At 50.0% G+C, this 70654-nt stretch overlaps 2 protein-coding genes across 2 annotated transcripts; one reads left to right on the top strand and one right to left on the bottom strand.

Moving 5' to 3' along the window:
- Positions 1–25145: 25145 nt before the first annotated feature.
- Positions 25146–30372, top strand: DLX3 (distal-less homeobox 3). Its single transcript, XM_040245731.1, has 3 exons — positions 25146–25699; positions 26752–26942; positions 28517–30372. Exons 1-3 carry the CDS (start codon positions 25375–25377, stop codon positions 28862–28864), a joined length of 864 nt encoding a protein of 287 aa, XP_040101665.1. The 5' UTR covers positions 25146–25374; the 3' UTR covers positions 28865–30372.
- Positions 30373–44825: 14453 nt separating this feature from the next.
- On the bottom strand, positions 44826–50826 carry DLX4 (distal-less homeobox 4). The gene is made up of 3 exons (XM_040245732.1): positions 49960–50826; positions 46418–46614; positions 44826–46018 (listed from the first exon to the last, which is right to left on the bottom strand). The coding sequence occupies exons 1-3, from the start codon at positions 50222–50224 to the stop codon at positions 45779–45781; spliced, it is 702 nt and encodes a 233-aa protein (XP_040101666.1). The 5' UTR covers positions 50225–50826; the 3' UTR covers positions 44826–45778.
- Positions 50827–70654: the final 19828 nt, after the last annotated feature.

Genomic DNA, 70654 nt, shown 5'->3' with positions numbered 1-70654 from the left:
TATAACACCTTTCTTTTTGTCCTCATATAATTTTATAAATTTATTTTAATTCTTGGAAACTCTTTATTGAAATTAAAATTTTGTGGGCTATATTACTGAGTATTCTTAAGATACATAAATGTGAGCCTTTTATTTTTTTAATATAAAAATATTTATTTTAATTGGAGGCTAATTTGAAAGGAGAACAGAAATATAATAGGACAAATGAAATAGATATTATCCATATTTAATTTTAAAAAGAGCAATGATATCTTTCTTCCTGTCCTGTGGCATGGTAGGGCAATTTGACTCTTTCTGTTTTCTTTTCCGGTAACTGAACTGCCTGAGGTCTTTATTTAGGATGGCCTTCTCGTCTTTTATGTAATAGTGCAACTCCAGACAGGCAAATGTAAAATTCACTTGGACCTACAGTTCTGCTCATATCAAGCTCACATTATACTGATTCCTTGTGTCAGTCCAACATGATGACATCGAACTAAAAATCCTCTCAATGAAAACATTTCAGCATTTTCAGATTGTGGAAATCAGTTCACAGCTCCTGAGAAATGTCCATCCACTTTTATTTACAGACCTGTTTTGGTCGACCAGCTGTTTATCAATCCAGTCTTTCGCACCTATGGATTCACCATATAGACTGTCCGTATCTAAAATGTCCATACCATAGGTCGCTCAGTCGTGTCCAACTCTTTGCGACCCCAGGGACTGTAGCCTGTCAGGCTCCTCCGTCCACGGGATTTTCCAGGCAAGAGTGCTGGAGTGGATTGCCATTTCCTTCTCCAGGGCATCTTCCCAACCAAGGAATCAAACCCGGGTCTCCCACACTGCAGGCAGACGCTTTACCGTCTGAGCCATAGGGATTTTCTAAAACGTCCATAATTTTTAAATACTCAAATGTCATCAGAAGTTTGACTTCTTTCTTCGGGAAAATGGTTTAGAGCGCAGAGGTAATTTGAATTTATGAAATCAAAGTTGATTTCTGCAAAGGTTCCTTTTATGTGTCAGCTGGATTAGGTCACTGGGGGGCCCAGATATTTGGTTAAACATTTTTCTGGACGTGTCTGTGAGGGTGTTTCTGAATGAGATTAGCCTTGGAATCAGTAGACAGAATACATTGAGTCTGTAGGTTGCTCTCTCCTACATGGGGGACCTCATCCACTCCTTTGAAAGCCTGAGTGTCAGATTGATACGAGAACTTACACCGTTGGCCCTCCTGGGTCTCAGGTCTTGGGACACAGTCTGGAACCACACTGTCAGCTCCCTTGGTCTTCAGCTTGTTGACCATGGATACAGAAGTCTTCTCAACCACCAAAACCACAGGAGCCAATTCTTAACATGAATAAGTGTGTATCTATATACATACAGATATAGACAGGCAGATCTGGTCACCCCCATCTATCTGTGTCTTTCTATGCGGTACATTCATGGTCAGTCGTGCTTGACTCTCTGAGACCTCATGGACTCTAGCCTGCCAGGCTCCTCTGTCCATGGAACTTTCCAGGCAGGAAGACTGGAGTGGGTTGCCATCTCCTGCTCCAGGGGATCTTGCCGACCCAGGGACCAAACCCAGGCCTCCTACGTCTCCTGCATTTGCTGGTGGACTCTTTACCACTGGTGCCACCGGGAAGCCCAATATCGATCTAACGTCCTGTTGGTTCTGTTTCTCTGCACAACCCAGACTAACAGATTTCAAGTCAGTTCAAGTTTTAGTAGAGAAATTAAGAAGGTCTTGAAGCAGCCTTATTTCCAAAGTATGAGAGTATTTTTTTCTATATGAGTTTTTGTCACGAGCTACAAATAACATTGAACAACTCAGATGCGGTTGGTTCATCCTTTTCTAGGCTCTGCATGGCCTCTGTAAAGGTCATCAAGCAGCTTTGGAGAAATAGCATAAACATTTGTTTTACTCTAATCCCTTTCTCCATTCTCATCTTTAATGTACTTCCAAATTCACTCTTTAAAAATATGATTTTACAACAGCTCAACACTCTAACACCTCTACCATGGACAGCAATCTTGATAGCTGTCCTGTGGGCACATGTCCAAGGGAGCGATCTCCTTCCATTTATACAAGGTCAATACACTTATTAAGAGCTTCTGCACATTTTGAGCAAACTAAAAAGTGACTGAAAGAATTCATTGTGAAAACCTCAAGATCACAGGTAAGTAAATCACACCCTTTTAGCAGCACTGTGCACAGGACATGCAGGACATTTGGCAGATTCAGTCGTGTCCGACTCTGCGACCCCATGGACTGCAGCACGCCAGGCCTCCCTGTCCATCACCAGCTCCCAGAGTTTACCCAAACTCATGTCCATCGAGTCGGTGATGCCATCCAACCACCTCATCCTCTATCGTCTCCTTCTCCTCCTGCCCTCAATCTTCCCCAGCATCAGGGTCTTTTCCAATGAGTCAGTTCTTATCATCAGGTGGCCAAAGCATTGGTTTCAGCTTCAACATCAGTCCTTCCAATGAACATTCAGGACTGATTTTCTTTAGGATGGACTGGTTGGATCTCCTTGCAGTCCAAGGGACTCTCAAGAGTTTTCTCCAAAACCACAGTTCAAAAGCATCAATTCTTCTGCGCTCAGCTTTCTTTACTGTCCAACTCTCACATTTATACATGACTACTGGAAAAACCATAGCCTTGACTAGATGGACCTTTGTTGGCAAAGTAATGTCTCTGCTTTTTAACATGCTGTCTAGGTTGGTCATAACTTTTCTTCCAAGGAGTGTCTTTTAATTTCATGGCTGCAGTGATTTCAGAGCCCAAAAAATAAAGTCTGTCACTGTTTCCCCATCTATTTGCCATGAAGTGATGAGACCAGATGCCATGATCTTAGTTGTCTGAATGTTGAGCTTCAAGCCAACTTTTTCACTCTCCTCTTTCACTTTCATCAAGAGGCTCTTTAGTTCTTCTTCACTTTCTGCCATAAGGGTGGTGTCATCTGCATATCTGAGGTTATTGATATTTCTCCTGGCAATCTTGATTCCAGCTTGTGCTTCACCCAGCCCAACGTTTCTCATCATGTACTCTGCATATAAGTTAAATAAGCAGGGTGACAATATACAGCCTTGACGTACTCCTTTTCCTATTTGGAACCAGTCTGTTGTTCCATGTCCACTTCTAACTGTTGCTTCCTGACCTGCATATAGGTTTCTCAAGAGGCAGGTCAGGTGGTCTAGTATTCCCATCTCTTTCAGAATTTTCCACAGTTTATTGTGATCCACACAGTCAAAGGCTTTGGTATAGTCAATAAAGCAGAAATAGATGTTTTTCTGGAACCCTCTTGCTTTTTTGATGATCCAGCGGATGTTGGCAATTTGATCTGTGGTTCCTCTGCCTTTTCTAATACCAGCTTGAACATCTGGAAGTTCATGGTTCACGTATTGTTGAAGACTGGCTTGGAGAATTTTGAGCATTACTTTGCTAGCGTGTGAGATGAGTGCAACTGTGCAGTAGTTTGAGCATTCTTTGACATCACCAGATGGTCAACACCAAAATCAGATTGATTATATTCTTTGCAGCCAAAGATGGAGAAGCTCTATACAGTCAGCAAAAACAAGACTGGGAGCTGCCTGTGGCTCAGATCATGAATTCCTTATTGCCAGATTCAGTCTTAAATTGAAGAAAGTGGGGAAAAACCAGTAGACCATTCAGGTATGACCTAAATCAAATCCCTAATGATTATACAGTAGAAGTGATAGTAGATTTAAGGAACTAGATCTGATAGAGTACGTGATGAACTATGGAAGGAGGTTCATGACATTTGGCAGATTAGATCTTTTCTATTTTTCAGTAAGAAGTTTACAGACTGAATGGAATTTGCTAAAGCTTACATTTGCCTGTCTGCTGAATGTCCAAGATAGAGGAGTAAGATTAGTTTGCATTTGGATAGGATATCAACAACCTTTAGTTTTGTGTTTTCTGTGAATATGTTAAAATCTTCATAGAAATTAAGATGACCATTTGAAACTGTTTTTCAAAGTAAAGTACCTAAGAGCTGGGGGGAAACATCTTTTTGTTGCCATGATTCAGACTTGATATACATAGTATGACTGTTAGTGAGATCTGAAAAATCAGTTCTCCACTTTCGGAGGCCAAGTTATTGAAACATCTCCTTATGTTCTTCCATGAGACATTTAGTTGCACCCTCTGAATCAGGAAATGTAAACTTCACTCAGTTTCACAGGGCCATCGAGGAAACAATATAATGATGCTTTATCATTCATGTAGGATGCCTGAGCCACTATTTGTGACTGAGGATTGGTGTCTTTTAGGAGATGAAAAACTTTTGATTGATTTATAATTACTTGCCTGACTCATCCCAAATTTGCGAGATTCCATCTATGCAAGTCTCCATGTATGCGTCATGGCCCCTTCTTCAAGCCCAGATTCTTTTCTGCATGCTGTGCAGTCCTCTGTTTTAATTCTTTACCTCCCTGATCCAGTTGTATGTGTCTACTGTCATCAAAATGTCACAGTCATTCAGAGAAAGACAAATATTATTTGGTATCACTTCTATGTGGAATCTAAAAAATTGTACAAATGAATAAAGCAAAAACAGACTCACAGACAAACTTATGGAATTAATATTGTTAAAATAGCCATACTGCCCAAAGCAATCTACAGATTTAACGTTACCTCTGTCAAATTACCCGTGGCCTCTTTCAGAGAACTAGAATAAATAATCCTGAAAGTCATGTGGAGCACAGAAGACCCATAATTACCAAAGCAATCCTGAAGAAAAAGAACAAAGCAGGAGGCATAACCATTTCTGACTTTAGGCAATACTACAAAGCTACACTAATCAAAACAGCATGGTATTGGGACAAAACAGATATACGGATCGATGGAACATAATAGAAAGCCCCCAAATAAACTCACATGCCTATGATCAATTAATTTTCAACAAAGGAGACAAGAATATACAATGGAAAAAGTCTCTTCAGCAAGTGGTACTGAGAAAGTTGGACAGCACAGTAAAATTAGAATATACCCTCTCATCATACACAAAAATAAATTCAAAATGGCTTATAGCCTTAAACACAACATACAACATCATAAAACTCGTAGAAGAGAACATAGGCAAAAATTGTACCAATGTTTTCTTATGTCAGATCTCCCAAGGCAATAGAAATAAAAACAAAAATAAATCAATGGGACCTAATCAAACTTAAAACTTTTGCCCAGCAAAGAAAACCATAAACAAAACAAAAAGAGAGACTTCCCTGGTGGTCCAGCATTTAAGATTCTGTGCCCCCAATGCAGGGGCCTAGGTTCAATTCTTGGTCAGAGAACTAGATCCCACATGCTGCAACTAAGACCTGGGGTAGCCAAATAAATCTGAAAAACAAACCAAAAAAACCCTATAAAAAAAGACCCTATTTTTTAAAAAAACAATCTACAGAGTGGGAGAAAATATTTGCAAACAATGCAACCAATAAGGGGTTAATTTCCAAAATATACAAACAGCTCACACAACTCAACAATAAAAACAACCCAGTTGAAAAATGGGCATAAGACCTAAAGAGACATTTCTCCAAAGAAGAAATACAGATGGCCAATAGGCAGGTGAAAAGATGCTCAACATCACCAGCTATTAGGAAAACGCATTTCAAGATTACAACAAGGTACCATCTCATGCTGGTCAGAATGGCCATCGTTTAAGTCTACAAATGAATGCTGAAGAGGGTGTGGAGAAAGGGGAACAGTCCTCTGCTGCTGGTAGGAATGTGAGTTGGTGCAGTCGCTGTGGAAAACAGTATGGAGATTCCTCAGAAAACGAACACTAGAACTACTACTGTTGCTGTTGTTGAGTCGCTCAGTCGTGTCTGACTCTTCGCGACCCCATGGACTGAAGCATGCCAGGCTTTCCTGTTCACCATCTCCCGGAGCTTGCTCAAATGCATGTCAATTGAGTCGGTGATGCCATCCACCCAGCTTGTCCTCTGTCGTCCCCTCTTCCTCCGGCCTTCAATCTTTCCCAGCATCAGGGTCTTTTCTAATGAGTCAGCTCTTTGCATCAGATGGCCAAAGTATTGGCACTTTGGCTTCAGCATCACTCCTTCCAATGAACATTCAGGACCGATTTCCTTTAGGATGGACTGGTTTGATCTCCTTGCAGTCCAAGGGTCTCTCAAGAGTCTTCTCCAACACCACAGTTCAAAAGCATCAATTCTTCAGCACTCAGCTTTCTTTATGGTCCAACTCTCACATCCATACATGACTACTGGAAAAACCATAGCTTTGACTATGTGGACTTTTGTTGGCAAAGTAATGTCTCTGCTCTTTAATATGCTGTCTAGGTCGGTCATAGCTTTTCTTACAAGGAGCTAGCATCTTCTAATTTCATGGCTGCAGTTACCATCTGCAGTGGCTTTGGAGCCCAAGAAAATAAAGTCTGTTACTGTTTCCACTTTCCCCTCATCTATTTGCCATGAAGTGATGGGACCAGATGCCATGATCTTAGTTTTCTGAAAGTTGAGTTTTAAGCCAACTTTTTCACTCTCCTCTTCTAACTTCATCAAGAGGCTCTTTAGTTCCTGTTCACTTTCTGCCATAAGGGTGGTGTCATCTGCATATCTGAGGTTATTGATATCTCTCCCACTAATCTTGATTCCAGCTTGTGCTTCATCCAGCCCGGCATTTCACATGATGTACTCTGCATCTAAGTTAAATAAGCAGGGTGACAATATACAGCCTTGATGTACTCCTTTCCCAGTTTGGAACCAGTCTGCTGTTCCATGTCCAGTACTAACTGTTGCTTCTTGACAGGTATACAGATTCCTCAGGAGACAGGTGAGGTGGCCTGGTATTCCCATCTCTTTAAGAATTTTCCACAGTTTGTTGTGATCCACACAGTCAAAGGCTTTAGTGTAGTCAATGAAGCAGAAGTAGATGTTTTCCTGGAATTCTCTTGCTTTTTCCATGATCCAACAGATGTTGGCAATTTGATCTGTGGTTCCTCTGCCTTTTCTAAATCCAGATCGAATATCTGGAGTTACCATATGGTCTAGTAATCCCACTCCTGGGCACAGATTCAGACAAAACTGTCATTCAAAAAGATACATGAACCTCTGTTCATAGCAGCACTATTCACAATAGCCAAGGCATGGAAGCAACCTAAATGTCCATTGACAGATGAATGGACAAAGAAGATGTGTATAAAGAAAAATAAACTCAAAATGTGTTAAAGATCTAAATGTAAGACCAGAAACTATAAAACTCCTAGAGGAAAATATAAGTAGAACACTCTCTGATATAAATCTCAGCAAGATCCTCTATGACCCACCTCCCAGAGTAATGGAAATAAAAGCAAAAATAAACAAATGGGACCTAATTAAATTTAAAAGCTTTTGCACAACAAGGGAAACTATAAGCAAGGTGAAAAGACAGCCGTCAGAATGGGAGGAAAATAATAGCAAATGAAGCAACTGACAAAGAATTAATCTCAAAAATATACAAGCAGCTCATGCAACTCAATAACAGAAAAATAAATGACCCAGTCAAAAAATGGGCCAAAGAGCTAAACAGACATTGTTCCAAAGAAGACATACAGATGGCTAACAAACACATAAAAGACGCTCAACATCACTCATTATCAGAGAAATGCAAATCAAGACCACAATGAGGTACCGTCTCACACTGGTCAGAACGGCTGCTGTCAAAAAGTCTACAAGCAATAAATGCTGGAGAGGATGTGGAGGAAAGGGAACCCTCTTACACTGTTGGTGGGAATGCAAACTAGTGCAGCCACTATGGAGAACAGTGTGGCGATTCCTTAAAAAACTGGAAATAGATCTGCCCTATGACCCAGCAATCCCACTGCTGGGCATACACACCGAGGAAACCAGAATTGAAAGAGACACATGTACCCCAATGTTCATCGCAGCGTTGTTTACAATAGCCAGGACATGGAAGCAACCAAGATGTCCATCAGCAGACGAATGGATGAGAAAGCTGTAGTACATATACACAATGGAATCTTACTCAGTGTTTGAGTCCATTTTAATGAGGTAGATGAAACTGGAGCCTATTATACAGAGAGAAGTAAGTCAGAAAGAAAAACACCAATACAGTACATTAACACATATATATGGAATTTAGAAAGATGGTAACGATGACCCTATATGCAAGACAGCAAAAGAGACACAGATATAAAGAACAGACTTTTGGACTCTGTCGGAGAAGGCGAGGGTGGGATGATTTGAGAGAATAGCATTGAAATATGTATATTAACATATGTGAAATAGATGACCAGTCTAAGTTCAATGAGTGAAACAGGGCACTCAAAGCTGGTGCACTGGGACAACCCAGAGGGATGGGATGGGGAAGGAGCTGGGAGGGGGGTTCAAGACAGGGGGACACGTGTATATCCTTGGCTGATTCATGTCAATATATGGCAAAAACCACCGCAAAAGCCTCTTGATGAAAGGGAAAGAGGAGAGTGAAAAAGTTGGCTTAAAGCTCAACATTCAGAAAACGAAGATCATGGCATCTGGTCCCATCACTTCATGGGAAATAGATGGGGAAACAGTGTCAGGCTTTATTTTAGGAGGGCTCCAAAATCACTGCAGATGGTGACTGCAGCCATGAAATTAAAAGACACTTACTCCTTGGAAGAAAAGTTATGACCAACCTAGATAGCATATTGAAAAGCAGAGACATTAATTTGCCAACAAAGGTCCGTCTAGTCAAAGCAATAGTTTTTCCTGTGGTCATGTATGGATGTGAGAGTTGGACTGTGAAGAAGGCTGAGCAGCGAAGAATTGAGGCTTTTGAACTGTGGTGTTGGAGAAGACTCTTGAGAGTCCCTTGGACTGCAAGGAGATCCAACCAGTCCATTCTGAAGGAGATCTACCCTGGGATTTCTTTGGAAGGAATGATGCTAAAGCTGAAACTCCAGTACTTTGGCCACCTCATGCGAAGAGTTGACTCATTGGAAAAGACTCTGATGCTGAGAGGGACTGGGGGCAGGAGGAGAAGGGGACAACAGAGGATGAGATGGCTGGATGGCATCATGGACTCAATGGACTTGAGTCTGAGTAAACTCCGGGAGTTGGTGATGGACAGGGAGGCCTGGCGTGCTGCGATTCATGGGGTCGCAGAGTCGGACATGACTGAGCAACTGAACTGAACTGATTCTAAAGTAATTAGCCTCCAATTATAATAAATAAATTATTTTTTTATAAAGGATATGTCCATAAGGATATATAATGAACCTGTATAAAGGTATACAATGGAATACTACTCAACTAAAAAAAAGAATGAAATAGTGCCATTTGCAGCAACCTGGATGGGCCAAGAGATTATCATACCAAGTGAAGTAAGTCAGAAAAAAAGACAAATACCATATGATATCACTGATATGCGGCATCTGAAATATGATACAGATGAATGTATCTGTGAAACAGAAACAGAATCAGGGACAGAGAATAGACAGGTGATTGCCAAGGGGGAAGGAGATGGGAGAGGGCTGGGCTGGGAGTTTGGACTAGCGGATGCAAACCAGTATACATAGAATGGATAAACAAGGTCCTAGTGTATAGCACACAGAACTGCATTCAGTAGCCTGTGAAAGCCTTAATGGGAAAGCATATGAAAAAGAATGTATATATATGTATAATTGAATCACTTTGCTGTACAATAGTAATTAACACAACATTGTAATTCAATCATTATTCAGTAAAAATAAATTTTAAAAAAAGAAAACAAACTTATGGCAACCAAAGAGGAACGGGTGGGGAGGGGTAAATTAGGATTAACAGACAGAAACTACTGTACATAGAATACATAAGCAAAAAGAGTTATTGTACAGCACTATTGTATACAGTCATATATTCAATATCTTGTGATAATTTATAATGAAAAAGAAATTTTAAAATAATATAGACATATACACACATGTGGGCTTTCCTGGTGGCCCAGCAATAAAGAATCCGCCTGCGATGCAGGAGCCAAAGGAGACTCGGGTTCGATCCTTGGGTCAGGAAGATCCCCTGGAGAAGGACATGGCTACCCACTTCAGTATTCTTGCCTGGAGAATCCCATGGACAGAGGAGCCTAGCGGCATACAGTCCACGGAATCACAAAGACTGAGACATGACTGAAGCAACTTAGCACACACATATGTATGCATGCGTGCATGTATGTTTGTCCACACACGTTATATACGTACAAACAAATCTGCTGTACACCTGAAACTAACATGATGCTGTAAGTTAGCTCTACTTCAATTGAATATATAATTAGAATAAAACACCTTCCTTTAGACTTTTTCCCCTGGTGATGTCGTTGGTATTGTAATTATTTTCATTATCTGAACTCTTAAAATACATGGTCACAATATTAAAAATGAGACTATCACTATCTCATCTCAATCCACAGGTCAAGTCAAAGGTGAACTGTTAAAGTCACTTAAGTTACACACTTCCATGCCATCATTCACAGTGATGTAGTGACAATGATGCTTTAGCATGAACCACAAATCACAGGTGGCAACGCAACATTAGCTAAACATATATCTAACTTTTTCTGGGTTAGATTTACACCTATTGCATTTCTTTTTTTAGCAATTGTAAATGGTATTGTATTTTTACTTTCAGTTTTTTATATTTTCATTCCTATTCTATAAAAGTAGAATTGATGTGTATATATTCATCTTACATCCTGTGACCTTGCTGAACTCACTCACTAGTTCTAGGATTTTTTTTAGTAGATTGCTTCGGATTTTCTTTGCAACACATTATGTTACCTGCAAAAATGAACAACTCTATTTCTTACTTTCTGATCTGTATGTATATATGTATCTATTTAATTGAAGTATAATTGACTTATAATAAATAGTGAGTTTTAAGTGCACATCAAAGTGGTTCAGATATATATTATATATGCATATCTATATAATATATATTTCAGATTATTTTCCACTCTAAATTATTATAAGATATTGAATATACTTCCCTGTATTATATAGTAAATCTTTGTTGTTTATCTATTTTTTGTATAGTGATGTGTATCTGTTTATCCCATACTTCTAATTTATCCCTCCCACCCCTCTATTCCCCTTCGGTAATCACAAGTTTATTTTCTATGTCTGTGAGCCTGTTTTGTAAATATCAATAGATTCATTTGCACTATTTTTTAGATTTCACATATAAAAGATACTATATAATTTGTCTTTGTCTTATTTACTTAATATGGTAATCTCTAGGCCCACCCATATTGCTTCAAATGGCAATATTTCATTCTTTTTTATGGCTTAGTGACATTCCATTATATATATATCTTCTTTATCCATTCATCTGCTGATAGACTCTTTGGCTGCTTCCAGGTCTTAACTATTGTAAATAGTGCTGCTATGAGCATTGGAGAACATGTATCTTTTAGAATTAGAGATTTTGTATCTTTTGGGTGTACACCCAGGTGTGGGGTTGCTGGATCATATGGTAGCTCCATTTTTAATTTTTTTAGGGAACCGCCATACTATTTTCCATAGTAGTTGCATAAAGGTACATTCCCACCAACAATGTAGGAGAGCTCCCTTTTCTCCACACCTTCTCCAGCATTTATAATTTGTAGACTTTTTGATGATAGCTATTCTTAATGACTATGAGGTAAGATACCTCACTGTGGTTTTGTTTTGCATTTCTCTAATAATCAGTGATATTGAGTATTTTTTTATGTGTCTTTGGCCACCTGTGTGCTCTCTTTGGAGAAATGTCTAAGTAGGTTTTGTGCCAATTTTTTATTTTTATATTGAGCTCTCTGAGCTCTTTGTATATTTTGGAAATTAACCCCTTGTTGGTTACATTGTTTGCAAATATTTTCTCTCGATCTTTGGTTGTTTTTTCATATTGTTGACTGTTTTCTTTGCTGTGCTAAAGTTTTTGGTTTGATTAGATTATTTTTGTTTATCTTTGCCTTTATTTCTTTTATCTTAGGGAGGGGAGACTTATCTAAGAAATATTGCTATGATTTATGTCAGAGATTTATGTTAGATAGCATGACCAGCTCAACGGACAAGAATTCGAGCAAACTCTGGGAGACAGTGAAGGACAGAGGAGCCTGGCGTGTTGCAGTCCATGGAGTCACAAAGAGTCAGACATGATTTAACGACTGAACAATAACAACGTCAGAATATTTTGCCTATGTTCTCTTCTAAAAGTTTTATGGTGTCATGTCTTATATTTAGGTCTTTAAACCATTTTGAGCTTGTTATGGTGTCAAGAGTATTCTAATTCCATTGATTTACATAAGGCTGTCCCGCTTTCCAAACACCACTTGCTGAAGAGAGTGTCTTTTCTCCATTGTATACTCTTGCCTTCTTTGTTGAAGAATAATTGACCATAGGTGTATGGGTTTACTTCTGTATTTTGTTCCATTGGTCTATATGTCTGTTTTTGTGCCAGTATCATGCTGTTTTGATTACTGTGGCTTTGTATTATTGTCTGAAGTCTGGAAGGGTTATACCTCCAGCTTTTTTTTTTTTTCCTTCCTCAGAATTGCTTTGGCAACTCTGGGTCTTTTGTGGTTCCATATAAACTTTTATGATTCTGCTGCTGCTGCTGATAAGTCACTTCAGTCATGTCCAACTCTGTGCGATTATTCTAGCTCTGTGCAAAATGTCATGGGTAGTTTGATAGGGATTGCATTAAATTTGCAGCTTGCTTTGAGTAGTATGACCATTTTTTAAAAAATAGTTTTTAATCCTTTCTTTCTACACAAAGGCATTTTCTTTCATTTACTTCTTTTTGGCTCTGTTGGGTCTTCATTGCTGCACACAGGCTCTTCTCTGGCTGCGGTGAGTGCGGGCTACTCTGCACTGTGGTGTGCTGGCTTCTCTTGCTGTGAAGCATAGGCTCTAGAGTGTGCAGGCATGTGGGATCTTCCTGGATCAGGGATCAAAACCATGTCTCCTGCATTGGCAGGCAGATTCTTTACCACTGAGCCACCAGGGAAGCCCTGATCTGTATTTATTTTTAATTCCTTTTCTTGCCTTACTGAGGTGGCTAGAATTTCCACCATTATGTTAAGTAGCATTGATGGAGTCCACATCCTTACTTGATTCCTTATCTTAGGGATAAGACATTCAGCCTTTCATCATTAAATATGATGTTAACTACAGATTTTCTTTTGGTAGATATTCTTTAGTAGGTTTAGGAGATTCCTTTACTCCTAGTTGACTTAGAATTTTCATCATGAATGGGTGTTTAATTTTTTTTAATGCTTTTTTTCTGCTTTAATGATATGATCATCATATGATTTTTCTTCTTTAACCTGTAAATATAGTAGATTATATTGATTAATTTTTAAATATTGAATTATCTTTCCATTCTTGGAATAAGTACCACCTAGATAGGGTGTATAATTCTTTTTATATAATACTGAATTTTTTTTTAAGTTTTTAAATAATACTTATTTTACTTTTAAAAAATAATTTTGTTTATTTATTTACATTTGTGTAGGGTCTTTGTTGCTACTCAGGCCTTTCTCTACTTCCAGCAAGCGAGGGCTATGCTTTGTTGCAGTGTGTGGGCTTCTCATTGTGGTGGCTTCTCTTGCTGCTGAGCACAGACTCTAGGGTGTTCAGGCCTCAATAGGTGCAGTGCACAGGCTCAGTAATTGCAATTCCTGGGCTCTAGATCCTGGGATCAATAGTTGCGACACACGGGCTTAGTTGCTTCACGGCATGAGGATCTTCCTGGTCTCCTGCACTGGCAAGCAGATTCTTTACCACTGAGCCATCAGAGAGGTCCAATGCTGAATTCTGTTTGCTAATATTTTGATAAAGATTTTTGTATCTATATTCCTTAAAAATTCATTTTAAAACATACTTTTTTAATCGTATGACCTGTCTTTCCACTGTTTATAAGCAAATATACCCCCTATTTTTAGGTAACTGGTAGCATACTATACTGGAGAAGGAAATGGCAACCCACTCCAAGTGTTCTTGCCTGGAGAATCCTGTGGACAGAGGAGCCTGGTGGGCTGCTGTCCATGGGGTCCCAGAGTCGGACATGACTGAAGTGCCTTAGCATGCATGCATGCATTAGGGAAGGCAATGGCAACCCACTCCAGTGTTCTCACCTGGAGAATCCCAAGGACAGAGGAGCCTGGTGGGCTGCCATCTATGTGGTCGCACAGGGTTGGACACGACTGAAGCGACTTAGCAGCAGAGGCAGCATACTATACACATTTCTCTCCATCTTTATTTTTTTTACTTAACAATGTATCTTGGAGAGAGTAAGAGTCAAATTCCAGGTAGGGGATTATATCATGGCAAATGGTAGAGCTGGGAGCTCCAAAAATCAGCTCTTCCACTGAAGCAACCAGTGGCAATTGACAGAATCGACTTTTTTGTGACCTGAAATCTCGTGAAAAACTTACAGATACCAGAGGAGAGCATAAAAAAGAAAGGAGCTGCTGATGTTTGTATTTAAGATCAAGTCACTGACTAATCACTGAGATATTAGAACAGAAGCTTCAGTGACCACACATGATGAGTAATATTATCTTTGCAAAAATAGTTTGGAAAAGTCACTAAGCAAACAGATGACTATATTCCTCAACAAGCAACAACAGCAAACTCTGGGGAGGAGAAAAAATCTGATTCCTAAAGTTACCACATTATAAAATTAAAAATATTTACTTTTCAACAACACAGCATACAAAGAAACAGAAAATATGACCCATTCACAGGAAAAGAAACTGATAGAAACTGAAGGGAAAGGCTACCCACTCCAGTATTCTGGCCTAGAGAATTCCATGGACTGTATAGTCCATGGGGTTGCAAAGAGTCAGACACGACTGAGCGACTTTCACTTAAACTTACCTATCCCTAAGGAAGTAGATATTAGACTTACTAGACAAACACTTTAAATCAACTGTTTTAAAATACACCTGAAGACTAAAGAAAAGCATGAATAAAGAACTAAAGGAAACCAAGAGAATGGAGTATGAACAAACAGAGAATATTAATAAAGAGACAGAAATTATAAAATGGAACCAAATAGAAAACCTGGAGCTGAAAAATACAATACTTGAAGCGAAAAACTGACTAGAGGAGCTCAAGAGTATTTCTGAGCAAGCAGAAGAGTCAAGGAATAAAAAAATTGAAATTATCCAGGCTGAAGGACAGAAAGAAAAAATGAAGAAAAATGAACAGAGCCTAAGAGACATTGAGACACCATCAAGTATACCAACTTTATGGAAGTTCTAGGAATAGAATGGGTACAGAAAGCATGTTTGAAGAAACAACATCCAAAAGTATCCCAAATTTTATTAAAGACGTGAATCTACACATCCAAGAAGCTCAAAGAATTCCAAGTACGATAAACTTGAAAAGATTCAAACTGAGACACATTGTAACAGAAAATAGGTCAAACTATTTCACTCATCGGCTCAAAATTCTGTAATGGCCCCTCATCTCACTTAGAGTAAAATTCAGTATCCTGCGATGTCTTTCATAATCCCACCGCCTCTGCTGTATCACCTCTCTGACTTCATCTGCTACCATTTTCCCTCATTCTTTCTCCTGTCACACTGGCCTCCCTGTTGTTCTTCAAAAGAAAAGTGAAAGTGTTAGTCACTCGGTCATGTCGGACTCTTTGTGACCCCATGGACTGTAACCCGCCAGGCTTCTCTGTCCATAGAATTCTCCAGGCAGGAATGCTGGAGTGGGTAGCGACTGCCTTCTCCAGGGGATCTTTCCAAACCAGGATTGAGCCAAGGTCTCTTGCACTGCAGGCAGATTCTTTACCATCTAAGCCACCAGGGCCTGCTGTTCTTCAAACCTATTAGTAATTCAATCTCAGCTACTAATATAGGAGTGTTGAAGTCTTCAACCATCAATATAATAGTGAATTTGTCTATTTCTCCAAATATTTTGACACCTGTTAGCTGCATAAACATCAAAGATTGTTATGTCTTCTTAGAAAATTAACTCCTTTATCACTATCTAATACTCCTCTTTATTCCTGATAACTTTTCTTGTTCTAAAGTCTGCTTTGTCTGAAATTAATATAGCTAATGTAGCTTTCTTTTGATTAATATTGGCATGGTTACCTTTCTCCGTTCTATTTTTTATTTTTTAATTGAAGGATAAATGCTTTACAGAATTATGTTGGTTTCTGCCAAACAGCACATGAATCAGCCATAGGTATACATATGTTCCTTCCCTCTTGAGCCTCTCTCCCACACCCCTACCCATCCCACCCCTCTGTGTTGTTACAGAACCTGGTTTGGGTTCCCTGCGTCATACAGCAAATTCTCATTGGCTATCTGCTTCTTGGAAGAAAAGCTATGACCAACATAGACAGCATATTAAAAAGCCCAGACGTTATTTTGCCAACAAGGGTCTGTCTAGTCAGAGCTATGGTTTCTCCAGTAGTTGTGTATGGATATGAGAATTGAATTATAAATAAAGCTGAGTGCAGGAAAATTGATGCTTTTGAACTGTGGTGTTGGAGAAGACTCTTAAGAGTCCCTTGGATTGCAAGGAGATCCAACCAGCAAATCCTAATGGAAATCAGTCCTGAATATTCATTGGAAGGACTGAGCTAAAGCTCCAGTACTTTGGCCACCAGATGCAAAGAGTTGGCTCGTTAGAAAAGACCCTGATGCTGGGAAAGATTGAAGGCAGGAGGAGACGGGAACGACACAAGATGAGATGGTTGGATGGCATCACCGACTCGATGGACATGAGTTTGATCAAGCTCTGAGAGCTGGTGACGGACAGGGAAGCCTGGGGTGCTGCAGTCCATGGGGTCGCAAAGAGTTGGATACAACTAAGTGACTGAACTGAACTGAATCTCTATTTTACATAAGGCAGGGTAAGTTTCCATGTTACTCTCACTGTGCATCCCACTCTCTCCTTCCTCCCCTGCATTCCTTTATTTTTAATTTACTGTATTGTTATATTTAAAGTCTTTTTTTAAATAAACAACATATAGTTGGCTGTTTTTTTAAATTCACTTATCAGTTACTCTTTATTGGTGTATTTATACCATCTCATATTTAAATGATTATTGATATAGTTGGAGTAATATCTGCCATATCTGTGACTGTTTGCTATTTATTGCACTTGTTCTCTGTTTCTTTCTTTTTTTAATCTGTCCCCTTTTTCTCTACTTTCTCTGGCTTTAATGGAACATTTTCTCTTCTCTCTTAGCGTATCAATTATATTTCTTTTAAATATGTTTTCAGTGGTTGCCCTAGGCTTTGTGATGTATATTTTAAGTGATCTGAGTCCATTTCCAAATAACACTATCTTGCTTCACAGCTAGTACAGGTACCTCATCACAGAATATGTCCTATTCCTCCCTCTTGTCTCTTATAACTTTGTTGTGATTGATTTCATTTATCCATAATCTGTTATTAGCCAGTGAAGTGAAAGTCTCTCAGTCATGTCTGTGGACTATACAATCCACGGAATTCTCTAGGCCAGAATACTGGAGTGGGTAGCCTTTCCCTTCTCCAGGGGATCTTCCTAACCCAGGGATCGAACCCAGGTCTCCCACATTGCAGGTGGATTCTTTACCAGCTGAGCCGCAGTTGCTATTATTATGTAAACAGTTTTCTATTAGATCAATTAAGAATAATAAAAATAAAATATTTATTTTACCTTCATTTATTCTTTCTCTGGGCTTCCCTGGTGGCTCAGATGGTAAAGAATCCGCCTTTAATGCAGGAGACTTGGGTTCAATCCCAGGGTTGAGAAAATACCCTGGAGAAGAGAGGGGCTACCCACGTCAGTATTCTTACCTGGGGAATTTCATAGACAGAGGAGCCTGGGGGGCTACAGTCCATGGGGTCTCACAGAGTTGGACATGACTGAGTGATTTTCACTTTCACTTATTCTTTCTCTAATGGTCTGCCTTTCTATGTATAGAACTGAGTTTTTTGTGTCTATCATTTTCCTTCTCTCTGAAGAACTTTTAACATTTTTTCCCAGAGACAAGTCTATTGGCAACAAATTCCATTAACTTTTGTTTGTCTGAGAAAGTCCTTCTTAAAATATTATTTATTTATTTATTTTTGGTTGTGCCGGATCTTTGTTGTATGTGGCAGAGAAAACAGACTGATGATTACCAAAGGGGAAAATGAGAGGGAAAGAGATAAGTTAGGAGTGTGAAATTAACAGATGCAAACGGCTATTCATAGAATAGATAAGCAACAAGGGTTTGCTGTATAGCACAGGGAACTAATAATCTATAGCGGAAAATAATCTGGAAAAATGTATATCTGAATCACTTTGCTGTGTACCTGAAACTAACAATATTTTAAGTCAACTCCACTTAATTAAAGAAAAAAATTCTATGTGTTGTTACTTTTTCTTTCCTTACTCTAAAAAAGATTTCACCCCACTCTGATCTTGCCTGCATGGTTTCTGAGAAGTCTAATATAATTCTTATATTTGCCCTCCTCCCCGCCCCAGCCCCTGGCTTCATTCAGGGTTTTCTCCCCACCCCACTCCCCCGCCAGTGTGAATAAACTCCAACCACAAAAGTGTCCCCTCTGTGATCTCCTTCCTTCCTCTAACCTCCTGGGGACCCCAGCCTGGACTCTCCTCCACTTTCTGCCAGTCACTCTACTCTGCACATCCTTGTTTGCCCTGGAAACTACTTGAGTAACCCTTGCTAATGTCTGCTCCTCCTTTGCCTGTCAAGCAAACTCCACCCTGGGCAACTCTACCATCTGCCCACAGCTGGCACTGAACCCAGCTGGAGAGCAGCCCACCACTTGGGACTCCCACCATGCCTCCCAGGGTCACTGAAACCCCGTGACCTCCACAAGTAGGAGAGCTCTGGACCCCTGGATAGTCTTCCATGTCTCCTGGTCAGTCTTACTCCTGGTCCCCATGGCAGCTGCTGTTTGGGACTTTCTTAACTTTCTCCACTATCCTTAAACCTCTGGGACCACCCACCATCTCCCTTCTCAGCTAACTTCACACCTACTTTGCATACACACTCATACGTGCGTGCTTGCATGCTCAGTCACTCAGTCATGTCCAACTCCTTTCGACCCCATGGACTGTAGCCCTTGGGCTTCTCTGTCCTTGGGATTTTCCCAGCAAGCATACTGGAGCAGGTTTCCATTTCTGCCTCTAGGGGCTCTTCCAAACCCAGGGGTTGAACCCACGTGTCCTGCGTCTCCAGCATTGGCAGGCAGAATCTTTACCACTGAGCCACCTGGGAAGCCCCACCCCCAAATGTCTTGAATAATTCTGTTGACTCTGAAGTGTTTTAAGCATCCAGAAAATACAGAGAATGGCATAGCAAGCAGCCATGTGTCTAGTACCCAATGCTATCAAATTACCTTCTGACCCCAAACTTGCAAGTGGGCCTGCCCAACCCACAGACCACAGACTGCCTGGTCTCAAATTGTACTTAACTTCTCTGTGTGTCGGTTTCCCCATTTTTCAAAAGGTAGAAATGAGAGTGCTCAGCTCATAGGATGGTGGGCAGAGTGAAAGAACTTGTATAAGTAGAACATTCTGAACAGTGCCTGGCACTGAGCCTCAGTGAAAGTCAGCTCTTATCGGGTCATCTTTCCCTTGACTCAGTGGAGACGAGAACCTGCTGTAAGGCTAACCGCTTGGGCAGGCTTCCAGATTCCTTTCCCATCGATTGATGGATGACACTCTTGATTAAATCCTCCCTGATGACTGCTGAAATTAACATCTAAACAATCTTCCTCTCACTTAAAACACACAGACACCCCTCCCCATGTCCCAAGTGCCCTCCAGCAACCACCTTCTCCACTCCTCCTCCTTTCAGAGTCAAACTTCACTTGCTCTCTGCACATCCTCCTTCCCACTAACCCTTCAGCTGGCCATACATTTCCCTTCCCTTGAACCCACTCTTCCTGATATCATCAAATGCCTCTTTGAGATATCATCCTGTGGGCACATTTCAGTCCCCATCCTGGCTTGTTCACAGTAGGGTTTGACCTTGCTGACCACTCCAGCCTCCTTGAAACACTCTTCCAGCCCCCCTCAAACTCAAGGCCACCTCCCTCTGCATTGCCTCACACTCTGTGCACTCTTTCACAGGTGCTGCCCTGAGACCCTTGGCCCTCTGTTCTCTCCCCACTGCCCTGTCCTAGACCATCGGACCCACGCCATCAGACTTCACTTACACAAGATGCCCCAAACCCCTAATCTGTGTCTCCAATCCCAGCTTCTTTACTAATGGTTCAGATCCATGTAGCCAACTGCCCGTTAGACAGCTCCTCCTAGATATCTCAAAAACACTCAGACTCAACATGATCAGAATGCAGTTGATGGCAAAACCACTCTGGAGAACTACTTGCAGAATTTTCTAAAGCAGAACACATGCCCACAGCGCGGCTTGCAATCCCATTCCTCGTGTCCAACAGCAGTGTGTACGTATCTGCACCAAAGCCCATGAACAAGAATGCTCCCGGCAGCAAATTGGAAACTACTCAAATGCCCATCAACAGCAGAACAGATAAATAAATGTTGGCACATTCATTGCTAGAAGACCTACCTACAGTACTGAAAATGAATGATCTACAAATATATCCAACAATATGAATAAATTTCACAAACATTACGTTGAGCCAAAGAAGCCAGACATGAAGGAGTATACCCTGTGCAAAACTGGCCTGTGGTCTAGGAGCTCGGACCATGCTCACCTTGGGAAGCTGTAGCTGAAGGTATTGGCAATGTTTGGTTTTGGGGGGTTTCTTTCGGCTGTGTTGTCTTAGTTGTGGCGTGTGAACTCTTAGATGTGGCATATGGGATCCAGTTCCCTGACCAGGAATGAAACCAGGCCCCCTGCCTCGGGAGCTCAGAATCTTAGCCACTGGACCACCAGGGAAGTCTCAGTGCTGGTGATGTTGTTTCTCAACCTGGTACTCACACTGGGAATAAACTCAGGTACAAGCCATGTTTGGTTTGTGCAAATCATTGATTATGGTTTGTGCACTTTTCTGCATAAATCTGATACTCTGATGAAAAGGTTAAAAAAAAAACAGGACAGGTGCTCTTCCTCATCAAGCACCCCCTCTCCCTGATGTTGTCTTTCCCTCAGATAATGGTCTCAACTTTCCACTCAGTTGCCAAAGTTAGAAGTTGGGTAAAACTCCACGCTATTCCCCTCTCCTTGTCACTCACAACCAAGCACTACCTTCTAACCATCTCTCAAATCCACCCGCTTCTCTCCCCCTCTGCTGCCTCTTCCTTAACCCAGACACAGCTCCCCCTTTCTGCGTCTGCAGCAGCTTCCCAGACTCCAAGCATGTCCTTCTGATTCATCCCCACACAGCCACCAGAGGAAACCTTCTGGAATGAAAATTCAATCTATTCTGGTTAAAATTTTTCAGCGAATCTCCATAGCCTCCAGATAAATCCCACTCTCCTGCTCCAGAGTCCCAGGAGCTCTGTGTTCTGGGGCTCTGACTCCACTGCAGCTTCACCTACAGCCCCCAGCCTGTGCTACCCCATCCCAGTACATCCCTCATTCACTGTAGTGAAACTGGCTGCACGGATATCCACTTCCCCCACTAAACCTGGACCTCCATGGAGGAGGCCATTGTGTCTTCCTTGTCTACTACTCCATTCTCAGAACCTAGTGTGGCAGAAGCGCAGGAAATATCTGTTGGATGGACAAAGGACTCCAGAAAGAAGAAAAACATCCAGGGGTTCACCTGCAAGGGAGTTGGAGAGGAGACAGAGGAAATTTCCTCTTTAAGAGACAAGAGTCCTATAATCAAAATCTTAGAACATCAGAGATTGAAGGGACCTCAGAGGCCATCTAATAATCCACTTTTGATTTACAAAGGAGAAACCTAAGGGAAGGAGTCACTGGCTGGATAAGGATGGGTGGGAGGAGGGAGAGGTGGTAACTGCAGAGTAAGGCAAAGTCATGGTGAAAAGTGAATATTTAGTGTTGATAGGGCTTCTAAAATAAGTAAAGATAACATTCCTTCTGGGTGTGATGGAGGGACACTGCAGGCGGCCTGCTTTCCCAGGTCTACCGGAGTGCAGCTGGACGCGCCTCCTCACAGTGACCACGAGGTGGCGCCAGCGCACCAGACAAGGAAGAGAACAGGAGCTGGCCGGCTCACCCTGCGGCTGGGTCCTTCCTGAGTTCCTCCCCTCAGACCTGCACTCTGTAAATCCAGCTGCTCCTACAGTGCCCAGGTGGCATAATATTTGGGCTCTAAGGAATCGCTTGCTTCAACAGAGAACATGTTCTCATACCAGAGAGAGGGTGTTCGATGGACTCTGAAGCATTGGCCAGCACTGCCCCTTCTCCCTCCTGCCAGCCTCCTAGAGGCATCAGACTGTCTGCCCTCCATCACCCCTCCACCAGCGGCGGGACTATGCCCAGGCTGACACCTGCTCATCTTGTTGGCTCAGGTGAGGCGCAATGGGTGGCACTGGTCCCACTGAATCCTCTGGCAACCTCACCACCCTGAGCTGGCAGGTGCCTGCCCAGCGGCTGGTGGCTCCAGTCTTGCTGGCCTGACGGGCCCCTTTGGGGCCACATGGCCTCATCTGGGAAGCTGCTTCTATCCTGGAGTGGGACAGCTTGATGCCGGAGCCTGCCCCAGGCCACCCCTTTCCCTAACCCTGCCAGCGTACCCAACCAAGATGATTCAGCCCCTCTCCAGTATTAGGGAGTCCTAGTTATTCATTCATCAAACATCTATTGAGTACTGAGGTTGTGTGTGCCAGGACCTGCCCTTGGTATCTAGAAGATAGTAGTGAACCAAACAGACACAGTCCCTGGTGTCCTGGAGCACGGGCAATGGGGGGATCAGATGCTAACTTCACATTACCAAACAATTATTTAATTGCTTTCTTCAGTCCCTAATGCTGCAGTTTAAATCTGCTTTTAGAACTCTCAGGTTTTCATAGCAGAATGCAGCACAGAAATTATCCTAACATAACCCACCATCACCACCACGCTTTCTTGATTCCAGGATTCCGAGCTCCCAACCCACTGCTCCTTCACTTTACTTGGGAGTGCCAGAAGGAGGGAAGGGAGTGAGGCTTCATTGAGGACCGTGTGAGTAAGGTAGACTTCCTTCTGTCTCTGCTTTACTTGGCGTTTCTCTGTCTCAGTTGACGAGTGAATGAATGAATGAACGAACCCCCAAGAAGGGGCTTATCCAACTCTGGAGTGCTGGGGGCTCCAAAGCAGGCCCTGCCTGCCTCCCCCGCTCCCATTCTGGGAGGGGGGCCGGCCCCGCCCAGTGCCCTTCCTGCCCCCAGCGCCGCGGGCTCTCCAGGCGCCCTCTTGGCACCAGAACAGAGGGCATCCAGAGCGGGTGGCAACTCGCCCCGCCACGGGCTCGGAGCGGCCGGCGATAGGCGCTGGGGGGACGCGGAGATAGACAGATAGCGTTCCCCAGGTCCAGCCCCCGCCCCCGCCCCCACCTTTCCCACGCCGCGGCCTCTCCACTTGGGCCTGGCGGGCACTTCTGCCCCTTGCACCCCGGACTGTGGCCTTCTGTCTTCGCCAACGGCAGCTCTCAAAGCCCTGAGAACCCTGACAGCCTACCCTGGCGGTCTGGCTTTGGAAAGGGGCACAGAGCCCCTTCCAAAGCTTTCTTGCAAAGCACGCTTCTCCACCGGACAGAGTCTACGAAAGAGACCCCTCCTCCGGGCGGGGCAAGACTTGGGGATGCTGGCGAGCCAAAGACTGACCAGAAGGTGGCGCGCTGGCACTGTGCGTCCTGGGACAAGTTAGCCCGGTCAGGCAGGGAAAGAGGATGGGAGAATTGACCGCGGAGCCCTATGCGAAGGTTGTATGCAACTAGGAACTGATATTTGGAAGAGACTCCTTCTCCCCACAACAGAGAAAGACGGAGAACAGAATCGAAAGTGGAATGGATAAATGAGCTAAAGCTTTGGGAGCAGTTTGGATGACTTAGAAAGCTGGCCTTGTGGGCCAGACAGAACTAGGAGGTGGGAGTCCCCAGGGAAGAGAGCCTCTTTCTTGGGGGAGACAGGGTTCAGTGGAGCGTCATGGTTCTCAGCTACCTGAGGTTGAGAAGGTGCTGACAGTTTTATGTGCATCTGTATACAACTACAAATTCACACGCAGACACCCCATCCCATGGCCCTCCACTCACACTACTTTCAGACTCCCATATACCCTGGCTCACTCTCTCACATGCACACTCTTGCACTCGAGTGCATTCTTTGTATGAACGTGGACTCTGTATGTGCTGCAGAACACATGAATCCCCACATCACACACCGCTGATCTCTAAAAATGCTCACTCTGTCTGGGTATTACAAGTCCCAGAAGCACAAAATCTGCCCACAAACTTACTGAAGCACAGAGAGCCAGCCTGTGTCCCACCCATCTTCATGGGGACCATGTTCTTTCCCACAAGCCTAGGTCATCTCTGAAACTTTTGGAGACAAATTTAACATCACTACATACAGGCTGTGCACCTCCTGGAGCTTCCCTGGACCCAGTGATGACTTTTTTAGGCCTGAAGCTCTTTTGTCTGATGGACCCCTTCATTCATTAAAAACATTTTTTAAAGTTACATTTTGTGATTGCATTGCTGTAAAAATGATATAGTAATACATATTCAAACTTTTTCTTTAACCTATTTTTTTTTTCTTTTCTTCTAATTAAAAAAAGAAAAAACTAGAACATTTTCACAAGCCTGGGTCCTGCCACTTTGGGCATGTTTGTCTGCCCATCATTTGCCCCACCACCCCACACACCTTGAACCACCTACCTCACAGACACCCAGCGGGCAAATTCCCCTCCTCTATGGCACCTGAGCCCACCTTCCACTCACAGGCAGAGAGACAGACAGAGGGACAGACCTGGGGACTCTTGCAGAGATACCCTTGTCCCACTCTTTCCTCCAGGAACACTGAGGGGTTATTTGGGCTGGGGAAGGGATCCACAGGAGGAGGAACAGAGGGGTCTGTGTGAGTGTGTGAGAGTGTGTGTGTGTGACTGTACGTGTGTGTGAGTGTATGTGTGTTTGTGTGTTGAGTAACAACAAAGAATGAGAGAGAAACGAAAGAGCGCAAGAGCATGTTTTGCCTGGAAGGCAAGACTTGCAGCCAATCAGAGCGCTGGGGCCTCCCTCTGCGACTCCACTATTGAGTCTATAACCGGCTGGCCGGGCGGAGCTGGCAGCATTTGACTGTGGCTTGGGACGCGAGGAGAGGCGCGCCGCGACCGCCCGAAGACCCGCGATGGTCTAAGCGCCCCTCGACCGACCCTCCCCAGAGACGCTGCCGGGAACCCTCCCCCCTCGCCCTCCGGACACACAACCCCGCCTCGTCTCCTCCGCCTCCCCCGAGCTCCTGCCCGCTTCGGCGTTCCGGCTGAGGCCAGCCCGGGGGTGGTACGGCGCCCGCCAGGATGAGTGGCTCCTTCGATCGCAAGCTCAGCAGCATCCTCACCGACATCTCCAGCTCGCTCAGCTGCCATGCGGGTTCCAAGGACTCGCCCACCTTGCCCGAGTCTTCCGTCACTGACCTGGGCTACTACAGCGCTCCCCAGCACGACTACTACTCGGGCCAGCCCTATGGCCAGACCGTAAACCCCTACACCTACCACCACCAGTTCAATCTCAACGGGCTTGGAGGCACAGGCGCTTATTCGCCCAAGTCGGAATATACCTACGGAACCTCCTACCGGCAATATGGAGCCTACCGGGAGCAGCCGCTGCCCGCTCAGGACCCAGGTGAGGACCGCGGGGTCGCTGAGAGCGGGAGGCACCGGGAGGTTCCCGACAGAGAGGAATTGGAGCCAAAATCTAGGGGAGCGTCCCGGCTAAGAAGTGTACTGTCTGAAGTTAGAGACGGTGAGCTAGGTGACCCCCAGAGTGGACGGACCACCTTCCAGTCCAGAAACTGGGCGCCTTTGGGGCGTGGTGCACGCGGGACGCTGCGGTCGGTCCCGGGTGAGGATCCGGGTGAGCGAGGCGGAGAAGGAGAGGGCCCTGGACGGTCAGAGAGCCTCCGCATCCAGGTGCTTTCCCGGCACTTCAGCAAGCGGCTCTCCATCGGGCTCCGGGCAGGCGGCGGGCGCTGGGAGTTCTGCGACCGCAGTTTGGATCTGGGCTGGGGAGGGGGAGAAAGATGAGGGCGACACGGAGAAAGAGCCCTCAGAATTACGGAAACAGGGAGGGAAGCAGCAACTGAGAGTGAAGAGACGGGGGCAAAAAGAAAAATGGAGGCATAAAAATATTTTTACAAAATATAAAATATGTGTATTTATAAACATAAAGCGGAGGCATAAAAATGGAGAGACAAAGGGAAAGGAAAGACGGAAGAAAGGATCTGAGCAAAGGGCGAAGGAAAAGGAAGTCTGATGTGGCCGCAACATTTTCTGAAATCTAAAATTATTCTAAAAAGAAAGGGTCTACAAAACAAAAAAAGGAAGGGAGAACAGGAAAGAAAGAGCGAGAGCAGTGACGACGGCGAGGTGCCTGTGAGAGGGCGGCGGGCAGGCGGCGGCAGGGACCGAGGGGAGCGAGGCGGCGGCCGTGCGCGTCCAGGGGTGGCTGGCGCCGGGACCGGGGGAGCAGGAGCCCGGGAGCGCAGCGTCGTGGGCGGCCGCCGGCCAGGCTCTGTGGCCGCAGCTCCCTCCCGGGGCGCCGGCGGCGGAGAGCGCCGCCAGGAAGTCCCGGGACAAGTCGGGGGGCCGGTGGGTGGGGGCTCCCGCGGGGCTCCGGAGGGCGCCGGTGTCTCTGGCCGAGGCTGAGTCGCCCACCGCCCGGTGCGTTGCCCGCAGTGTCCGTGAAGGAGGAGCCGGAAGCTGAGGTGCGCATGGTGAACGGGAAGCCCAAGAAGGTCCGAAAGCCGCGCACGATCTACTCCAGCTACCAGTTGGCCGCCCTGCAGCGCCGCTTCCAGAAGGCCCAGTACCTGGCGCTGCCCGAGCGCGCGGAGCTGGCCGCGCAGCTGGGCCTCACGCAGACGCAGGTCAGTGGCGGGCGGTCGAAGGCCGTGAGGACTCGGTGGGGTCCTGCGGGACCCCGGGATACCCCAGGCACCGCTGAGCCCAGATGGCTTCATAAGTTGCCTGCAGGCCCTTGAAACCCTTGTCTGTGTATAGAAGGACCCCCAGATCTCAAACTCGGTTGAAGTTTGTGCATTAGCACGTGTACAGGTGTGCATATTTGTGAATCGTGCGACTGAGTGTGGACTGAGTGTGTCTATCAGATTCTCTACCCCAGAATCCCCAGCTTCCACAGGCTCCCAGCAGCGATGGTCACCGCTAGGAGTCCGCATAGTGCTCCCCACCACCCCACCCCCCAACCCCAGGCTAGGCGTGTGTGTGAGGGGTGTACATACACGTGTATTCATGTCTGTTTGCACACAGGCTAATGTGTGCACAGTACATGTGGGATACACACCTCAGGAGGAAGGCCTTTCAAGGGCTACTGTGTTTATTGATGGACACATGTACTTGACTGGGCCCCGTGGTGAGTGTATGTACAAAAATGTGTGCTTGTATCAAAAGACTGCATTCCTGCTCAGTACCCAAATGCTCCACCCCTTGTGTGCTTGGAGGCAAGAACAGATTCCCCACAAAGGGGGGTAGGGACTCAGAGGTGGCAGTCCCCCAGCCCCAGCCTGTCCCTAAAGCCCCCAGCAGCCTGTCATTGCTCAGGGGAGGAGTGGCAGACGCCTGGCTCCCTACAGGTGTTGACAGGCGGGCCTGGGTTGCGGCTGCGTGGGGCCCGGTCCGCCGGGAATCTGGGTCACCCGGTGAGGAGCTGATTCATTGTTTGTACCAGTCATGGGGTGGAGAGCGGCAGGGGGAGGGGGAGATACCCCAGGGGAAATTTGGAGATCATGGCTCACCTGCTCCTGAGTCCCAGATCACCCCCATTAACCAGCCCCGAAGGGCTCCTGAGTGTGTGAACATGGGAGCTCATGTTTGCAGGCCGTTTATCTGGGTGTATCTGTGCATGTGTGTATCTTTATAGACTGGTGCCTGTGTGTGAAGTGGTGAGTGGGTATGTTCATGCACATGGAGACGCTTATGTGGGTGTGGATTTGTCTCTGTATATCTGTGCACCTTTGCTTATGGGTTTCTAATGTGAACAAAATGCTGCAAACTGCCTCCTCCCCTCTGGGCTGCCCTTTATTCAGTGCTTACTATGTCAGTAGTATGGCTGGCTGCTTCGAGTTCTTTGTCTGTCTTAACTTTTTTGAGCATTATAGTGACCCTATGATGTAGGTAATAGTGCTGCCAGTGTCCCCATTTTGCAGATGAGGACAGCAAAAACCAGAGAGGTCGGGTAACTTGCCCACAGTCACACACTTAGTAAGTGGCAGAGCAGAATTTGGACCTAAGCCACCAAAAGTTTCTAGCTGAATTTCTATCCCCAATAGAAAAAGATGCTGGCCTGGAGGCAGGATGCCTGGATTTTGCCTGGGTCTTATGTGACAGTGGGTTCTGGCCCAGCCCTCTCCAGACTGGCTTCCCTGATGGGTTTTCACTCAGTGTTCTAAGAGGCTAACTAGCTCCCCCTTTCTTCTTGGGGCAGGTGAAAATCTGGTTCCAGAACCGCCGTTCCAAATTCAAGAAGCTCTATAAGAATGGGGAGGTTCCCCTGGAGCACAGCCCCAACAACAGCGATTCCATGGCCTGCAACTCACCACCGTCACCTGCCCTCTGGGACACCTCTTCCCACTCTACTCCAGCCCCTGCCCGCAGCCAGCTGCCCCCGCCACTCCCGTACAGTGCTTCCCCCAGCTACCTGGACGACCCCACCAACTCCTGGTACCATGCACAGAACCTGAGTGGACCCCACTTACAGCAGCAGCCGCCTCAACCAGCCACCCTGCACCATGCCTCCCCAGGGCCCCCGCCCAACCCTGGGGCTGTGTACTGAGCACCTACCCGTCCTGAACCTCTCACGAAGGAACCCCGGGACCAGGCAGAAGGCGCCTCCGTCCTAGCTGACACTCAGGAATCATCGAGGAGCACAGGGGAAAGGACATCCCTTCCCCCTTCCCTTGCCCCTTCTTCCAGGGACCCAAGAGCTTCCAGAGGAAATTTACATGGACCAAGGATGCCCCCTGAACCTCCCACTCCCTGCCTAGACACTGGGGTGCCCCTCCAGATGTTTGCGCACTCCACTCCAGCTGGGACAGCTGTTCCCCTTCTGCTCCAAGAGCCTGGATTGGCTTCAAATGGCTCATCACCTCCCAGATTCTAAATCTTAGTACTCAGTCCCCAGACTGGATTCCTTGGGTACTGGGGAGACTGTGGAGTGTGCGCAGGTCAGGCTTGGGCTGGGGCATCAGGCACTGTGGATCCCAGGACCTGCCAGGCCCAAGATCCTCCCCCAAGCCACCTGTGGCTGTCTCCTTCCTGAGCATCCCCTCTGCCAAAAAGACATTGGACCGTGAGACTGGGACTCAGGGTGGGGACCTCAGCGAGCCCTGCCCTGAACTTCTAGCCCTCATTTAAGATTTGAGGGTTACACCAAAGAAAAGCCCCAAGTAAGGGAAGCTTTTAATGTTTGTGGCTTTAGAGAGAAGAATTCAAGGAGCACCTCGCCTCCCCCACTCTGGTCGAAGAGGAGGGGTGGGTCCCAGGCAGCCTTCCCGACCACCCATTTCTTCTCCCATGTACAGGACTTTGCACAACTTTGGTTTCAAAAGCTGTTGAAAAATAGGAAGACAAAGGGCATTGTTAACAGTTAGGACCAATCTCTCCTGCGTGGGCACCTCTGCTCACCCCCGTGCCCCCACCCCGCCTCTTCCCACCTCTTCCTCTCCTCCAGTAAGCTGGCGCCAAACCCCAAATCTCCAAGGAGACACACCAGGAAAGACAAACCCCCAAACACCCCCTTTCCGGTGGCCTTGGAAACAGATTGTTCCCGCCAAGACAGAGAATGTCGGGTGAGGTGCACGGTGTTATAACTCAATACCTTTAGGGGTGAGGGGGTGGCTGTCTGAAAGGCTGGTAGCACTGGCTCTTCCTGGCCCAGATGTCCCCCCAGAGCTAACTTTCCTCCACCCCTGATGTGGTCAAACATCGAAGAAGAGGAGGGGTAGAGGACTCTAGCTATATATATAGTATGTATTTTTTTTTTTAAAGCAACAGAGAGAAGCAGCCTCCTCCCTCCTGTGGTTTCCTATTTATGTGGCCCTTTCCTCCTGGACCTACCTGCCTGTGCGCAGTGAGCTGAGAGAAACAGAGATGTGTGCTCCGGCTGGATTTGGGTTTGGTGGGAGGCGCAGGCGTGAGGAGAGACATGGTGGATCTCAAAGAGTCCCACCCCAAGGGGACGGGAACGAAGCCAGCTCCCACCCTCTCCCAGCCTTCTCATTTCTGCTTTCTTATTGGACTCACCTTTATATATAACATTAATAAAAAAGAAGAAAATAACCACTGAGCTCTTTGAACTGGAGGCTAGAGGCAGGCAGCTCTCAGGGGAGGGCTGGGAGTCAGGAAAGTTGTTTGGTGGGGAAGGACCTCTGAGCAGGGGCTCATAAGAGATTCAGAGCCCTGGGGGCCTACTGCTGGGGCTCTGAGCTCAAGAGCTGAGCTGGGCTTGGCCAGGGGGAACAGATGCTCCTGACTGCACAGCTGGCCCCACAGTCTGGGAAATGGAGGCTCCCAGCCCTTGGCCTCCCTGACTCCACTCTGCTTGGCGTCCCTTGTCGGTGTGATTTAGCAGCCCTCCACTGCTGCTGCTGCTGGGTCACCTCAGGGCTGCTATTTGATCCTGGGCTCACACACAGACATGCTTGCACACATACATGTGTAAACCCCCTGCCTCCATGCCCAGGCATTTCCTTACCACTCACCCTTCTGTCTGTCCCTTTCAGTTGGAGGCGAGGGCAAGGCCTTAGGCAGGGAGAACACCACTGCTCCCACAGCTGGCAGGGACCTCAGGCCATTGAGATCCAGGCTGGGCCATGGAAACAGACAAGGGGGGTTCCACACTGACCTTCTCAGAGAGTGCTTGGGCCCTGACTCACGGACGGCCTAGGCCAGCAGTGCCGCCCCCTCCTCTTCCAGCTGCCCAACTCCAAGACTCTGGAGACAGAGAGCTGGAGGTGGCAGTGGGAACGGAAGCGTGCGTGAGCAAACATCTTGGCCCAGATGGGAGACACAGATGGGATTCATGCACACGCTGTGAAGCCACCTCTCACACATATACCAAGACTCACATCTCTCTACCATCACACATACATGGACTCATGTTGTCCTCTGAGGCCACATACATAGATCTGAGTGCACACCCGAGACACGTTAGCATCACACAAATAGACGAACAATAGCACTCCAAAGGAGTGTGTATCAAAGGATACACAGGTGCACACACACACACACACAGCAGAGACTGCACCCTGTACTGGAAAAAGTCTAGAATGGAGACTCAGCAACACCGTCCAGCAGCCAGTGTGACCCAGCTCAGCCTGGAAACTCCCTGTCGGAATCTCAGTTTCTCACCTGTCGAATGGGAACAACAATCCCCACCCTTCCAGGCTTCTGGGGCGACTGTGAGCCACAAAGCAGAATAAGGATGAGGAAGCAGAACAGAAGGGCCTTGTGGAACAGCAGGACTCCAGAACCTGGGGACCTCCAGCCTCCACCTTACCCTTCTGCCTCTCAGAAAATAGGCCTCCCCTCCCCCTTGCCTGAGGCTGGCGGAAGGGAGGAGGGCCTCCAGCCCACGGACGCCAGCCGGGCTGGCAAGGGTTAAGTGGCAGCTGCCAGGCGGGGCTGAGCTGAGCAGTTTGGGTTGAGGGCTGCGTGCAGGCAGGAGCAGCGAGGCGGCAGCCGGGCAGACTTGCTGGAGACACTGCATTTTATTAGGGCTGGGCTGCCAGCAAAGGGAGGGAGAGGGAAAAAAAGGGCAGAAAGAGAGAGGAAGGAAGGAGGGAGGCTGGGCGGGCAGGCTGGCTGGCGGGCTGCTTCGGGATGAAAGGATGTTGTAAGCTCCTAATTCCTCCCTGCTCATCCCTGCTCTGTCAGGCTGGATTAACTGCCCGGGTGACCTCCCTCAGGGTCAGCCCCACCCCTGACCTCCCCTTCTTCCTCTCCTCACCTCCAGGCCAAGCAGGTCACCCTCTTCACCAGCCTAGGCTGGGGCGTGGGGGGCCATGGAGACAGGTGCTTAGGTGGGGGACCTGGCAGAGTGCCTGGGTGGGGCAGCTGAGCCCATTGCCTTGTGACAACCTTCAGAGAAGAAGAGGGGGGCGAGGGAACCCCAGTCTGCCCCGAGGGTCACTGTTCTCCAAACCTTAGTAAGGGCTGGATTTGCTAAACCCGTATTCTATGCCAAGCACGTTACATGGGATCCTCAAAACAGCCTGGGAGGTGGGTGGTATAGTGCCCATTTTTCAGAGGTCCAATCTCCATCAAGTTTACATAATTATGTGCATGTTCAGTTGCTCAGTCGTGTCCAATGCTTTGCAACCCCACGAACTGTAGGCTACCAGACTCCTCTGTCCATGGGATCTTCTAGGCAAGAATACTGGAGTGGGTTGCCATTTCTACTCCAAGAGATCTTCCCGGCCCAGAGATACATAACTAATATGTGGCAATGCTGGGATTTGAATGCTGGTCTGTCTGGAGAATGGGTGCTCTTTGTGGGCTTTTCTGCAGCACAGTTTACTAAAATGCCCAGGGCAGGGTGTCAGAGAGCTGAGTAGCTCTGCCTACCCCAGCCCTCCAGCCTTCCTTCCTGGGTTCTTCCCTGGGAGACGTGTGGGGGGAGGGGCTGGGCTTCTTCCCCAGGGCTGATCCTTGGAAAAGCTTGATGCTAGATTCAGGAATGTGCATGCTGGAGTCAGCTGACCTGGGGTGAATTCTGCCTCCACTACTGACTGTGTGATCTTGAGCAAATCCTTTAACCTTTCTAAGCCTCAGTATTTTCATCTATAGCATAGCAATAATGCTACCTGCCTAGCAGGTAGTTGTTGAGAGGACTAAATGGATAGTGTGTATAAAATGTTTCACAAGGTACACAGCACATAGCAAGTACTGCTCAGTATATCAAGTTGCTGTTGACGATGGTGACAGGATGATGGGGCTTACTGCCCACCTTGACTCCTGCCCCATCCCACCCTCAATGCCAGTGATTCAGACCCAGGCCCCTGGCTGCACTTGCCACTTTGTTGATCTGCCCATTTCTAGGTGCACTCCAAAAAGGAGTGAGTCAACCCAATGTTCTCTGAGCACCTGCTCTATTTCACGCATTGTTGTAGGCACTGGTGCCACAGATGACTGAGGCCTGGGCAAGGAGGCACAGATCTGGGTGAGGAGCTCCAGGGTCAGAAGCAGGGACTACCCTGGAGAGGCCCCCAGCTGGGCAAACCTGACATAGACAAGGGGGTTGGGTGAGTTGTCAGAGGAAAGGGGCAGGGCAGCTGGTGGCGGGTGGGAAGGAAACACGGAAAGGCTTCGTAGGGGAGGCAGCATTTGGATTGTGCCTTGAAAAAAGGATGGCAGCATGAGAGGCAGAGATGGGGGTCTGGGAACATACTCCCTGGAGATCCCACCTGCAGAATAACTCCCCTCCCAGGACTCACGGACGCAAGGGAAGGGGACTTGTGGGGGAGCCTTGAGGGCTTCTTGAATTGGCTAGAGCTTATGCTAAAGGGAGGGGTGGCATGGACCCAGAGAGTTCTTAAATACTTCCCTGGATGCGAAGCTCAAGGAAGGGTCAGGATCTGGCATTTGCCAGCCCCTCAGACCTGCTGGGAGCCATCCTGACTCTGAGAGCCTGGAGAAAGAAAGCCCCTGCCCCTATACTGGGAGGAGAGGGCTCATGCCCTTCTTACTTGCAGAAATGGATGAGAAGGATGATCTCTATCCTTGTCTCTGAGGCCCCTCCCTTTAAGGGTCCTGGATACTAGGGGGTCTTAGAGACTTCACCCCAATTCAGCCTCCACACACCACCTGCCTCAGCAACCATCACTACCACCTACTCCCCAGGCCAGCGGAGCTCCCACCTCTGCGGGAAAGGGGATTCCAGGCACCCAGACCGGACACTTGATGTGCAGCCTCCCCACCTAGGTGAGGGCTCTGGTTGGCTAAGTCAGGCCGAATTGCATCAACCATGCCTGGAGGGGATGGCAGAGGAGGGCTGGGGGAGACTGAAGGGGGGAGGAGAAGGGAGAGCCTTCAGCCAGCATCCTGGCCTCTGTTTTTCCAGCTTTAATTGCAGCGTTAATCACCTTAATAAGCTGTTTACCAACCACCCAGCAGCCTGAGACTGGGAGGTTTAGAAGCCAAAAAGTGCTTGGAGATGAGTTTCCTGAGCCCCAGGGAAGAGGGGCAGAAGGACAGTGCTGATGGGGGCCTTGGTGGGGCTTGGGGCAGAGGGAGCAGATGAGGGGCTGGCAGAGAAGGCTGGGGGAGTCAGGAAGGCCAGCCTCCAGCTCTTTGCAGGGGCCCAGACCCTCTGCCCCAGAAGCCCTTGAGTCAGTCCTCAGGGAAACCTTCCCAGACCTTCAGCCCAGGTCCCCAGCCCCCGTCTTTCTCCTTTGTCACTCAGCCTGCTAGTCACTGCTAACTGGATGACTCTTCTCTTTCCAGGCCCCTAGTCCTAGCTCTGTGGAGGCAGAGCCTATGTCTCACCTTTACTGTCTTGTCCCCAGCTCAGAGCACTGGGCAAGGACGGGGAGGGTTGCTGAGCTGCAAAGCAGGGGGCGTGGGGATGTCTTTCATACCAAGGTCCCTGGGGGTAGGGCTTTGAACTGGGATATATAGCATGGGGACAGGGGCTTGGGTATGTTCACTCCGTGCTCATCATGCTGGCTGGAGAGCAGGATTTCAGTGGACATCAACTGCCCAGGTGAATATGTGAAGCCTGCCCTTGGGATCCCTCATACAATCCCTCCCACTCCCACTAGATGAGGGATTGTGGGGCTGAGGGGGAATGATAACTGCCTCCTGCTCTCAGCTGTTGAGGGCCAACCAGACAATGAGAGGAACACCCAGCACCCAATCACTAGCTGCTTGGTGAGCAACGCAGGAGCTAAGAGTAGCTGCAGCCTCAACGGTCATCATCGCAGCTACTCATCCATCGCGAAGTGTCTCCTGAGAGGCTGTATGTCTTGCCCAAAGTCACATAGCGAAGGAGGGGCAGTGAATTTAGGAGACCTCCTGGCAAAGGAGAGACTTTGGGATTGGTCTGTTGAGCCCCAAGGTGGGCTGTCTGAGAGAAGGAGTGACATTGGAATCCAGGGCAGCTAGGATAGACACCCTGGCGGGAGGCAAAGCTGGGGAGGGGGCTGAGTGGGGAGGGGGCCTCAAGGCCCAAATGCCTGGGTTGTCTCCTGGAGCAAGTGTGAGCAGGACTGGCAGTGTCTGCTGAGTGAGCAGGGACCCGAAATTCACACCCTGGAGGATCGGCTGGGACGGGGGAGGGGGTGCCTCCCAACCCAGGCAGTTCAGCTTATACCTGGCAAACTGGCGGCAGCAGCATCGTGCCCTTCCCTGCACACTGAGGGCGTCTGGCCACGTCCTGCGGCACTTGTGGCATTGTCCCACACCTACCCCTGGGACCAGTCAGGCCTGCCCTTAGTTCAGGAATCATCAGTGGTGCTGGGTAGGGGGGAGCGGCGACATGCCTTCAGCTAAGAGAGGGTAAGGGGAAGCTGAGGAGAGCAAGAAGCCACAAGAAGCAGGAGTTTGGCTGGTAAGGAAGGAAGTCTCTCAAATGCAGACTCAGATCCTCCCAAGATCAGGCAGTGAAGACGCTAATGGAGCACCTACTGTGCACAAGGCTTGTGCCAGAAGCTTTCACAGGCACAGTCTCATTTAATCTTCTCAGCTGCCTGGCAAAGACAGTGCCATTATTATCCCACTTCCCAGGTGAGAAAACAGACTCAAGAGGTTCAACAGTTTCCCCTAAAGGCCTCCAGTGAATGTGTTTCAGAGTTTAGCCTTCTGAATCCCTGGCCTGTGGCCCTTTCACCATCCCATGGCTTCTAAGATTGAAATGGGGAGAAGGTAGGGAGGATGTCAGGCTGAGCTTTCCCCCTTCTTCCCAGATCAGCTCTGTGTCCTTAGAGACAGCAGTGTTTCATAGAGTAGGACACGTGTACAAACACCCAGGCACACGTATGCACATTTCTGAGCGTTAACCCTGACTTTGACATTTACTACGTATCTTCAGCTAAGTCATTTGCCTTCTCTGAGGTTCATTTTCCTCATGTATAATGTAACTTTCAGGGTTCCTGAGGAAATTAAATAATACTTAACACAAAGCTTGGCACAGTGATGGAGCTCCACAAACTATCCTGTCAGTTCTAGATGAAACCAGTCTGTGTACAATTAGGACACTCCTCAGTTGACCTTGGGAGTGCTAGGTGCCCTCAATGGGCCCAAAGTTTACCCTTTTGCCTAATGAGGGGAGTTCTCATATATACAATTCCTCCCTCTACTTGGAAAGTCCTTTCTTGATTCCAACCTAAGTCTGCCATGCTTCAGATGTAATGGAAGGACAGCCACCCAGGACAGAGCCATGTGCTGGGCCTTAGTCCCAGCAGAAGGGAAGAGGGCGGAGTTTAATACAGGCACACCTTGTTTTGTTGTACTTCACTTTATTACACTTCACAGATACTGCCTTTTTTTTTTTTTTTTTTTTTTTTACAAATTGAAGATTCATGGCAACCTCAGGTTGAGCAAGTCTATTAGCACCATTTTTCCAACAGTATTATTTTTTAATTAAGGTACGTGCATTTTTTTAGACATAATGCTATTGTACACTTAATAGACTACAGTAGAGTGTGAACAACTCTAGTACAGCATAAACATAACTTTTCCATGCACTGGGAAACCAAAAGATTTGTGTGACTCACTTTATTGCAATATCTATTTTTATTGTGATGGAGTAGAACCAAACCCAAAATATCTCAGAGGTATGCCTGTATCTTTTAGTTACTGATCAGCTAAAGAGCTGCTTCTTCACATCTATATACTTCAGTATTTCATTAATTTGTGTTTCCAATATAACAGGAATATATTTCCATATTTATTGCAAGGCTAGAGAACAGCATCCTATATTTATCTTATATCCAGCCACTATACCAACATCTTCCTACTTCTGGAATATTTTCCCCCTGAGGTCTCTTAAGTTTTCTAGGTATACAATCAGATATCAGTAAAGGAGTGGGGAGGGCTTCCCCAGTGGCTCAGTGGTATAGAATCTGCCTGCAATGCAGGAGACACAGGAAACCCGGGTTCGATCCCTGGGTTGAGAAGATCCCCTGGAGAAGGGCATGGCAACCCACTCCAGTGTTCCTGCTTGGAGAATCCCATGGACAGAGGAGCCTGGCGGGCTACCAGGAGTCCATGGGCTTGCAAAGAGTTGGACACGACTGAAGCAACTTGGCACACATGTACATCAGTAAAAGAAATCTCTTTTTTTTCCTCTGCTCTTTTGTCTAGCAGGAGGGATTCTGGGGTTACAGTAGAGGTAATCATTCACAAATGAAGAAGTCAGGAGCCTCAGCTGCCTCTGTATGGATTCTGTCCCAGGCAGGTTCTGGATGATCTCACTTTCGGATATCTTCGCATCTGGGGTACTCAGAAGGCTGTCCTGGAAACACAGTTGGAAGTCCTCACCCCTTCCAAACAGTAAATGCTGGAGAGGGTGTGGGGGAAAGGGAACCCTCTTGCACTGTTGGTGGGAATATAAATTGATATAGCCACTATGGAGAACAGTATGGAGACCCCTTTAAAAACTAGGAATAAAACGAAATACCCTATGACCCAGCAATCCCACTACTAGGATTATGCTGAGAAAACCATAATTCAAAAAGACACATGTACTCCAATGATCATTGCAGCACTCTTTACGATAGCCAGGACACGGAAACAACCTAGATGTCCACTGACAGATGAATGGATAAAGAAGTTGAGGTACATATATACAATGGACTATTACTCAGCCATAAAAAGGAATGAACGTGGGTCAGTTGAATTGAGGTGGATACGCCTACAGCCTGTTAGAGAGAACGAAGCAAGTCAGAAAGAGAAAAATAACATATCTTAATGCATATATATAGAATCCAGAAAAATGGTCCTGATGAAACTGTTTGTAAGGAATAGAGACAGATCACAAACTTGGGGATACAGTGGGGGAAGAAGAGGGTGGGACGAATTGAAAGAGTAGCATTGACATATGGACCCTGCCATGTGTAAACGAGTTAGTGAGAAGCTGCTGTATAACATAAGCAGCCCAGCCTGGCTCCCTGTGATGACCTAGAGAGGTGAGATGGCAGGGGTAGGGGGAGGCTCAGGAGGGAGGGGATATATATACACATATATATGACTGCTTCGTATTGTTGTACGGCAGAAACCAACACAGCATTGTAAGGCAATTATCCTCCAAATAAAAAAGAAAGAAGTCCTTACCCTTTAGCCAGTGTCCTGCACAACTCCCTCCCCTCCACATAAAGCAGCTGTGTCAGCCCACCACTCTCGCCATGGGGGTGTTCGGGGAAGACAGTTGGTCTGGAGTTCTCACAGGTGGAGACCAGCAGAGGAACAGGGATAACTGGACAAGATCCCTCAGGGACAGAGACAGAAAAGGTTTTTCTTGCTTGGCAGTCAGAGATAATACAACTAATCCTTGCTGAATCCTGATTGTATTTAGAGGCTATTGTGTTTTAACCCATTTAGTTCTCATCACCCTAAGAAGCACAGGCTATTAATTATTATCTTCACTTTCCAGATGAGGAAGGCAAGGTACAGAGAGGTTAGGAAACATGCCCAAATTACACAATGTTATAAACCAATGTTCAGTTCAGTTCAGTCGCTCAGTCGTGTCCGACTCTTTGCAACCCCATGAATTGCAGCACTCCAGGCCTCCCTGTCCATCACCATCTCCCGGAGTTCACTCAGACTCACGTCCATCGAGTCCATGATGCCATCCAGCCATCTCATCCTCGGTTGAACCAATGTTACCTCAGTTTAAAAAAAAGAAGAAAAAAGGAACTTGCCTATGGTCATAGAGTTGGACTTGAACTTGGGCATCTGGCTCTTTATTTTTTTTTTTTTGTTCCTGGGGATGACTATACTCTTCATTATGTGGTAAGTTGGTAGATCAGAGGAGGACTGAGGCAAAGGAATGGGTCACCGTACATGCTGGCATACCTGGTGTATTTCACAGCACATCTAGGGTGGGCTCTGTCTCCATGACCTTCTGAGATATCATTCTGATCATTATTCCCACTGCACGGGTGAGGAAATAAAGATCCAGGAGGTAAAGTGACTTGCCCAGAGCCTCCCAGCTGAGTGTCTGCATTCCAGGGACTCCATGAAGTCCCTCTGGACAAGGAAACACATTTTATTTTCCAAGGGGCCAGGGGAAATAGTTCATATTGTTTAGATGGGGCTGCCAAGGGGCTGGGAGTGGGAGGAAGTTGAAAGCAGGGATGAGTCCCAGGGCAGATTCAGGCCTTGGGAGAGAGGAGGGAGAGGAGGGAGAGGGGAACGTCACCAGGGGTGGGAGCAGCCTCCATCAGTGGGTCCAGCTGATCCCGTGGGCTTGGGGAATGTGACAGGAGCCCAGCAGAGGCATGTCAGCAGCCTCCCGCAGTCTGGTTTCCCCCAGGATCTGTTGGAGCAAAGAATTCCCAGTGGCTTCAGGGCTGGGAGGAGGAGTCTGCAGCAGGCCCCAGCTTGCAGGGGCAGAGAAAGCAGCTCCTGGGGCCAATCCTAAGGAGTGGTCTGGTGGCTCTGTGGCAGACATGGTGGGCAGTGGGAGGGGTAGGACCTGGACAAGGGTCTCATGGCCCTATCCATACTTAGTCCTGGCCTGCCATCCCAAAGAGAGTGGGGGCACCAGGCCTGGGGAAAGGGGGCGTCCAGCAGAGAAAGGAAGCCCTGAAGGGGAAGCCCCTCAGTCGGAGAGGGGAGCCAGTGCCCTGCTCTCTGGCAACCTCCAGTCTGAGGAAGGAGCATGGGCCCTGACATGTCAGGTGAAACAGGCCAGAGAACATGATCACAGGGACGGGCTGCCAGGCCCGAGGGGATTGCAGAGCAGGGTCCCCCCAAGGAGCCTCGTGACCGGAGTGGGATTATCTAGTCGTCATGCTCCTGGCCTCATGATTCGGCCTGTCTGTTATTCATCAGCTTGAAGTGGGGAGGGGGCGAGGATGGGGGCCTAAAGGCCAGAGTGGAAGTCCTCGGGCCTGCCAAAGATCTGACCCCAAACTCATCTGAACTCTTGAAAGGGCACGGTTCAGATGAAGCTCAGAGGAATATATTCCACATATATTCCACAGAAAGTGGAAATGAAGTAATCTCTCCATTTGGGGGCCAGAGAGGCTGAAGGCCTGGCTCTGTGAGAGTTTCTGTCCTCGAGAAACCTTGATGTTTGGAGGAGCTTGAGGCCAACTCCTTTCCCTTCCTGGGCTGGCAGACACATCCCCCTGGCTGCCAGTGGGGCTGAGGACCTTAGAGATGAGACATCAAGCTGTGGGGGTTGAAAAGGCATCCAGTCTCGTGGGAAATGCAAAGCCCTGTACTCTGAGAACTTCCAGTCTGACAGAAGACACAGGCTGCGCTGCAGTGCCCCGGATTGGAGTGGAAAGTGCTGGTGGACACACAGCAACCCCTTACACACACACACAGAGACACACAGAGATTCAGGAAGCGAAATTATCTAAGCTTCAGAGGGGGTGTGTAACTTGCCCAAGGTTACACAGCAAGCAGAAACCGAGCAGTGCTTTCCTCACCACCTCGTGACCCCCACAACCCCTCCTCCTTGAGTTGCCGTCAGGGCCAGGGCACAGAAGGCTCAGTGGAGCCATCTGGGAGGACAGCCTTTGGGTTCCTGTGCCAGGGCTGGAATCTGTGGCGACCTCTCAGAGCCACCGGATGTGCCAGGAATGGCTGGGACGAGAGCTCTTGCTAGAGCTCGGGAAGGGAAGCAGGCAAGGCTTCAGGGAACAAAGCAAATAAATTCATAATCAAATTATCAGATTCTGTGGCCATTCAGCCATTCAGTCTCCCTCACCAACTGCTTACCAGGGAAATATTCCCAGAAAACAGAGCAACAGCCAGGAAAAGGGGATGGGAATGAGAAGTGAATGGGAGAAGCTCACACATAGGGAAGCTAGTCTGTGTATTTCTGGGGATGTTTCAGTCTGTCTCAGCATATGTTTAAGTCCCTGGGCATTTCCTTCTTGGTTCACCCCTCTGTGTCATACTTTTCTCTGTGAGTGTGTAATCTGGAGTGTACTTCTCCAAATATGTCCACGTACAACCGTGGAAGGCTCACGTGTCTCGTGTGCGGCTATGCCCACTCCACGTGCACCGATATGTCCACCTATCTGTGCACGCACTTTGTTGCGCGCCAGTGTGTGTACTTACGATGACCCCATGCCTGGGTCCTCACATCTGTCTGTTTCTGTGCATTTGTCTGGGGCTTTTGTACTTTGAGGTTTAGGGTAGAAGAAACTTTAATTCCTTGCTTTTAAGCAATCTGAGCTGGCCAGGAAAGGGAGAAGGGGAGGCATGAAGAGGCGGCCACTTTTCTCTCTGTAACTTTCTTCATCTTGGAAGGGGAGAGACAGCAGTCGCCCAGGGACTTGCTGCCAGAATTTCTCCCTGGCTGCCCCAGGTCCAACGGCAGTGCTACTCGGAGAAGGGGTGAAGGAAAAGCACTGGAGAGGGGAGACTAGAACTGAAGGGCCCCTCCTCTTCACCCTTCCTTGACCTGGGAGAAGCCAGGAGACAGATGGGAGAGAGGGGAAGATATGAAAAAGAAATACTTTGGGGTCCGTGAATTTTTCTTTACCACCCTAATTGTTAAAACATTACTCATCTCTTGGAACAGAGGTTCCCAGGCGAAGGGGGGTTAGAGGAGTTTTTGCAGAGGCCTGAAGCCCATCCCCACACATTGGTCTTGGTCACTGCCTTCCCCCACCTTCCTCGCCAGCCCCCTCTTGGCACCATCACCTTCCCCAAGGCCAAATGAGCCCTGGCAAGGAAAGGGTTATCCCAGGTGAAAATTAGGGGTGGGAAACACCTGCAAGACGCTTTTCTGAAGGAATAAGCTTCAGTGGCCCCAAGGACAGAAAGCTGAGAGGAGACAATGGCGAGAGCTGAGGTTAGACACCAGGCAGAGCTAGAAAGCTGATTATCAGATCAGGGGAGGAGAAAGAAGGGTGTATCGTTACCTGCTTGGAAGCAAGAAGTAAGTTTTGTTCTCTCTGTCCTTTCCCCTCTCTACCAATATCCCTTATACATTCTGGGGAAGTCCTTGATCTCTTAAGGCCTCATCTACACAAGCCTCAGCTACCCGGATAACATTCCATTGACTCTGGATACAATCCCAGAGGCAAGTTCAGGCATCCAAACCCAAGTGAGGTTTGGAGCTGAGTAATCAGCTGCTAGGGATATGCAGACTTTTTGTCGGGGGAACAACCAGCTCCCCACCCCCATCTTGCTGGGCAGATCTGGGGGTGGGGGAGGAGCAATCTGTCACTCTATCTTCCCAGCCCCCTCCCACATACACAAGCTCCCTCTTCCCACCTGCAAGTAATTTGGCCAATGGGAGGGCAGTTCAGATGGCAGTGTGGAATCCCTCTAGATCTGTGTGTGCTTGGTGGGGAGGGGGCTAACTCCTTTTCCCCCAGACCCCGTGTGCCCTTTTTCTCTTCACAGCAGCAAATTACTTGTAATTATCTCACATTGCAAGCCTTCAGGAGCTGCTCCCAAAATTGCTTTAATTGAATTAATTGAATCTCATTTTGTTGGGGGAGAGATGGGGAACATGTCTTAAAATAGCCTTGGGGGGAGAGGGAAGAACAGCCCCAAGTCAGTTTTCTTGTGGCTGAGACCCATGCAACTGAGAGAGTGAGCTCTAGGCACAGCTGCTGGTGCTTCTACATTTAAGACCTTGCCTGTGTCTGGCTCTCAGGGGTGCTGATCCAGGATGTGTGGAATTCTCCAGTTTTCAGCCCCCTTTCTCCTGCCTGCTCTGAATGGATGGCAGTGGCAGTATGAACTCAGCCTCGCTGTGACCCCTCCTCTTCAATACATACAGCAGCTATAAACACCATTTATTATTAATGAGTGCTTACTATGTTACAGGCACCATGTCAAACATGTTACAAGCACTATCTCTTTTCAACATCACAACCACACTGGGAAGCAGGTCCTATTAAAGTTCCCATCTTGGGAGAAGGAAAAGGAGGCTGAAAGAGAGGTTAAGCAACTTTCCAAAAGTCACACAGCAGAGGACTCTTTGGAGGCCAAAACTCCAGTTCTAAACCATTCTATAGTGTTCCCCCCTTAATGACCCAATTTTCCCAGAGAGGTGTCTGCACAGAAAGGAACCCCAGGCTCCCTTCCTGCAGCTCCAATGGTTTGTGGGAAGAGAAGGGGGTGCCTCTCCCACTGAGGTCCAATCCCATCAGCTGTTAGGAGCCCAGGGAAACTGGACCAGCTCCAAAGTGGACAAGGATTCCTGTTTCCGCTGGAAAGGGAGGGGGGCACTGTCAGCTCAGCTGGCCTCTGGCTGGAAGAGTAATTATACTCCTGCTACTTGACTTTACAATTTAGGCTGTTGTTTTAACGATGCGACTCGTGTTGGGCTGTCCAATTAATCTCGCCTTTGGAGGCTTTCCTAGATGGGGCGGTAGATCTTATCTCAGGTCTGTGGAAAGAAGAGTGCAGCAACGTGCTGTGGGAGGGAACAGCTGCCCTAAGGACCTGTGGCCTCAGTGAAGACCCAGAGGAGGAATCTGGGGCTGGGGCCACCGAAAGCCAGTGGAAATGGGGGTTGGTGGCCAGGCGCAGGAGGTGTCAATGTGGAGGGAGCAGGTGTCTTTTTTCCTGGCATCCTCATTCCTCCCTTCTCCTGGACCTTGGCTTTGGTCCACCCTGTGCCATCTGCCACCCCCAGAAGACCACTCCATGTGTGTTTTGGGGAGTAGGGGGTGGCCCCTCAGGGCCTCGGAAGGATTGACTGCAGGCCTCCTGAGGTGGGGGGCTCCCACTGCCTCCCCTACATAATACTCCAACTTGGGCTTGTCTATCCAGTCTGGGTTGGCGTGAAGTGTCTGGGTGGGCTTTCCAGCTTGCTAGGAAAAAGGTTTAGGTAGTAAGAGGGAAGTCTGACTTGGGAGCTTCTAGCCTGGCATTGGAGGTCCCTCTTCCAAGGTCTTGGGCCAGACTGGACTGGATTCCCTGAATTATTTGCCACCTCCTGTCCTCAATCCCCCTGCTAGAGAGAGAGAGTTTGTACTATGCACTCACTGTCCCCTGTACTTCCCTAGCCTGGCACTTACCAGACAAGTGGCTGGTCATTCTCTAGCTCCCTGTTAGCCCACAGGGACTGCCTCAGTCACCTTGATATACCTAGGACCTAACACAGAACAGGGGCTCTTCACATGTCTAGATGGAGAAGACCAGTTTCTTCCAGGGTTTTCCTTCTCCTCTCCCTCCTGCTCCCCTTTCCACTAGGTGAGTTTGGGCCTTTCCACCCCCCAAGAGACACTTCACCCAGGGGAGAACTGGACTGGCTCAGTGAGTGTGTCCTCTCCCAAGGTGAGCAAGGACTCTCCCTGGACTCAACGTGGACACAGAGATGTATCCGGTTCCCTCCAGAACTAGGCCAAGAGAGCATCGGCTATAATGATCACTCAGACTTTGATCATTCCCAGTATTAGCATCTTCTGGTTTCACACTGGTGTGTCTGAAAATGTGGACATTATTAGAACATTCCAGAGCTAGAACCAGATAGCCAGGTAGAGGTAGAGGACTCAGTGCCTCTAGTTCAGTGCTGAAAGAGCCAGCTGGGAGAGAAGAGAAAGCTGAGCAATCAGCTCTAGAAGTCAGAACATGAACAGACCTCAGCCAAGGCCTGGGTTTCTGTACAAACTTTAATTTCTGGATGTTCATCATATGGGGGATGCTGAGAGCTTGCAGGGGGAGTGCTGCTGGTCAGATTGGATATAAATACAAGCAGTTCCTTTGGACTGAGTTGGCTATGAGGAGCTGAATTGCTAGGTTCACCCCATCTGTTTGGGACATCTCTACTTAAACATCCAAGAATCTTTGTCCCTATTCTCCACAAAGTTCTACTGAGTTCCCGAGAGTGCATGCATGTGGATTTGTTTAGGTATTCAGGATGGGAATCGGACTCTTAATAAATACTTGTTGAACTTGATGGATAATTGGATCCATTATCTACTCAAAGTGAGAAGATATGGGGGAAAGAGGGGCTTTCTTAGGAAAGGAGCAAAAATTACCCATAGGTCCACAAAAGTCCACATTTTTGGTATCCCATCTTCTTCACAGGATGGTAAATAAATGTATCACTTATGGGGGTAAAAAAAAAATCTAGAAAAATCAGTGGGTCTGTCTCAGTGGTGGTCAGCTTGAAAACTCTGGATGTCTGCTTCTGTCCACATCAATGGGCTGGGTAAGGCCCAGGGCACACAAAGAGAAAAAACACTCAGTGTTTGTTGCTAGTTGAACCCCAGACTGTAGTGGGACTGCAGTCATTTCAAGAAGGGGTGACAAGACTAGGGGTCGTGGGAAGTCTGAACTCGAGCCAATAAGTTTTTTTCCAGAGCCTCTGACTGGAGGGAAAGTGTCCAGTCCTGGGTGGGGGTGGGGCAAAGGCTAAGGCTATTTGAGTTATGAGGCAAGGAGGAAAAGAGTCACCACCCCATCCTTTTCCTCCTCTAGCTCCTCATCCTCCTGAGAACACCCATCTGTATCTGGTTTCCTCCCAGCCCAGAGAGGGTGCAGGTGGGCTGGGTCCTGCCTGGGCTCTGTAGGAGGCTGGGGCCTGACCTGCTCCTCCTCAGACTCACATCATCTGAGGTGGAGCTAGGACATCTGGGCAGTGATGCTGAGACCAGGCTCCAAAGCTGTTGCCATAGCCACCGGTGGGCAGGGCCCCTGCCTTGGGTAGATCCCAGAAGGCTGGAAGAGGTGAACAGGGAGACAGGGAGGGGGACCTCCCAGAGAAGTCCCCTTCCTGTCCCCCTGAGTTCTGCTTCAGGAGCTTCTTATACTTGGAGCGTTTGTTCTGAAACCAGATCTTTACCTAGGGGGAGAAAAGGGGAAACAATGGAAGATCAGGAGGAGTGACCAAGGGAAAGGGGTCCAGCAAGAGGGAGTCACTCATCCTGGGAGAAGAGCAGACGTGGGGAACATTGGCTCCAGGCCTCCAAAGCCCCTGAAGGCCCTGAATTCCTGCCTCTGAGTTAGTATCCAGTTCTCCCAGTCTGGGTACCCTCTTATACGCCCTGAAACGCCCCACCCCTTTTACGTCCCCCATCCCCTCCTACCCCCCACCCTTTTTAACACACTCCCCTAGTCTACTCGGGGCCAGCTAAGAGAACTGTGAAAATAAGGCTGGGGACTCATCAGTCATTCACACCTGAGGGTGAGTTCCCAGGGAACACACTTGAGGAAGGCTGGTGGAGGATGGGACTGGCCCCACCTGCGTCTGGGTGAGGCCGAGCTGCGCGGCCAGCTGGGCCCTCTCGGGCAGCGCCAGGTACTGCGTGTGCTGGAAACGCTGGTTCAGGTGTTGCAGCTGGAGACTCGAGTAGATGGTCCTCGGCTTCCGGAGCTTCTTGGTCGAGGCCTGTGGGCGCCGCTCCGGGGGCTCCGGGGACAGCGGCGGCTTCTCCGAGTCTGGGGGGCGGCGTGAGACGGTGTGTGCACGGATAGAGGGGCGGACGCGCCGTCTCTCTGCTCATCTGCATCTCGTTTGCATTCCGGCCACGAATTAGCAAAAGCTCAGGCACCGGGCTCGGCCCTGCTTTACCTTGCGCTCACCCTCCTTTCAAACCCCACGTCCACTGCGTGCCGGGTGGGACTAGCCGCAGCTCTTGCCCTCAGGGAGCTCCTACTCTCAACGGTCCTACGACCCTAAGAGAACTGCGCCAAGGGCCGGAGCGAGGGTAGGGGCGGCGCCCCGCGGCGGGAGGGCAGAGTTCAGCCGCGCGTGGTGGCGCCAGCTTGGGGCGGGGCGGGGCAGAGGGCTGGGGCGAGGCTGGAGAGGACGAGGGAAGGGCATTCCGGGCGGAGAGAACTCAGACGCACTGTTCAGAGGCCAGAGTCAGTGTCTGCGTGGCAGCCTCCCCGCTGCCGGAAGACGGGCGGTCGGAGGGGCCAGACAAGAGTGGGCCTTGAACGCCAGGATGCGCAGCCCTCCCAGCATCAGAGTATGGAAAGTGCCCCAGGCTTTGCCATCACCTCCCGTATAGTAAGGGCCTCCTCCTCCTGAGGCACGCCCTCCAGGAAAACTGACATCTCTTCCCTCCCCCAAGGCCGGCTGGCTGGAAGAGTAGGCTTTCAGGGGCCCTAGATGCCGGTTAGTGCAAGGCTGCCCCCTCCTCCGCCCGGCTGCACTCACAGAGGGGTTCCCGATTGGCACGCAAGGTGACCGGGGTTCGGAGAGCGCAGGCCCTCGGGGCGGCTCCGGGATCGCGCTGCGGTGCCGCCGCGGGAGATGCGGCCAGCTTCTGCCTTCCCGTTCAGCCCCTCGAGGAACCTCGGTCGGGTCACAGCTCGGCCCTGGGATGGGGAGGGCAAGGGGCTCCCCTCTTCTGATTCGAGCGTCCCACCCTGCGCCACCCTACCGGGACATCGAGAGCGTTCGTGCAAAGGGCAGGGCCGGGATGGACGGAGCGGCCGAAATGTACACGGGCTTAGGGTTCGTTGCCCGCCGCCAAGCTCAGCGGACCGAGCCCTGGGCCCCGGGTGCCTAGACGCAGGGAAGGTCCGACCGCGTCTCCCACCGCCCCGCCCCCGAATTCTTCCTCCTTTAGGGCTCACCACACCCACACTTCAGGTCCCCCGCCCTCGTCCGGCCGCGGTGACCCCGTGCCTTCACCTCCCCCGCATCCCTCACCCGTGGTCTCCGGCGCTACGGGCTTCTCAGATCCACCCTCCTGGACCCCTACTTCAGCCAATTCCCAGAAAAACCGTTGGGTTTCCGCTCCCGCCCGCGCTTGTCGGGCCTCCCCTGCTTCAACCCCGCTGCTCGCCGCCCCGGGCCGGCCACTTAGCGACCACCCGCGCCTCTTGGGCTGCAAAAACTGAACAGTTCGAACTCTGAGGCAGAGACAGCAGGAAGCCTGCTTCAGCTGCGAAACTCTCAACGCCCTCCTCACCCTAATTCTCCCAGCAGACCCCACTCCTAGTTTCTTTCCCCACCGCTGCTTTCTCCACACCAGTTGCAGCAAGTCAGGACGAATCTGCCCAGGTCGCAATTCGGGAGCGCGAGGGCCTCCCTCGAGGCAGCGCAGCACCCGCCTGCTCATCGGGGCGGTGGCACACTGCTCACTTAAGAGCCAAACCTCTCCCTGAGGCAGGGGTGAACAAAAGGGGGGCAAAGGGAAGACCCTCGCAAGTCCTCTCTCACACCCCAATCATTTAATCTAGAGTGAGCCAAATCCTTCAGGTTCAGTGAGGTTTTCGTTGGATCCGGGGAAACTCTGTAAAGAAAAGGAACTCTCCACTCTTTAGTCCTTAAACCAAGAAAAGGGAAGGTGAGACAGGACTGAAATTACCAACCGCAATTCCAAGATTTCTCTTAAGGACAGGTTTATCTTATTCCTATCCCACTAAACAGACACACAGGCACACACAAATGTACCACATAAGCATATACTGAAGAGAAGAGACCAAGGGATTCGGTTTTTTAGAAACCAGATTGTTGGTAGAACACCCCCCCCCCACCCCCAGCTGCTCCTCCTCCAACCACAGACCCAGCAGCAGAAAAGCAGCAGCTCCAGTTTTGGAACAGAAGGCAGTCAACTTTGGGGGTGCTTTGAGGAAGTTCCCTAAAATCCTCTTTTCTGGCTTCATGCATGAAAGCCAATTTGCAAGGGCCAAGCCTGAAAAACAGGCTGTGTCCTTGATTTATTCACACTCTTTCTTTGGACCTCAGTTTGCTCATCTGTACATCAAGAAGGTTGAGCTCCTGAATCTCCAGGATCATTCCTGGCTCTGACATTTATGAGGTCATGTGTTTCAGCAGAGCAACAAGGAAAGGGAGGGAGACATCTTGGTCCTGGGCTGACTCCAGCTAAGTCACTGAGTGTGCATCCTTGGAGGAAACTGTGCCAAAGACAGTTGTGGGGGCAATTTGGTGGGGGTAGGGAGTGCAGGGGAACTAAGCTCTAAATTCAAGCCAGTACCGAAGGATGTATGTGTTGTGTTGCATGGGTACAGCCCTGTGCAAGGCTAGGACCAGAAAGACAGGCCAGTTCCCTAGCTTGAGGCCACCCAGTGAGCACAAAGTTGCTCCAGGCAATGGAACTGGGGCTTGACCTACCCCAAAGGCAAGGGGTGTAGATAACAGGAATGGCCAGTTCTTTGGCTGGAAGGCTGAGATCTACTACCAGAGTCTGCCTGATCCGCCTGTGGCTACATTCTTAGAATGATGGGTAGGGTCTTAGCCCCTGACTCTACCAGGTCAGTGTTTGGTCTCTGTCTGACACATTCAGGCAACAGGCTGGGGAGAAGGGGAAGGGCCCCAGAATATGCCCCCACTTCTACTGCCTTCCAGCTGGGACCTGATTTCTAGTTATCAGGCTTTGGCTTGAGCACTGCTTTCTGAAATAAGAACTGGGAGAGGGGCGACAGTGAAGAGAGGAGGAGAGCAGGATGGAGAGAATCCTAGGGGAGAGGCTAGGCACCTACACGCACATCTGGATTGTTTCAGTTTTCCGTTACAAGTAGGTACACAACCCTGCTGCCCCAGGGGGTGGGGTAGGGAGCCCAGCCACCCGGCTTCACACACTGCAAATCGAAACCAGGTCGGTCTTGAAGAGAGACCTAGATCAGCTCGCCCCCGCCCCTCCTCCCTGTCTCCCGCCCCATCCCTTCGCCCTCCCCCCACCCCCAGATCCCTTGGAATCTGAATGAGGTCTGAATCCCGCCAGCTGCGCCCAACCAGGCGAGGGCGAAGTTTGGGGGCTCACTGGAACCGGACCCAGAGGTGGGCAGAGCCGCCGCGGCGGGACTTACCTGTCTCCCGCTCTTGATGAGGCGGCTGAGATGGCGCGGTGGATAGCTGGCAGGGCAGGTAGGAGTCTCCGGGGATCGCCGGCCCGTTGTAGGGATAGGGCAGAAGGTGGCCATACGACCCAGAATAGGGCAAATCGGGGGCGGCTGCGGTTATGGGGGACAGGCCAAGCTGGTAGGCAGCCACTACCGATGGCACGGGGGCGATGTCCGGGAAGACGGCTTTGGAGGCGTCCGGGCCAGGGAGGGGGCAGGGCAAAGAGGTCATTGCGGCCGGGGCCGGGGCCCGAGGGCCTAGGCCATGGCCGGGCAAGGAGTCCGCTCCCTCCGCCAACTCTCTTTTCCGAGCCTCAGGCGTTGGGGCCGGATGAGCCCCTCAACCAGCTTTCCCCACACTTATCCCGGGGAAAGTGTCTCTCTGAGCCTCATCAGCGGAAAGCCGGCGCCTGGGAAAGGGGTTCGGGGGGGGGGCGGAGAGTGTCCCCCATGACTTTTCCCCCTCCCCCCTAAATCCATGGGGCCCCCACTCGGCTGGCTCTAGGGTTCGGTTCCCGGGACCCCACGGGGTCCCCGCCCACTTAAACGCAGCGGATTGGCTACCACACGCGGTGACCTCACGGAGGCCTGCAGCCGGGGCCATCCCCTCACCTCCCCGCCCCGCTCCCACCCCCGCCCCCGGGGCACCCCAGGGTAGGGAAATTCAGAACCAGGAGATGGGAGGCGAGCGGTGCGAACTCTCTATGCACGGCTGTCTCGGGATCCGCTGCAGAGAGGTGCTGGGTTGCAGGACGATTGGGGCAGTCTGGTCATAACGGCACAAAGGCAAGGAAGTCGACAGGGCGGCAATGCCCAAGGGCCGAGGGGAGCAGTGCCTTAGCGGAGGCGCTGTGGCTGCGGGGGCGAAAGGAACCTGCGGTCGCGCTCTCTGGCTCTGGGGATCTGTGCGGCGGCTATGACCCTGCCGCTACGGACCGAGCCCGCCAGTCCCGCAGCTTATTCAGCGCGTCGGAATGCCTGGCTGCCGAGCGCCGGCAGTATGTTGGTAAACACGCCGGGTCGGAGGAGGTGCCGCCCGGCGCCCAGCCGGCCCAGCACGCGCGCAGCGCGCACGCCCCCGCGGGGCGCCCTGGGCCAGGCACGCCGCGACCGCCGCGATTGCGTCTCACCGCCACCGCACCCCCCGCACCCCGCCCCGTCCTCGCTTCCGCTTCCGGCAGGGGCCCGGGTTCGGTTGCGACACCGCAGCTCCTGCAGGCCCCCGAGGCCCAAGGAGGGATCTGCCGTCTGGGCTTCAGCCAGTGAGGCGCCCCGCCTTTCCTGGCGCCGCGTGAGGCTTCAGCCTCGCACGAAGCTGGAGAAAACCTGGGAGTGGGAAGGGAGTCCAGTTTGATGGCTGTTCTTCGGAGGGAATTCCCTGCCGGGTGCTGAGAATATGGCAAGCCAGGTTCGTGGCCTCATCTTCCAGCCTGTGTGCAGGGCCTGCCCCTAAATAGTACTAATCCAAGACCTTGCTGGGCTGGTGTCTCTGTGGCCACAAGTATACAACTTCACAGGGACTCTATTCAAATACAACAGATACACTAGCGTATACCAGAACACCGGTGTCTACACGGATGTTCACATTAGCATCCCTGCACGAACAGAGGTTCATTTATGGATCTGCAAATACAGAGTATATGCTGTGATGTGTACACATCTACACACCCAAAGATGAATAGCAATACCCTAAATAAAAGCACTGTGGTTGTCTCTCACACAGACCCACAACTATACAAGTCTAATTGATGGTGCACACTCTAAAACAAAGAAAACCCAAGCATATAAATATTTATATACTTGTACCCATCCTATGAGACACAACAGTCCACACACATCTAAGCTGCTTCGTGTTAGGGGTGAGACAGTTACACACCAAGCCTGTCGGTCCTCACAGATTCCCCAGCATATCCATATACAAAGCCTCTGTCATTTGAGTGTGCAAACAATTCATGTTTGTACACACGTGTGTGCTCTCTTTATCAGGGTACAGAGTGAAGGCAGCGGTCTTAGAATTGGGGGGTAGGAGAGGACAACAATTGGAAGAAGAGGGAAGCTTAGAAGAGGAAGAAAAGGCAGGCACAACAGGGGTGGCCAGGATAAACCAAAAAATTGGAAAAAGTAAGCAGTCAGTTGTCCTGAGGGAAGGAAGAGCAAGTCAGTTTCAAGATGATGCGCCGTTGCAATGTAGAGAGATGAATTGTGCCGAGAAAACACTCCTCTGACACTTGGCTCTGGGTTTTCTCACCTGAAGTCTTGGAGCATCAAGAGAAGGAGCTCTGTGAGGGAGTCCCCTCCTTTGGAGATCTGGGACCCACTTCCCTCTCATCCAATAGGGCTTGCATGGTTGAGAAATGCAATTTCCATATGGGACCCCCTTTTCCCCCTTTCTTACCCAATTCTAGCTACGCCCTCACCACTTCCGTAGAACCGGGGCTAAGAACTTACAGGGATATAGCCTTCCAAAACTTCTTGCCACCATCATCATCTTCCTCTGGAGAGAGGCAGCCACACAACAGTACCATGGTGGCCTCCAGGGATGGCATCTCAGGGCACACCAAAGGAGAAAAATGTTCTTTGAGGCTCCTGCTGGCTCAGTGGTAAAGAATCTGCCTGCCAATGCAGGAAACATGGGTTGATCCCTGGGTCGGGAAGATCCCCTGGAAAAGGAAATGGCAACCCACCCCAGTCTTCTTGCCTGGGAAATGCCACGGGCAGAGGAGCCTGACGGGTATACAGTCCATGGGGTCGTGCAGTCAGACATGACAGCAACTGAGCATGCATGCATGGCTGTCCGAGAAGCTTTCACAAAGGAGGTGCTTTTGAGGTGGAACTTAGAGTTTGGGTTGCAGGGCCATGTATTCAGGAGTCCTTCCCTTGCAAGATCTAGCGAGAAAGGGCAAGGGCAGCTTCCCCAGAGGCCCCTGAAGCAGTGACTCGGGGCATTCTCTGAAGCCAGGGGATTCACTGGGACTCATAGTGAGAGCTTCTCCTAGGCTCTCAGGGGCCTTTGCTGAGCTCACGCAGCTCCATGCAGCAGTAGGCAACATCCTGCAGGCCTTTAGAATTTATGAAGTATTCACAACATCCAAGCCCTGGGCATCTTCACCAGAAATCTGTGAAGTGGCTACTGTTATTATCCCTAGTTTACAAACAAGGAAATCTCTACTTCCATCACCACCTCCCTCTTCAGGGCTCCCTCTTCCCACGTGCTGGAGGCTGTGGGGCTTAGAAACTTGGAAACATCTTTAGGAAGCTTCCTGGTCTCAGATGTGGAATCCCCATGGAGGGGTCCCCTCTGACCAGTGCCACAGCTTTCAAACCTGGAGGGAGAGTGGGGAGATATGGAAGGGATAGGGGAAAGGTGGAAGGGATAGGCATGGGCTAGGAAGGGCTGTGAATTTGTTTGATGAGAAGGGAGGGAGGGCCAGCCTGAGAGGCCTGAGGCCTGGATTCCCATCCCAGCTCAGCTACGAACCGGCAGCTGGCTGTGATAGCCTGGGTCAGCCATGTCCAGTCTCTGAGACTCATTTTATCCACTAAAATGAAGAAGCTGTGCTTAAGACCTCCAAGCCCATTGTCATTTGCTTTAGAATAAATTGCAAAAACCAAAATCTAGAAACCTAATAAAACCAAGATGAAGGAGGAGGAGGAGTTGGAGGAGGGGAGGAAGGAAGGCAGGCAAAACACATGAACTAACTCTCCTGTCACTACCAGTACTCCAGCCCCTGCTTGTCACAAAAGCCAGAAGTGGCTCTCCCAACTCTTTCTCACGCAGGTCCTCTGCCTTAGTGAAAGGGGCTCGCTTGAAGAACTCCAGCACCGAAGTGAGGGCCTGGGAGCCGACATCGGGGTCCTGGCTGGGGGACACGGCAACCCTGAGGGCTGGGGAGTCAGCCAAGCCTCGGTGAGTGGACACGAATGATCCGCGCGGTGCACTGTGGCTTGCAGGCTCTTCGCAGTTGCCCGGCAAACACGATCCCACCCGATACGCTTTTGATTCTTGGCTCAGAATAAGCTCCCTCGGCGGTGGGATTTATGCTTCACTCGCAGTCCCCCGAGCTCGGACTCTGCCCAGACGCCGGGAACTCCATCCAACAGAATGCCCCCTCCTCGAAAACACCCCCAAACACCTGATGAGTACAGTACTCGCCGCGCAGTTTCTGAACTCGGTACCACACGGCGCGCCGCGTTCGGGGAGCAAAGGGGAGTGCATACCACGGGAGCCGGGCACCGGGGTCTGCAACCTGATGCAGGCCCTCCACGCAGCGCCTGCGTGGACCTGCCCTGGGGCGTGATTCCCATCACGACCCGGCCCGAGGCCGCCATTGCGGGGTTAGCAGCTCCCTTTTTCCTCCATCCCACCCATGGACCCCAAACGAAATTTTAATTTCGTCTGTCCTCCGTGGAATTTAAGTCCTGCTTGCCGGAGCTTTCGTAGTAACTCGGTTTGGGGAAACTGTGAATAATCCGCTTTGTCAGGGAAGGGAGAGGGATGAAAAGTCCTCCCTCCGCTGGGCGGGGAGCGAGGTGGTTAAAGCCCCCACTCTCGGTGAGGCCCGCGAGGGGAAGAGGAAGTCTGTAGGGGCCCGCGTGCCCCGCCACACACAGGGATTTGACTCTTGCTGAAATGTGCATGAGTTATTGTCTCTTTTCTTCTTTGTGATGGAGCAGTGAATGAGCGTGGGCTGGCCGGCGGGCTGGCTTGTGCCAGCCCCGCCGCGCTCCGGGTGCGCTTATCTCCACGCTCTTGAGAGCTTTCTCAGTGATTGGCGTCCCGGCCTCATTTTCCAGATCACTTAGGATAAGTTCCCGGGAAGGGGGAGAGGGAGACCATGGGGTCAGCGCCGCCCAGAGATCCCGGCACCGCTCGGCAAGCTGGCTATGCCCTGCGTTCTCCGGCAGGCTCGGTCCCCAGTCACTCTTCTCGTGTCATTGCTTTATTTCCAAATTTCACTCCCGCTCCGGGAAAAATCTTTTGTTGGGGTTTGACTGGGACATTTAAAGTACGCACATATACGAAGTCACCAAATTCATTAAAAACAATACCATGAACCACTCTTGGACCGAATAACTCCCTGCCCTCCAAAAAAGAAAACAGTTAACAAAAAATGGGGCGGCCCTTTTGAAGATACTTAGAGGTACCGCCATCCGCGACAAGAGAGCCATTTGGCTGGCCTTGGCCCCAGCCCGGTGCGGGAGCGGGAAACGGCCGGATTGGGGGCGCGGGAGATCCGGGCGGGTGTCCCAGCCCCGGGCCTGTCCGCCAGACAGACCGCGGGACGCCGTGCTAGATGCCCGCGGGGAGCGCGGAGAGCTGGAGGGAGGCCCAAAGCCAACCCGTCTGCAACGAAGTCGCGCGCCTGGAACGAAGGCAGCTCATGTGGTTTCTCCAGACCTTTCCAGACCCTCGCACGGAACCTAGGGCGTTCCGCCCAAGTCTCCATCGCCCAGCTCCAGACGGAAGCCGCTGGTAGGACGTGGCTGGAGTGGGAACAGCACCTAGAGAGCACCGACGAAGTGGGTGCGTGCACGGGCTCACAGAGACGCAACACACTCCCTCCCAGACGCCAACAGCCGCAACACACACTCCGTAGGCCACCACGCCACGCCCGCCACACACACACAACCGCATCAAGCCCAACACACAGGTGACACGCACCTTGTTACTCAGCCCCAACCCTCTAGATCCCCTGGATCCAGCGGAAAGTCTAAATGGTGGGGTTACTGGTTTCACTTTCTGTAGCCAAGACTAGACCCTTTTGAGGTCCGGCGTGTTTTTCTTTCGTAAGAAAAGAGTAGGTCCGATCCCGCGCCTAGTCGCCTAGTCTGGTTTGGAGTCTGGGAGAAGGACAGCCGCACCTCTGCTGGGCTGGCCTGGGAGAATGACCGGAGTGCTTTGGCGAGGGGTCGGGAGGTGGGGGGGTTAATGGGGGGGCCGGGCCTCCACATGTATGCCGCAGTCGCACCCGCAGCCCAAAGTAAGAGAAATAATCACGAGTACCAACAATACCGTCCCCCGCCCCGCCCCTGCCGCCGCAAACCAAACTCCGCAGCCTTTACCCCTGTGTACCACCTAGCTGGGCTCTGGGGGTGATGTTGGGGGAGAGTGGACAAGGAGAGAGGGTGGGAGGCAGCACAGTCCCTCCACACTCCTCCCAGCTCTTGCAACCCTCCTCCACTGGGTTCAGCTAAGGGAGACCCTGGTGCGAAGCCGAAAGGAGGGGCGGGTTCTCGCCAATCTGTTTGAGAAGGGAGAGGTGGCTCACGCCGCTCCTCCTGCCCACATCTATCCTCCACGTCAATCACCCTCATTAATTCCCGCTGGAAAGGATCACACAGGAGAGGTTCATCAACTGCTGCTTGGAAAACGCTGGAGGGCAGGGAAGGGTGTGGAGGGGGAAAGGGCTTGTTCTTGCTGGAGGGAATTGGGGGCTCTGCTCCTCCTGACCTCCAAGGGGAGCTGAACTGAGTTGAACTATCCTTTCTATCTTCTCAGACCAGTTTACCCTTTCTCTCCAGTGAAAACTCCTCTCAACTTGTGAGCTGATAGGCACCTGTCCTGGCCTCACCAATGAGAGGTGGCTGAGAGGTGGCTCCCAATCTCTGGGGGAGACAAGCCCTTCCCAGAAAATGCCTAAGAACTAATGGGAATGGGGAAGCTCAGTCCCACTCCTGGCTACTACCAGGCAACCCAATAGGGCACTGCTTAGTTCCCCGGGGGGTGCGGGTAGTGATTCTGTGACTGTGGGAGACACAGGGGTTCCAGAAGGAAGCACTGTTCCTGAAAACAAACCTAAGGAAACTTCTGGCGTCTTTGAAGGCTAAGGTGAGCTTGGGTATTCTGAAACCCTGTGTCTTGGGTAACACAATAGTGATGGTAATAACAGTGAACACTTATTAAGTGTTTTCTGTGTTCCGGGCACTATGCTAAGCCCTTACATGGATCATTTTATTTATCACACAGATTCTATGATGTAAGTATTCATTTTATCTCCACTTTACAGAGGAGGAAATTGAGGCACAAAAAGGCTGAGTAACTTATCCAAGCTAGAACAGGCCAGCTTGTCATCTTAACCACCGTGGAGTTGTCTTACCTGAAGAAGCACCACTCGGCGAGGATGAGAGGAAGGGTTGGGGAGGAGGAGGGGACCCCAGGAGATGAATGCCTTCTGTGGAATGCTGCTGGGAGAAGTTATAACATCAGTAATGGCTGATGTTTATTATGGGCTTATGCTTTATGTGCATTTTTCTCATTGACATCTTCAAACAACCCTGCAAACAGATCCTATCCCTCATTTTACAGAAGAGGAGACTGAGGCACAGAAAAGATGTGTGTAGAGTCTACACCCTCCACAGTGTGGGGCCTCCAATACCAGGAGCTTAGGATGGGGCTGTGGGCAGAGGAGAGGACAGGGATGGAAGCTGAGGGACTTCCCAGGGGCAGCTTGGGCATGACGACGTAGGCTGGCGAGGGAAGAGTCTGGTAGCAGAGAGCCCAGTTAGGAGGCTGTTGCAAATAGATCGTGTGTGAAATGAGGAGGGTGGGCCCAGAAACTTGGTGGCAGAGGTGATGGAAAGAAGGAGATGTGTGAGAAAAGTCGCTCTGAGACAGATTCTGCTGGGCCTGGTGATTGTACAGGAAGAGGGTAGACGCAAGCATGACAGAGAATTTCCAGGCCGGGCCAACCAGATGAGCCTGCAGAGAAGCCGAGTGTTTGATTCAGAGATTCGGGCATTTGGATGAGTGGAGGGACACTCTAGGGACATTCTAGGTTTGAGTGCTCCAGCAGGCAGCCAGACACTCTGGTTTCCCTCCATGCCCCTGCACAGGTGTATCTCCCTGGGGCCCAGCCAGGGTGCACAGGTGAAACTTGCATATATGCAGATATATGCAAATGAGAGTAACTCAGCCTGGGCCCTGAGCCAAGAGCCAGGGGAGGAGAAGGGCCGCCCTCATCCTGACTCACCCTCTGACACGCCGCCTGGAATGCCACTTCCCCAGCTGGGCTTCCTCAAACTTGGGGAACTTGCTCCTGGAATCACCCTAAGCTCAGGCCCTGAAGATCACAAGCCCAGGAGACTGGGGTGCTGAAACTGGGGACTGTTTTAATCAGAGTAAGGCTTTATTCTGAACCCTCTTTGCAAAATGGTGGCAAGGGGGGGTGGGGAAGAATACCAGGGTAATACGACCTTTTAGGCATAAACCTACATGGCAGTCCCCAAAGCATTTTCCTATCTATAACTTCCTTGGGGCCTCATAGTAACTTGTGAAGTAGATGATTTATTAGACCTATTTTATAGATGAAGACACTGAGGACCGTGTTGTGAAGTGCCTTGCCAAGGAAAGACTGTGCCTTGCCACAGCCACTTGCCTGGCTAGTGTATACAGAGCTGGATTTCCAATCCAGGCCTCTGACTCAGTGCTCTTTATACTACCGTATGGTTTGGTGATGGGCTGAGGGAAGGGGAAGCTGATTCTGGATGCTGAGGTTTCGTTTGGGGATCTCCTGGCACTCAAGTATCCAGACAGTCATGGGAAAGACTCCCCTAAATTCTCTTGGTCTTCAAGAAGTTCTCATTGACGAATTCCTTGTTAGTAAGCTTTTGATTTTTAGATCTGAGGTCACACCCCTTCCATCTGGCTGGACCATGCACTCCACTTCCAGCTCCTTCAAAACTCACTGCAATTCAGTACTTTCTTTTTAAGCACTTCCTAGGTACTGCTCTGGGAAGGGCACAGTGGGAGGTCAACCTCGGTCCCATCAAATAGTGAATCTAGCTATTTCTATGTATCAAGTCCATAGGGTCATGAAAGTTGGACATGCCTGAGCACGTGCGCATGCACATGTGTTAAAATGGTGATTAAAAATACAAAGAAGAGTGAATTAAAATACACATCTGCACACAGTTAAGGAATGCTTAGAAACTAGGTACCCAGCTCAAGAAATAAGACTCTCCCAGGTCCTCAGTACCCCACTGAGCGACCCTTCTGGACTATAATCCTCTCCTCCACTTGGGTATTCCAGGTTTTGTGATAACAACTTTCCTGCTTTTCCTTAGTTTTATCACCTATATCTGGTTACTTTCACCTGTTTGTGAACTTTGCATGAATGGAATCACTGTATGCACGATTCTTGCTTCCCTCACTTGACCATCTGTAGATTCTAAGACATCTTTCTGCCTTCCTCTATACTCTTTCCACCCTTCTGGCAGTATTGATCCTCTCAGATGCTTGCAGGGGGTGGGAGGGGGCGTTGCTGTGTGAGGACAGGGATGGGGTCTTTTGCCTCAGGGAACACAGTATCCAACAAAGGGACAGGCACGTAATAAGTGCTCAGTGTCCAGGCACTGAATGAATAAGTGAAGATGAGTGAAATGGTGTGCCTCTGGTTACATTAATGAGAAATCCCACGGGCAGGAGTGATATAGGAGACCATATTGTCCCTCCCTACTCTGCCACTGCTCCTCAGAGAGCAGGGGCTGTGAATGGCAGCTGCCTAGATGCTGGTACTTTTCATGGCTTAGCCAGGAAAGCACACTTTATTGACCTGGGCAAATAAAACTTCCCTGTGCCTCAGTTTCTTCACCTGTGAAATGAACATAATAATAAGACCAACTTTATAATGTTGTGAAGTTGAGCAAATTACCCTGGTACATAGATGGTTCACATATGTTAGCTCCCCTTCCTCTTTCTGTTGGTTCCTTTAGCTCACCCACTGGCATGTGCCTGTCCCCATCACTAAATCTTTCTGGAAGGTATTAGAGCCAACTTGATTATAAAGCTTATGTTCCCAGAGGACTCGGTGATGACTGAAGATTTCACTCCCAGGACCAAAAGCTCCTGTAGGGCAGAGACCCTGCCTTCCCCAGCTCCTCATCCTCATGCCATCTGGCACTGGGCTCCGCATTCCCAGATGCACAGGGAGACATTTCGTCTCCAGCTAGTCTAGGAGCCACCCTCAGCTCCTCCTAAGGACAGGAATGCAGGGGAGGGTCTGTCCTTTGGTAGCGTTAGAACTCTTTCCCACTGAGGATCTCAGCTAATCCTTATCATCTGGTCAGGTAGGGCAAGTGTTGCCATCCCCCCATTTCACAGATGAAGAAACCAATGCTCAGAGCGGCCCAGGGCCATGCCCAACATTGCACAACCAGTATGTGAAAGGGCTGGGCTTGGAATCCTTGCATCCTGACATTGAGGCTCTCTGGGTTTTTCCAGAGCCAGAGTTGATGGGAGTCAAGACTTAAAGAAAATTAAGACAACCAGCCCTACAGAAAATGGGCAGTGAGCTGTAAGAACTGTCTGTGAAAGTGTAAAAGGACTCAGACTGATTCTGGGTGATTTTTAAGGCCAGAACACTGAGAACCAAATGGAAGTTGGAGGAATGTATATTTAGGTTCAATATAAGGAAGACATTTTAAATAATTAGGGCATTCCAAAAGTAGCACATTGTCCCCCTCTGTCTTAGGCACCAACTCCCTCTGCCTTGTGTGGTGAGATTCTCAGATCTTACTTCTTCTGTTGGAATAAGGCATTCTGGGGAACAGGTTTACCTCTCTTTGAGGTTTGTTTCCTCCAGCCTGTGTGTGTACAGTCCATCCTCAATACCTATTTGAGAGTTCCCACGGTTGGAGGCATCAGGCAGAGTCTGGGGGATAGCGTTGTAAGATTTGACTGAGAACCTGGGTTCCAGAGCAGGTGGCAGTACGTTTGAATCTCAGTTCTGCTACTTGGAGAGCTGGTTTAGAGTTTCTGAGCCTCATTTTTCTCAATTGTAAAATAGAGTTAGTAATACAAACCATTAAACTTGTTGTAAGGATCAAATGACACCCTGTATGTGACTAGCTGAGTGCCGCCGAGCCCGTGGAATGCTAATGACGCAGCTTTTTGATGAGTGTATGCTTGAGGGGCTGCACCAGAGGCTGGAGAAATGGGGCAGGTCCCCGCAAATGTCCCTCCAATTCGATAGCATATGATTCTTCTATGAGCATCAGGAGAGGATCTGAGTAGAAACCTGGAAGTAGGTTGCCTCGGTGGAGGAAACTGGGTTCAAAATAAACAGAACCCCAATTCAGAGTCCCCAGGTACTTGAAACTGTCCCATGGACTTTTCCTACCTTGCCCTGCCTGCCGCCCCCACACTTAGGCAAGCCCTCAGGCCTGGGGTGGGGACCTCGTGGTACCTGGTACCTGGAAAAGGTACCAAGAGTCCCCAGACCACCCTGGAAGCCCACCATCAGCCAAGCACAGGTCCCAAGTTCTGTTCTGGCTGTCACCTTCCCTAACCACAAGCCCTTCACTGGCCCAGGCCTCTAAACCAGCTGGATGTCGTGGCTACCCAGGGAGGGTGACTGTTGCTCCTGTTTGCTGGGCACCCCAGGCCAGGAGAGGCCTTCAGCAGTCTCTGGAGTAGTTCTTGGCCTCCAGCACTGCTCTTCCTCGTTGTTTCATAGTTCTTAGAGCTGGAAAGCACTAGGGAGGCCCCCAGAGCCAGTGGGTCTTCCATTCTGGAATCAAGGTCTGGACTGGACCTAGTAATACTTACATTAATGAAATAATTCCTTCCCCACTGCCCACCATGAGAAGCTGCTTTGGCCCAGCTCCCTTACCCTTGTGTTACACATGGAGAAGCTCAGCCCTAGAAGGGACTTGACTGGACCAAGATGACATACTGGAGCTGGACAAAAGCCTGGTTCTGTGGCCCTTCGTACAGGATGTTTTCCACCCAAGCTGCCTGTCAAGGTTCACTCCTTGTGAGGTAGAGGGGAGTTGACACAGAAGTCTTTCCTGAGTCTGCCCCCGACCCTACCCTCAGAGGTTGTGTCAATTACACGAGCGCCATACACCCTCTTGGAAATGGCCACTGAGAAGAATGAGACTGAACGGTCTTGGACTTGCTGGGGGCCTCCCTAAGGTCAATGCATGGGAGCAAACTGATGTTTGGGATTAGGTCCATAGAGGGTCATACAAGCACGCATTTGGAAATAGCTGTTACACTGGTGGACAGTTTTGGTTTGATTTACAATAACCTCTCTCTTCAACAGCACCCAGCACAGCACCTGGCACACAGGCTAAATGATGGCATGTGGAATAAATGGATGAGGTTTAATGCTGATTGGACCATCAGCATCTCCAAAGCTACATGCCTCTCCCCTCGGTGGCTGTGGGTGTGGAGACTCAGCAAAGCCTGAAGAATGAAAACAGTGGGCACTCAGAAAAGAGGATGGCCAGGGAGGTACAGCCAAGAGAGGGGTTAAGCTGGCGGCTGTGGATCGGACACTCCCATTCCCAGAGCAGGGCCTGACTCCCACCAGGTCTCAGTCCCAGAGGATCCATGAGCAGAGTGGGTCCCCGTGATGGTGTCTGCAATAGGGGGATGTGAGCATGTGACTAGTGTGTAACTGAGACTGCGTGTGTGTGGCTCTTTGTGGCTTGGGCGTGGCTCTTCGCACTGTGTGCTGTGTGTTTGTGTGACTCTGTGGGTGGCGATGGGCATTGCCTGTGTGATGTTGCGTGTGCCTCTCGGAGGCTGGCTCTGGAGCGCTGGGTGTCAGTGTGTGCATGTGGCTGTCTGTGCAGCTGTGTGTGCGCCTCTGGGAGGAGACAGCTGTCATGGGTGTACATGACCGTGTAGGACTCTGTGATGTTATTCGAGTGTGCCTTCTAGTCTGGCTGCATGACGGTGAGTGTTTATGCCCTCAACTGTGTGTCACTGTGTGTCCCTCGGGGACTCAGTGTGTCACTGTGTGTGACTGTGTGTGAGACAGCATGCCCCTCAAACCACCTTCCTTGAGCAGCTTTGATGTGGTTGTTTCTGGGGGCCATAGGACGCCAGTCACACTCCTGAGGACTTCAAAAGATGGCTGTCCTTTCTGTCAGCTGGGGAACAACCCCTTTCCCCTCACCCTCACCCTATCCTCTGCCTGTAGTAGGGGCCTGTTTGTTTTCCTATTTGTACTGCCTAGGGTGAGTTCATGGCAACAACTGACTCACCACTCTTTCCAAGAGGCTTGGGGAAGGAAATCGGGGTTGCTTGGCTGGGGCCTCTGCCCACTAGCCTGGAGACTTTCAGAGCAGGGCCAGGGGGCACATCGGGGTCCATTCTGGGCTGTCTGAGCACCTCAAGCCATTCACCCTCCCCAAACCTGCAAGGACAAGGAGTCTTCTTTCCCAGTCATTGTCTGGTGGCCAGTCTCCTACCTCGAATAAGTGGCCTCTCTCCTTATCTAAAAGTTCTCCCTTCCCTTTGCCAAGGTCGATTAAAAAGAAAGTTGGAGCTCTGGAGGGGCCCTTGGCATCTCCCTGGGAATCGGAGTCAGGGCAGGTAATCCAGGCTTGGTCCGGTGGAAGCAGCAGCCGGTGTGGCTCGCCTCAGCAGCACTGTTTGGGCGCCCCCTATGGGCAGAGGCTGCCCAGGCTGAAGGAGGCGGAGCTAGAGGCCCGCACAGTTTGATGGGAGAGACACAGTCGCTGTCTCGGAGCCGGGGAGTCTTAAGCGGGAGTCAGAACCCTCCAACACACAGGCTCTGAGAAGACGGACGACGAGGATGCAAACTGTCACTCCCTGGGCCAGGAGGAGAGTCATGTTCTGAGTCTGAGGTGGAATCAGAGAAGGCTTCTGGAAAGGGCTGAGGGAATTGATGCAGGCTGGGAGGGAGAGTGCGTCCCGGGGACGGACAGCTGGGAGAACTGGGGTGGAACAAATCTAGGAGATGAGGTGATCGGGAGGAGGCTGAACCGGCATAACCCTCATGTGACGTGGTGGGGGGCAGGGGCCCTGTCCGTGTGGCAGAGGAACTCTACCTGAACAGAGAATCTGTGGATAGGAAGTCCCTGCTGGCGTCTACCTGGTGCCCCTCCGGCTGCAGCTAGCATAGAGCACCCGAGTCTCCCAGGAGGGAGCTCAGAGGCTGTCCCTCACCACAGTTTCCCCAGCTCTAGCTTCGGGAGCTGAGACCCCAACCTTACTCCCAGCCAGCTTGCCCAAGCTGCTGACCATCCTGCCCCCACATGCCCCTGCCAGGCTCTTACCAGCCAGTGATGGAAACTTTTCCCCATTCCTGCCCTCCTCAACCGCTGCCTTGGAAGCTCACTCCACAGAACCTATCCCTCCACTCTCCTGACCCTGGCCTGAAACTCCCCCACTTCAAAGTTAGAGGTATTTGGGCCACCCTCCTGGAGGAATTGAGAAGAGCTTCAGACTAAGTCAAGGGGCCAGGCTTTAGGGGACTCACTGGGCAAGGCGTTTAGCCTCAGTTTCTCCATCTTCAAAATGGGGCTAATGGCCCCTGCCCTGCTGGGCTCCCAGGGTGGGTGTAGGGAAGGTGCCAGTGAGCTCATGGGTGTGAAGGCCCTGGTGAGCTGTAAATAGTCTGGTGCTCGTGGGAGGGAGGGAGGGAAGGAAGCTGTGTTATTCCAGCTGGGCCTGGCTGCCTGCATGGAGGGCTTGGCCAATGGGGGCTGGGGACTGTGAGGGTCTCTTGCCAAGTACTGGAAAGCAGGATATTTAAGCCCAGCACTCCAGTGAGATCTGGGTGTAGGTAAGACTCTGCAGAGGCCGCATCAGGGACGAGTGCCAGGGTGACAGCAGCAGGGACTGCTGAGCGCTTTGGGCAAACCATTTGGACAGCTTTGGGAAGATGGGTAAGAAGCCTGAGGTCACTGGAGACATCACTGTCAACCTCCCTGACATCCCTGCTTCTCAGGGGAGGAGGACAAAGATGCGACCTCTGTCCCTAAGCTGTGGGGACAGGAGGCTGAGAATGTTAGCTAGCAAGAATTCAGGGGACTAGCTCTGGCTTTTTCTGGTTAGGAAGATTCTGGAGCTTTAGCCAGCTTTTCAGGAGGGTCTTGCTGTATCTTTCTCTTGTCTCTCAGAGAGAAGTTTCAGACCCGCCTCTTCCAGAGGCAAACCAGGGCCTTCCCCTAGGTACCCTTGTCCCCTCCAACCCATCTGCCTACTGACTCCCTCTACAGAGTCACCTTAGCCTGCCCCTCCTGAGCCTTTGAACAGGCTACCCTCCCCATTCTGGAATTTCCTCCTCCAGAAAATACCCTCTTCAGCCTCAGATCAAGTCCTGCCCTTGTCAGTTTCTTGCCAGGTGACCCCGGTCAAGTCACCAAACCTCTTTGAACCTCAGTCTTCCCGCCTGTAAAATAGGGCTAATACTACCTCCCAGGGTGGTGAGAATGAAGAGGTAACACATAAAGCCCTGAGCCTACTTCCTGTCCCTGGTGAGAAACTCAACCACCTTCACTTTTCCCAGCATCCTTCGCAGTGCCTCAGTTTGCTTTATACACTGATTTGCCTTATTTCTGGCTTTGTAACAAAAGACAGACATAAGCCGAGAGCTTACTATATGGTTAGCACCATAGCATGCTCGGTTGGGGAGAGATCCAGAAAAGGTTCTCTGCCCACCTGGAAACATTTTCTAGCCAGGGTAGGCAGCTGACATCCATATACACAGAGCATCCAACCACTCTGACAGTGCAGCTATCACGAGACCAAATGAAGAGCAGGATTGTGTAGGAGACAGAGAATGGTCAAGGCAGGAGTGGTTTGAGGGACTTTCTGGAGAAGGAGGCCCTGCAGAGTAAATACAGCAGACGGAGGGCATAGCAGAAAGATGACCATGGTGTACTCAGTGGGGACACAGGAGTAAAGAGAAAGTGTGGGAAATATGAGTGAAGACTGAATTAAGATCATGCCAGAAGCTGGAGACCTTTAACAGCCAACTCCTAAGGTACGTAGAAGGACTTAGATCGGACATAGTAAGAAACAGGGAGCCAAGGCAGGGGAGCCTGAACAGGGAGGAAGGTTAGAAGGGAAGGGGTGGGCTGCCCAATTATTAAGCATCAACTGTATTCCAGATTGTGGCTAAGTGCTTATTGTCTGTTTTTCTACTTAATCCCCAAGCAACCTGGTGAGATACACATTGATTCCCCACGTTATAGACAGGGAAACGGAGACTTGGACAAGTTAATTAACCTCCTCAAGGTCATAGCGGAGAAGGCAACAGCAAACCACTCCAGTACTTTTGCCTGGAAAATCCCATGGCCAAGGAGCCTGGTAGGCTGCAGTCCACAGGGTCGCTAAGAGTCGGACACGACTGAAGCGACTTAGCAGCAGCAGCAAGGTCATAGAATTAAGGAGAAATAAAGCAACTAAGCTGGCTAACTGCAGAGTCCATGCGCTTCCTGGCTAAACCCAGTTTCCCCCAAAGAGGATGGGGGTCAGCATTGGGCAGGATCCTCCTTCTTCTCCTTACCCCCACCAAGCCCTTGGTGGAGTTTGTTTCATAGACTGGGACTGTTGGGCCAGGGTGGATAGAGCTGCCTTGGCAGACTGGTTTTCCGTTTGCTTAGGGGATGTAGAGGAGGACACGGGACCACTCATCTCTGGTCACCGTATAAGGAGGAGGAGTCTGGAGGGCCCGGGCTGAGAGGGAGCAGGGGTGACTGGGTGTCTGGGCCCCCTGGCCCAGGAGGAGCAGGAGGTTGTTGACAGAACTGAGGAAGCCACAGCAAGTTGTAGAAAGAATGAGAAGTCCGATTTAGAACACACTGAGCCTGACACACTGCGTCCAGCTGAAAAGCCCCAGCTTTGGAGCCCAGCTTGAGCTCAATGCAGGGGCCTGAGCTTGAAGATTTATAAGCAATCTTTTCTGTCCCCTCCAGACGTGATGCCCAGGAAACGGTGACTGTGTTGCCTCTTTCCCTGGTCTCCCCACTGGCCCTTAGAGTAGGGTCTAGGAGTCATTTCAGGAAGGAACTAACTGGCAGCTCTGCTCACCTTGGCCCCTTCTCCCCTCCCTCTCCTCCCCCAGCCGTTTGATGCCTGGAAGCCAAAGGACCAACTCCACCTTCTACCCGGGGCCTTGCTTGTACTGACCCCGCCAGCACTTGGGTTAGCTCTGTGTGTGTCTCTCCCCCAGGTCACTCATCTCCTTCAGTAGAAATCTCTTGAGTGGGAACTTCCCTGGCAGTCCAGTGGCTAAGGCTCTGAGCTCCCAATGCAGGGGGCCCAGGTTCGACCCCTGGTCAGGGAACTAGAACCCATGTGCAGCAACTAAAGATTCCATGACGAAGATCAAAGGTGCTGCAACTAGGGCCCGTCACAGCCAAATAAAAATTAAAAAAAAAAGAAATCTCTTGAGTGCCCACTACACCAGGCCTTGTGCTGGGCCTTAAGAACTTAGCCATCCTCAGAAAACTTACATTCTAGTGGGGGACATAGACAGTAACCAAGATATTAGAGAAACTCATTTTAGCTAGCAATTATGCTGCGAAGAAAAATAAAGCCGAGGTGTGAAAACAGAGTGATGGGGCTGCCAGAAGACACAGGGACACTATTGTAGATGGTGGCCACCTAGGAAGGCCTCTAGGAAGAGGACTTTTGAGCTCTGAATGACAAAAATAAAGGTGAAGGGAAGAGCATTCTAGTTGGAAGGAGCAGCCAATACAAGGGTTCTGAGGCAAGGTAGGGGGTAAACCTGAGGCAAGTGTTTCTGTACGAGAAACAGCAAAAGGGCTGGGAGGCTGGTGTGAAATGAAAGAGGGGAAAGGGGAAGATGAAGTTCCGAGGTGAGAGGGGCCTGGCTGGGGTGGGGCCTTGTGGAGTTGCTATATTATTTTGAACAAGGTGGAAGGGCATTGTAGGGCCTGAAGCAGAGGAAAGACTCTCTCTGGTTGCGTGGATAAAGATCCCTTTGGCTGAGGGGGTGAGTGCTGAGATCAGTCAGGGCCATTTCTCATTCTTCTTCTCTAGGATCTCAATGCCCTGTAGCCCCCAGACACCTCTATGCATCTGCAGACATGTCCCAGGGAACATTCCAGAGGTGCTGCTTCCGTGTATTGTCTCATAATGAAAAAAGTCCTAGGAAAGATTTTGGGAGACCTCAATGGAGTGACTTGGAGGAGGAAATGGCAACCCACTCCAGTATTCTTGCCTGGAGAATCCCATGGACAGAAGAGCCTGGAGGGCTACAGTCCATGGGGTCGCAAAAAGTCAACTAACACACACACAAAGGAGGGGCTTTTGTGAAAGAACTGCCTCATTTGCCCTTTGGGGGTCCCTTTGTCCCCAGCCAGTGTGGGTATCCATCAGGGTCAGGGATTCTGTGAGGAGGGTGGCTCCTGACCAGGGCCCACATCGACACCCAGACAAAAATCTCATATCTGGAGAAACTGAGCGAAGAGCGAAGGGAGGCAGGCAGGTGGTGCAGCAAGTGATTCAGCAGATGACCTTTGCCCTCTGCTCTCCCCCAAACCCTGCTGGAGCCCCTGGTTGCCCAACATGCGAGGGGGCAGGGGCAGGGGCCTCTTCTGGGTGGGGCCTGTGGCATTTGGCCTCCTGGGGGCTGACCTTGGGAATGGACGCCCAGCAGCCTTGGGAAAGGACTGAGTCAGATCCGGAGAGCAGCGCAGGGCGGCCCAGCTGAGGTCACGGTCTGGTGGCTGGAGGTGGCTTCCTGACCCGAGTTCTCCACCCCCAGCTGTTTGTTCAGAGGGCCCTCCGACGTGTGCCAGGCGCCTTCCTGGACTCAGGGCAGCACTCCTGGGACGCAACACATGCAGAGCCAAGACCAAGCCACGGCTGGACTCCAATCTCTGCCCCTCCGTGGACCTAAATTGACAGAGACCGACCCTGCCCTCAAGGAGCACTCAGATTCAGGGGAAAGGCACAACCTTGCTTCCAAAGAGCCCCTGGTCTCAGAGAAAACTGAAACCCATTTAAAGAACTCAAAGATGACAGGAATTCTCTGCTGGGCCAGTGGCTAAGACTCGAGGAAGGGGACCTGGGTTGATCCCTGGTCAGGGAACTAGATCCCACATGCCACAACTAAGGCCCCATGCAGCCAGATAACTAAATATTTTTTTAAAAGAACACAAACATGGGAATCCAAAGGAAACTCTCCAACTGGATCAAGATGAGTGGAGGATGAATGAGGGTTGGGGAGAGAAGCACTGTGTGCTCAGGGCTTAGGCAGTAGCTGTCCTGACTTGAGGGCACCCCTGTTCCTACATGGGTCAGCTCACTCCTGGCTCTTCCATCCGGAAACTCATTCCCTGACCCCCTCATTCCCACAGTGCACTGCGTGGGGAGTTGTGCAAGGGTCAGGCGGCAGGGTGGCAGGCTGGCTGGAGAGGGGAGATTGCTGTCTCCCTCCGACTCCCTGAGGCCTTCCCTCCTGCAGCCCGGCCTGTGTGCAGCAAGCACCCTCCTCCTCCGCGGTTGTTGTCGGCTGTCTGGCCTGAGGCTTCCCCTCCCTCCCCCACACCTTCCTGCCCAAGAACAGCGGCCAGAGGCCTAAGACAGGAGAAAGCCAGAGGCAAGAGCGGGCTGAGGCATGGCTGAATCCACAAGAACTAGAAGAGAGTCAAATGTCCCCTGGACAGAGCCTTGTGCTGGGAGGTTTCCTGCCTGAGATGGGCATCAGTAAGCCCCCAGCACATATAGCCCCAGGCTCAGAGACACCGAAGGTGGACTCTAGATTTAAAACTATGAAAATCAGAGGGTCCTGGAGAGAGATGTGAGTGAGTGGTTTTATAACACTCCCAGCCACCTCCACCTGTAACTGCCTGCCTTGGAAGGGAATGAGCTACCCATCAGAGAGGCATTTAAGCAGAGATTGCAGAATATTCATACTCTCACTGAATATTCATTGACTACCTTCTGTAGGTGGCTCAATCCAGGCAGTAAGTGGGGAGGTGGGTGTTGAGTCACATGGGAGTTTAAAGTCCCTTCCAGCCTGGAGAGCCAATCTAGGCAGGGTTCTCAGAGGAGGCGGCAAACAAAAAAGGACTGACTTCTAAGCTGGGCTAGGAATGGCCAGCCCTGAGGCCTGGAGCCTGCTGAAGCCTGAGGCAAGCTGCTGCTAGACACCAGTCCCCGCCCCGGGGGTATACGGGCTTAGGTCCTAGGGGTGCAGAATGGGGAAGGGGAGCCAGACAGCTTCTTAGAAAGTGGTAGGCAGGTGAGCAGGGCTCCCCAGTGATAATTAAGGAACAAAGGTGCCGAGGAGCAGGGAGCCTGCGCGGGCCTCTGGGGCAGGCGGGCTAATGGGAGCCTGGAGGAGAGGTAATAACAAGCGGAGAACTGAGCAGACAGCCCGGCGTCGCTACACCCACAAGCCACCCCCTCGCCCTCCTGCGCCAGAACAATAACTGAGCACCCAGCTGGGGGTGAAAACATATGGATAATACACAGGCAGGCTGTTTTGGGCAGGCACTGCAATGAGGTAGCTGCAAGGATGTGAATATGTGGGGAGAGAGAGCCTAGGGGAAGCAGATGAGCCTGTGGATGGCAGGAGAGGTCAGAAAGAGGGTCGGGATGGGGGCAGAGAACTTGGGCAGCAGTATGTTGGCCTGGGGTGGTGCCTGGGAAGATGCTTAAATGGAGCACTGTCCTCCGCAACCATGTTCTGGTGACTCATGCCTCCAGATGTTGCAGGTGGCCACTGAGGCAAGAGAACTGGGCTCAGAGACAGGGAGCCTGGGCTCTGGCTCTGCTTTGGAAAGTATTGTAACCCAGAGTAAGGGTCTGAATCTTGGGCCTCCTCACCTGTTGAAATGGAAGTAATAATATGTACCATGCAGGGTGGTAGAATGGTTCAGAGGGCTGGTGTGCAGGAAAGCCCCTCGCTCGTGGTACCCTCAATAC

The sequence above is a fragment of the Oryx dammah genome, unplaced genomic scaffold (assembly GCF_014754425.2).
Source record: "Oryx dammah isolate SB20612 unplaced genomic scaffold, SCBI_Odam_1.1 HiC_scaffold_8, whole genome shotgun sequence".
In the NCBI taxonomy this organism is placed as follows: domain Eukaryota; kingdom Metazoa; phylum Chordata; class Mammalia; order Artiodactyla; family Bovidae; genus Oryx; species Oryx dammah.
This window is presented reverse-complemented; position numbering and strand designations above follow the sequence as displayed.

Coding starts and splice junctions, on each gene's coding strand:
- DLX3 (XM_040245731.1), top strand. CDS start 25,375: ATGAGTGGCTCCTTCGATCGCAAGCTCAGCAGCATCCTCACCGACATC. Junction 25,700..26,751: donor GCTGCCCGCTCAGGACCCAG/GTGAGGACCGCG, acceptor CGTTGCCCGCAG/TGTCCGTGAAGGAGGAGCCG. Junction 26,943..28,516: donor TGGGCCTCACGCAGACGCAG/GTCAGTGGCGGG, acceptor TTCTTGGGGCAG/GTGAAAATCTGGTTCCAGAA.
- DLX4 (XM_040245732.1), bottom strand. CDS start 50,224: ATGACCTCTTTGCCCTGCCCCCTCCCTGGCCCGGACGCCTCCAAAGCC. Junction 46,615..49,959: donor TCATCAAGAGCGGGAGACAG/GTAAGTCCCGCC, acceptor GCCGCCCCCCAG/ACTCGGAGAAGCCGCCGCTG. Junction 46,019..46,417: donor TCGGCCTCACCCAGACGCAG/GTGGGGCCAGTC, acceptor TTCTCCCCCTAG/GTAAAGATCTGGTTTCAGAA.